Source organism: Symphalangus syndactylus, chromosome 19, assembly GCF_028878055.3.
Source record: "Symphalangus syndactylus isolate Jambi chromosome 19, NHGRI_mSymSyn1-v2.1_pri, whole genome shotgun sequence".
In the NCBI taxonomy this organism is placed as follows: Eukaryota; Metazoa; Chordata; class Mammalia; order Primates; family Hylobatidae; genus Symphalangus; species Symphalangus syndactylus.
This window is the reverse complement of record NC_072434.2, coordinates 15983971-16054199: the sequence shown is the minus strand read 5'-3', so window position 1 is coordinate 16054199 and position 70229 is coordinate 15983971. Positions and strand designations below refer to the sequence as shown.

Below are 70229 nucleotides of genomic sequence, written 5' to 3'. Positions count from 1 at the left end.
AGGAGGGAACTTCCTCCATTTCCCACCTTTTTCCCACAAAAGTTTGTTTTTTGTTTTTTTACATCTCTCTATCCTTTCCTTCCTTTTGTCTTTTTGTTTTAACTTTTTTCTTTTCTTTTTTTTTTGAGGTGGAGTCTCACTCTTTCACCCAGGCTGGAGTGCAGTTGTGCGTCTCAGCTCACTGAAACCTCTACTCCCTGGGTTCAGGCAATTCTCCTGCCTCAGCCTCCCCAGTAGCTGGGATTACAGGTGTGCGCTACCATGCCCAGCTATTTTTTGTGTTTTTAGTATAGATGGGGTTTCTCCATGGTGGCCAGACTGGTCTCAAACTCCTGACCTCAGGTGATCTGCCCGCCTCAGCCTCCCAAATTGCTGGGATTAAAGGCGTGAGTCACCGCGCCTGGCCCATCCTTTCCTTTTTCTCCCCTGACCTGGAGAAGTTGCTGACCCTCTTTCCCCAGCAGAATTTATTCTTGTTCATTAGATCTTGTCTCCTCTACTTTTCCTCTAGAGCCTTCCTCTATATGATCACTTTTCCTATATATTTAATTTTTTCTCTACGGATGCTTTCCTTCTAACATATAGTCATCCTCGAATCTATTCCATCTTAAAGCAAACTATAAAAAAAAAACCCTTCTGTACTCTTGATCACATTTTTTTTTCAATTTCCCTAGCTTTCTTCCCTAGCTAAGCTATAAAAGGAGGGAAGTAGATTTAACTATACTCACTGTCTTCACTTCCCTTGACCCTACAACTGGCTAAAGTTGGTTTTCACACTCAGTTCTTCTCTGAAATTGTTTTTGCTGAAATTATTAGTGATCTCTTAATTTCAAAATCCAATAGAAATGTTTTAGTTCCACATATTTGATGTGTCTGGGGTACTTGGTATTATTGACCATGTTCTTTTCTAGAAACTCTTTTTTCCCCTTCGCTTTCAAAATCTCTCTCTGAATAGTGGTGGGTTCTATGCAGAGAATTCAAGAGTGGTACTTCATAGTACCCCATAGGAAAGATCAAGTGTCATCTTTAGCTTGAGCATTCAGCAAAGACCTCTCAGAAAATCTGATATTTAATCTAAAATGTAAAGGATGAGAAGGAACTAGCTATGCAGAGACAAGGAGAAAAGAACACCAGGAGAAGGAACAGCCAAGGTAGAGTCCCAGAGCTGGGACAAGCTTGATGCATTTAAAGGAGAACATGAAGACAGATCTGAGAAGGGGGCACAGGAGAGAACCCTGAGGCCCAAGAGGATGAGACGGCAAAAGATCCTGAGGAGGAGCACACAGTACCCAGGAGTCAGTGTTTCAAAATGAAGGGAGTCGTCAATTGTGTCAAATGTGCAGAGAAATAAAGTAAATGCGAGCAAAGCAGACTACTGGATCTGCCAACATGGATGTCATTGGTAACTCTGACGACATGGTCTTGGGGGCGTGGTGGGGAAAGATGCTTGTTTGAAGTGGGAGGAGGAGTGAGGTTCAGGTGAGAAAGGAGAGGTTGTGATTATTTCAAGGAACATTTCCAGAGGGGAGCAGAGAGATGGCCAGGGTGCTAGAGCAGGGCTGTCCAACACCATAGCCACTTGTCTAATTAAAAAATGTAAGTTTGTGTTAATTAAAATGAAATAAAATTAAAAATTTAGTTCTTTGTCACACTAGCCAAATATCAAGTGCTTGAGGGCCACATGTGAGGAGCAGCTACTCAATTGGGCAGAGCAGATAGAGCATAGTTTTATCATTGTCGAAATTTCTGATGGACAACTCTGCTGTCGAAGATGCGGGGTTAAGGAAGGTTTTGATTTTTTTGTTGTTGTTGTTAATTTTTTAATTTGAGAGATACTAGACAGAACAGTGATCAAGTAGAAATTGGAGGTGCAGTTTTCTCATTGGATTTCTCTTTCTTTACCTCCCTTTAGATGTCAGTGTGCCCCAGAGATCCATCCATGAGCTCTGTTCTTCTTTTTTTTTTTTAACTGTTCAATATGCATCACCATTTTAAGGCCTAAGCAGACAGAGAGAGTCAATCTTACAATGATATGCTGAAGATTACATTTTTTTATTATACTTTAGGTTTTAGGGTACATGTGCACAATGTGCAGGTTTCTGTTCTTCTTATTCTACCCATCCTCCCTGGACAGCCTTATCCATGCTCATGATCAGCTGTCACCTACATTTAGTGGCTCTGTTATCGCTTCTCACCCATGAACTGCAGACCCACAGTCTACCTGCCAGGGGCCATGTCAACTTAGAAGTCCTACAGCAACCTCAAACTCAGTATGTCCCAAACCAAACCTCCCTTCTTCCTGGTCCTACCCCTATAGCACATTCATGAATTCTGTCTACTTGTTCAGACCAGCAATGTGGGCATCATTTTGAGCTCCTCTTTCTCGTTTAGTCTTTATATCCAGTCAGTCACTAAGCTGCTGGTTTGTGGGCACGTTTAGAATTATGCACCACCTCCATCTTCACTGATTTATTTAAATTCTCACTTGGACTGTTGGGAGCATTGCGGATTAGCTAGCAGAAGACTTACATCCACCTACTTCTTCCAGGCTGGCCTCTATTAGAGAAGATAAGACAGGCTTTCTTACAGCTAGAGATGGCTTGTGACGTAATTCTGGTCAATGCGATAGAAAAGAAAGTCTGTTCAGAAGTTTCTGGGAAAGACTTTGCTGTCTTATTTAAAAAGACAGACACAGATGCTCCCAGTTTTTTTTCCCTTCTTCATTCTTTGAACACCAGCAATATGACTGGAGCCACCATCTTGCAATTGTGGAAGGAAGGCAAAGATAATTCCTGTGCCTCTGCCCTGAACAATGCCCATAGCCACCTACCCTCATATTTCCCACTATGGGAGAAAAAGATAAACCCCCTTTTATTTAAGCCACAGGGGGTTCTCTTACTTGTAGCCAAAAGCATCTTTGACTGATAAAGTCTTCTAGCTGGTTTCTTTGTTGTAGTATCATTGCAGTATGTTCCATTCTCCACAGCCTTGGCCAGAGCCTTTACAAAATGCAATTTTGACCTTGCTACTTCCCTGCTTTAAATCTTCCATTGACTCTCCACTGCTCACAGAATAGAGATCAGACTGTTTTGCATGGCACATAAGCCCTCCACTGTCTACTGCTGCCTGCTCCTCTGGTCTCATCCCTGGGCACTGTACATCACAGACAGTTCTCCAGATATACCACACTTCTTTGTGCTTTCTTGGCACATGCTGTTTCCTCTCTCTGGAACACCTTCTTCTTTCCAAGTCTTTCCCCTCCTCTCTTAGAGCTCTACCCTCTATGGTTCTATATCTTTTTATCTTGAATATAATCATACCTTATTGTCTCTTCCTCTTGCTAGACTATGAGCTCCTTCATTTTCTGGATATGTCTTAAATAAGATATAAATATCCAGATAAATATCTTTGTTTTCCTAATATTGGATAGAGGGTTTGAACTCAGGAAACTGAGAAATGAATGAGTGTGCTGAACCAGGGGCCTTGATTCTGTCTCTAGTTTTACTTCTTATAACCCCATGAGCTCTCTGAAACTCATGTTCCTCATATGTAAAACACAGGTAATTCTATCTTTGTTGTTTGAAATGTCAACGAAATTATTTTTATATGGCAGATTTGTAATAGCAAAACAGCACTGGCTTTGGTGAGGGGTCAACCCAAGTTCAAATCCATGACTCCAATAATTACTAACTTATGAACTTGGACAAGTTGAGTAAACTATCTGAGCCTTAGTTCCCTAATTGACAGGAAGTTAGATAGAAATGTGTAGGGCTGTTATGAAGCTTACTTAAGATACTGAATATGAGAATTCTTGATTCATAAGAGGGACTCAATAAATGTTTAGTTGAAGTGGACATGAGAAGAGGGGGTCTTCAGTCTTGATAGGATCCCACTTGGGATGCCCAGTTCCTGGACAAGAGGTATGGTCCCCATGCTGCTGGGCAGCCAAAGCCCAAACCTGTGCCTGCCTCCTTTCACTGTGCAGACAGTAGGCACCATGCCAGCAGCTCCATGCAGAGCTGCTCTGGGTCTCCGTCCCTAGGTTGGAGGAATAAGAAGAGTTACGACCATCTGCACAGCACTGAAAAGATTTCCCGATGTGTCCATAAATATATATCTCAAGTACGTCTAGAGCATTCAGCAAAGGCTTCTCAGAGAATCTGAAATTTAGTCTGAGACTTAAAGGATGAGAAGGAACTAGCTACGTAAAGATGAGAAGAGAACTCCAGCAGAAGGAACAGCCAAGGTAGAGTCTCAGAGCTGGGTCAAGCTTGATGCTTTTAATGGAGAATACGAAGACAGATCCTTCAGGAGCCCCTGCCTAAAGGATGGGGGCAGGAGAGTCACTCAAAGAGGAGATGACAAACATTCCCCCAGATCCAAGCAACTGAACAGAGCTGGGAACTAATCCAAAGGAGGCCTTCACAGAGTCCTGCCTACCCACTAAAGCAGAGTGTGGCAGGGTTGGTGTGAGTTGGAGGAGGTGTTGATGTTGCAAGTCAACTTGTGCTGTAGCCTCAGTCCCACTTTCAGGCATGAAGGCCCAGGAGGTAGACAGCGCTGTACTCTCAACATGTCCAAACACAGACCCATGCAGGGAACCCCCAGATCTGAGCCTCTCGCTGTGGTCTATGTCTCAGTGAGTGGTATTAGTATCCATTCAATCACTAAGGAATGAAACCAAAACATGACTCATGACCTCACACTCTTCCTCACCCTCAGTAATACACCCACCAAATCATGTCAGTGATGAACATCTTCAAACCTTCTTTCTTTTCTTCTTTCTGCCACCACCGCAGCTGCACAGTGCCCCACTGCCTTCCTCCCAGACTACAGCAGTAGCTTTCTAACTGTTCCCTTCACACCCATCCCAGCCTGTCTCGGTCCCCTCCCAACCCAGCCACCAGAATGATCTTTCCATCTATAGAGATGTACAGAGTGTGGTGCAGCAACTCTCTTCATGTAAGAGGAATTTTTTGAAAAGTCTCTGGGGGTTGATGCTCAGATCCTAAGAGCCCTCAAGTGTCAGGTGGAGGTGAGAAGGATTTGCCGGTTGTGCTATAAGTTGGAAAAGAAAAAGAAAGGGTGGAAGGGGAGGTGATGTGAGGCCATGTGGTTGTGATAGGTCCCTTGGCATCCCCCACAATGACCTTCAGTAAAAAACTCAGAAAGCAACAAAATGCTTAACGTAACCTGATTTCCCATGGGAATCAGTGAAAGGCCTGGGCTTTGGGTCTAGACCAATAGTGAGCGGAGACAGAGAGGGTGGCTTGGGGAGGGCAGAGTGTGGATTGGGAAGGAGGCAGGTGTGGGGAGGCTCTGAAGCAGCACACACAGATGCAGATAGGACAGAAGTGTAGGAGGCTCTTAAAACTGGAGGAGGGCTTTGACTGTTTCAGTTCTGAGGAAACTAGGTGCAGGCTAAGATTAACCAGTCCTGATGGGGGTCCCAGTTGGCATCTGAATTACATGTCTACATGATAATAATATGAATAGACACCATTTATTCAGCAGTGTGCTGTGGTTTTTTGTTATATGTAGTATCTCATTTGATTCTATTTTCACAACAACTGCAATGGGTAAGTATTATTATTGCCTTACTTTACGAGGTCCCATCCTGTTATAATCTAAGTTCGTTTTTCCTCCATTTTTAAGATAAACAATAACTGTAGGGCAGCATAAAGTTCCCTGAACCACACAACAAAGAAAGTTAAAAGATGAAAAACGTAATCACTGAAAAGGAAACTGAAGTTCAGAGACCCTGGCAGCCTGGCTCCTGAGCCTATGCTCTTGGCCACTGTATGTTCTCAATCTCTCTTCCCTCCCCTCCTCTTCCCTCCTTTCCTATCTTCTTCCGTCTATCCACTCAGCCATCCATCCACCCATCCATTCATCCATTAAGCCTCCATCCATCTATCCATCCATATTTCTGACTATATCTCTCTCTATATATAGATAGTTGAAGATAGATATAGATATAGATACAGATATCTAAGTTGACATGCCAGGGGCCATATGTGTGTATATATATATGTATATATATATGTGTATATATATATGTATATATATATGTGTATATATATATGTATATATATGTGTATATATGTATATATGTGTATATATGTGTATATATGTATATATATGTGTGTATATATGTATATATGTGTATATATGTATATATATGTATATATGTGTATATATGTGTATATATGTATATATGTATATATGTGTATGTATGTATATATGTGTATATATGTGTATATGTGTGTATATATGTGTATATATGTATATATGTGTGTATATATGTGTATATATGTATATATGTGTATATATATATGTATGTATATATGTGTGTGTGTGTTTATTTCAGACCATAGATATAGATAGGTAGAAAGAAAGAAAGAAAGAAAGAAAGAAAGAAAGAAAGAAAGAAAGAAACATATGTATCTCCAACTATAGAGATAATTCCTTTTTAGGTGGGAGGTTGAATTACAGAACCTAAAAGTTTCCTTCCCGTTCTCAAGTTCTCTGAGGTTTAGTTTATTTTAAACTATATTTTGATTATTTTTGGCAGGTGTTGATCTTCCTAACTTGTTTGGATTTACCAAAACATACATTTCAGGGCTAGCGTGGATCTAGGAGAAAGACCAAGTCCCTCATGTTGAGAGTGAGATGAAGTGACCCACTAAAGCTCACCTGGTCCAGGCCTCTGCTTGTTTCACATTATTTTGAACTCTGGATACGTGGCAAGTGGTGATAAGGACAACAATCCAACTAGGTAATGAGTAAGAGAGAATGACAGCCTGGAATTAGAGTGTAATCTGTTTTTACCACATGCGTATGCTAACAGTCAGTGATGATTATGACAGTGGTCATGACTCCAGCAATTCACAGGTCCCCATACCTGAAGAGATTTAGAGACCTCATCCAATGCACTTCTTGCCTCCTGATAACTAATGCCTGATTCATCCCAGAGATGAACAAATTTAAAAGAACGTGCTATTTAAAAGAAAAAAAATGAATTTTAAAACCTTTTCTAGCTTTTACTTCTTTCTGAGGAGTTCCCTCCTGTTATATGCTTATTTTTTTTACCTTCATTTTAAAAATAAATAACTGTAGAACAGCATATAGTTCTCTGAACCACACAACAAAAGAAAGTAAGAGGCAGCAAAAAGAAGCTTGCTCTATGGTCATGGGCAGTAAGAGACTGATGATAAAGGAGAAGTTGGATTTGAAGATATGAAAGCTGGAAACAGCTGGTTCAGGCTGCATCAGAACACACACATTACACCCATGGCAATTGCTGTCTTTTCAAACTCCAGGAAGCCTGGGGTGGTTGAAGCTGAGTCACCTGGAGGCTGTGCCAAAGCCTGGTTGTGCCGTAAGTTTTGTGTGCAGCAGGCTCTATCCTTCTCTCAGAAGTGAGTTGGGTGAGCCGTTGGTATCCAACCCTCCCTACATGCACCTCCTTTGAGAGGAAAAAAGTAAGACCCAGAAGGTAGTAGTATCACTTATTGAGTAGCTACACTGTGTCCAGAACTGAGCTTTACATGTTTTATATCACTTATTTATCTCAACAATCTTGAAAGGATGGTATTATTTTCCCCATCTTATAGGTGAAGACTCTGAGGTTCAGGAAGTTAAGGTGATATCGCCAGGGTTCCTGACTGGTAAGTGATGGAGGCTGAATTTGAGCCAGATCTATATGCTCCATCATCACTCTCCTGGGGAAAAGAGCCTAGATGTGTTCTATCTGCACTCCTGCTTAGATTCTGCACGACTTCTCCTGTCCATCCCCTTGGCCCTTCTCCTCTAGTCCATGAGATTACAGCTTTGCACACTGACAGGAGGGTCCTTCTTAGCCTACACATACAACCAGGCATCAAAGGATGGAAGGGTTCATCTCACACACTCACAGACCACGTAGACTCTTCAATCTACACCTCCAGCTCGAACTCAGAACATTGACAGGGACCTGCTCTTCAATCTTTCACCTCCCCTTTCTCCATGAAACAAATGTCAACATTCACACACCAGCCCATCCCCAGCTTACAGGGTGGCCCCTGCCAGATCATGCTTCCCACTGTGGAGGAAGGCACGTACGAGTGAGTGGGCTCATCTGTTGACCTCTGTGTGAGATGGCACGTGGTCCTACCCCACAGAGTCAGAGTGCAGAATTCCGAGGGTAGCACAGATGTGGCAATTCAGAAGAGCAGCTGTCAACACATCTGAGGGCACAGACGCCCCTACCATGCCAGGCTGGGAGAGGCCACTCCTGTATTTGGCAGGTGGCTTGTGCCCAGTGGCATCAAGGCTATGGCAGGGTATAGCAGAGATCTAAGGCCAAGGGGAAGTAGAGCTGTTGCTTTGATTTTGAAAATCAAATGAATGGCCTTTACAAACCTCCACCCACAATTCTTTGAAAAGGGATAAGAGTAACTCTGACCCTACTCTTACCTCCCTCCCCATCAATTCAAGCTGAATGAAGAGCAATCCTATGTGGATACATAGATAAAATCACCTTACCTAGGTCTAGCACCACTTTTAGGGAGGCGGATGTCCTCACTGATGCAGAATCCACTGGGCCCTCTTGCATTTCTTCAAAATGGGAATGACCAAGTTTGGATTTATTATTCTATTCTTAAATCCCAAAGACCATCCTTAGAGCAAAATATGCTCTTTGAAGGATGAGGATGTGGGGAAGCATGGTATCTTTAAATAACAAGGGAAGGGAGTCTCAGATTAAGCAAACTGGAGAAATGGGCGTGTCAGTAGAATGAGGATGCCGAGTGGCAGATGCAGGCTGTCTGTGACTTTGATGTGTGTGGGAGAGAAATGACCTTTCTCAGGGTGTGGGAATGTAATAGGCCGTACTCCTGATGACCTTGACCATCCTAATCACCCTTGTGTGATGCTGGGGCCCCAGGTTCCACCCAAGTTTTACTTTATAGCTATTCTCAAGTTTCCCTATTAATCAAGGAAATTAATGAATAAGGAATAAGGTGATCATTCTTCAGGTTATGGGTTGAAATAGACACAGAAATCAACTCAGCTGAATACAGCATGCGGAATCAGTCCTCCAGAAGGCAGCTTTCTCTCTGTCTGGGGGTGTATAATAAGACATAACTTGGCCAGTTGTGGGAGTCCTCATCAGCCATGACAGACCAAGTCCTCACCCGTGGCCAGGAATGAGGTACAGACTTTGGATGTGGGTGTATGAGCAAATGTACATAGAAACCGCCACACCCACACCTCACATACCATGACAGGGTGGAGTATTTGTTGTCCTTACCTTAACCTTGCCACCATTTTCAGAAATTCTGGGCTTTGATGGTGCTGTGTCCATCAGGACACAGCCCAGAAATTCTCAGCAGCCTTAAAAGTTACCTTTCCAACAGCATTCCCTTTGTCTGCCCCTCACATCTGGGCATCCTGGACTCCAAGCAGTTCACAGCCATAAGTAAGATTTGCTTCCTAAGGGGAAGCAGGAGTCATGTCTGGCCATGTCTCACCTCCAAGCTTGTATTTGCAAGCCCACACCACCCACCCATAATACCCTCTTTCGGCATTTGCTCAAGCTGCACAACTTGGTCAGGGAATTTGAGGGGAGAGGTGTTCTGGTTAATGATGAGTTACCATATAGCTATCTTCCAAAGACAAAATTAAAAGCCACAGCAATAACTATTAGTTTGAACAATATTTAATCTCTGATGCTTCAGAAGACACTTTGAGATCTTGAAGGGCCTTAGGGTTGAGTCTTTGATGGTGACTATGGCTCCTTAGGGTGCTGTGTGGATGGACAAGAGCACTGGCTAAGGAGAGGCGGCAGCATGTAACGAGGGTAAGAACCTCAGCTCTTTCCCTAAATGGCAGGCTGACCCGGGGTTAGTCACTTCCCTTCCCTAGCAGCACTGGGTCAGAGCTTCTCTTAGGCCCCTCTTACCTCTGATATTCTATTAAGACTGGCAGAGGATGTATTGTGTGGGTTTTCTGTCACTGGAACTGAGAAAAATTTAAAACTACCTGCATCAGCACAGAGAAGATCTGAAATGGTTCTTGGGTGTTTATAAAGCCTGTGGGCTGGGCTCCCATCTTGATGTCAGCCCAGCCCTGGGGTCAGTGCAGACTGAGATAGGGAGCAAGAAAGCAGGAAGAACGGGAGTAGCAGAGTCAGGGACCACAGCACAGTTGGTGATTGAATTTATCAAGCCTGCGGAGAAGGACTCTCCCTGGTGGAGGTAGTGGCATAAATATGTGGTCACTTATCCTGCCTTCTCAGACCAACAAGAGCTGTTCTGCTATCAATCAACCGAGAGGTTGGGTTACAGGGATGTATCCTGTCTTTGGGACTGGTGATACTGAGAGGGCAGTGGGTGAAGAGATAACGAAGTCAGCTCCTCTTAGCCCAGGCCTTGTCCAGAAGGCTGGAACTGAGAGAGGGATCTGGCAAGGTATGAGCCAGTCTCTATCCACTGCAGGGATTCCAGGAGGCCCATATTTCATGTGACCCTGCACTTGCTGATTGTAACTTTTTTTCAAGTCATTGACAAGTCCACTGTCTCATTTGACTTTTCTTCTCAGGCATGGCCAGCCCCTTCACTCAGCTCTGGCTAGGTTGGACTCTACCCAACGTAAGAAAACCTCTAACAAGAGCAAAATTCTGAACAGTGACTCATTGTGTTATATAAATAGCTTCAGTGATGTATCCAGACCCCCCCCTACACACACACACACCAAACACACACACACACACACTCTCTTGTGGAGATCACCTTCAGAATGATCCATGTGGGCACTCAATGGCACAACATTGTGAATATAAATGTATACTTGGACTCAAATCTCTCCCTCCCATTCATCTTGAGCCCTGAGTTGCGTGGTGGCAAAGGCTCCCAAGTGGAGCATGTGTCTCTTCTTGTTCAGCCAGGACAGGATCCATACTGGTGGCAGAGTCTACTCCTTCAACAGTCCCAGCTTCTTCAGGGCCTCCCTTCTGTGTTCATTGGGGAAACCCTTTGGGGAGATCTTGACACTGACACAGGGGGGCCGAGGAAGCATGTCACGGCTCTGTCCGTGGTAGGACAGGCGCTTGGAGCTCTGCTCCTGCTCCAGGTCAGCCAGCTTGCCTACCTGGATACCTGCAAAATCTTTCCCCGTGCCCAAGGAGGCAGGGCGGGGCCGAGAATTACGCAAGACGCTGGGCGAGATCTTGTCCAAGAAGGAGCCCTTTCCCAGAGAAGTGCTGGTTTTGGGGCTGGCGTCTTTCTCAGTTGAAAGGTAGCTGCTCAGTCCCACGCCTGAGCGCTCCAGAGTGTTGGACTTGAAGTTCATCTGTCTCAGGCCAGGGGTGTTGCTCTCCTGGAGAGTCAGCCCTGACTCTGGCTTTGGCGGAGTCCGGGGACTGTTTGCCCTTGGGGTCTTAGGGATAGGAATTGGCATAGATTTGCTAGCTGCAACACTGCCTGGAGCTGGAGACTTCATTGGCAAAGGTCCCTGAGCTGGACCTGGAGCTGGAGCCGGAGCTTGAGCCAGAGCCTTCCCAGCAGCAGGAATAGCTGTTGAGGCCTGGGCTGGAGCTGCAGGCTGAGCCAGACCTGGAGCTGGGGACGGACGCTGGGCACGTGTCTCCTTGGGTCTGATGGAGGTGGTGGGCTTACTTAAGTGGAGTCCAGGCTCATCTTGATCCTGGGGCAGCCCCAGCTTCTCTAGAGCTTCTTTACGGGCTTTTCTCTGCTCTTGCAGTGAACAGGAGATCAGGCCAGAATCTCCAGGGGCAGCCTCAGTGTGGCGGGACAGCCAGTGCTGGGGATCACCGTGGAAACTGCTTCGGCTGCTCTTCAGAACAATATTAGGTGGCAGCTTCCGGGGCTTAGGGGTTGTGAGGGGAGCTAGTCGGCTGTTTGGGTCCTCCCCTGATGGGAGGGGAGCATCTTCAGCTCTTGCATTCTGAGGCAACCCTGCAGGAGGAGGCCGGGGTTGTTGTGTGTACCCGGTTGAGCCTGTTTCCTTGGCTTTTTGGGACATGGCTTCTGAAGCAGTCTGCTCTCTTTCCTGGGAGCTGGATGGTGTGTGGAGCTGGAGTGTGTGGCCCTGCTGTCCTGGCCCCTTGGGCAGGCTGGCTTCCCTACACTTCTCTGGCTGGGTGTCCCGGAAAGCTTCTGGTGGAGGGATGAGCACCACGTCCAAGTCAAGGACAGCCTCCTGGGGGCTGGCAGGTGCCTGCCTGGGTTGGCTGCTCTGGCTGACCTGTTCTTTCTCAGGCTCTGGCGCAAGCGTCCCCGGTTCTCCAGGGGTGTGACTGTTAGCCTGGGTGGTGCTTCTCCTGAAGTTCTGGCTTCTGGCAATGTGGATATTCCTAGGGAGGCTGTAGGAGCCAGACCTGAGGCCTAGGCCCTGGGGCTCAGGAGGATGGGATGAGCTGGACTCAGTTACTGCCCTTGGCGCTCGTCCTTGCTGAGTGATGGTCTCCTCTGGACCTCCTGTGAGGGTCAGAAAGAACATAAGAGAGTGGACAGAGGTGAGGGCCCTGCTGCAGAGGGGAAAGCAATGACTTCCTGAACTCTGATCCCAAACTAGCAATGAATGGGTCTTATTTTGTCTTGTTTTCTTTGCTTTTACAAGAGCAGCACTTTTGTCTGGATATCATTTAGACTAATAGATCAGTAATAGCAGATCCAGGGCCAGGCGCAGTGTCTCATGCCTGTAATCCCAGCACTTTGGGAGGCCAAAGCAAGTGGATCATTTGAGCCCAAGAGTTCGAGACCAACCAGGGCAACATAAGAGACCCCCTTTCTACAAATAATAATAGCAGATCTTTTTTTGACTGAGAATTAATTTTTCATGATGGGCGGCAAGAGAGTGACCCCTGATTGCTCTAAGTTATTGACTCGACCTCTCCCCAGTTTTCTACAGAGGCACCAGTGTTGGGGATAAATTTGGGACAGTTCCTTCTAGCTATCTTGGGCCTCCCAGATAACTGAGCCCAATGCAAGCCTATGAATAAGTGATTTGCTCTTGATTCAACCAGGCTTCTGCCTTCTACTTGCACTTTCTATGAGTGTGTGGATGATTCTGTAATAGCCATAGTGTCCCCACACCAGAAAGTGACTTCTTTCCTTCCAGTGAGCTAGGCAGGTGCATCAGGCCCCCTGGGCCAGTGAATCAGCCTCATGGAGCAGTAAAGCCCTATGTCCCCATTTATAGCTCTAGCTCCAGGGAAGGTCTAACTAATCGTTAATAAATATTTGCTAAATGAAACAATACCAGCGGGACTGTCCTCAGGAGTAAAAGGCTCCTCACACCCTGGGACATGTGGCCCCACACTCATGGCCACACTTGTGTGTTGTTTTGTTCCCCTTCTGCTGAGCCTGAACACCACTGGCTCTCCACGCTCTCTAACGAGGGCCTCGATGTGCTTCCCACTGCAGCTGGGGAACCCTTCCCTCCCCTTATCTCTTCTACCCTTGTCCTCTGTGTCACCCAGATTAGCTCCCTAGACTGACTCAGTCTCTCCAGAGCCAACCACCCAGCCCTCCCTGACTCCCTCCCCCGCCTCTGCGGTCATATCCCTTTAGAATTTTTCCATAGGAGAATGGGAGCTGGTCAAACCCCTTTCCCTTCCAGGGCTCTGATACTTCATAGACAGACATAGGAAGCTGGCTTGCCAGTGGTCCCTCCTTCCCTCCAGGGACAAGGCTCTGTTCTAGCCAGGAGAGTGGTGAGGAGTGTGGCTACTCCTTCTTCTGCCTGTGACCCTTGGGGCAGAGGGCAGGCGAGGTAGAAAGTGGCCAGAGGGGCATATTGATTTTCTGGGTTTTGCTGGGGTTCTACCCCAGAGGGTCTGCCTTACCCCGGGGAGTGGGCTGGGTTATGGGCAGTGCTCGGAAACCTCTGGGAGTTGTGGCTGGCTCAGACTCGTCAGTGGACAGTCCGCTGTCAGCCTCCGTGTCCAGTGAGCCAATGGTCTCCTCCAGGAAGAGCAGACACTCCTTCTCTTCAGCGGACAGGAAGTCGTAGCTGCTATCACTCTGTTGGGGTTGGGGTTGGGGGCGGGGGCGGGGGCGGGGGGAGGGCGAGAAGAAGAACAGGAGAGGGAGAGAGAGCTGTGAGAAAGCGCTCCCTCCGCAGAAACTGGCGGGGCCTGAGAACCACCCTGCGGAGGGGAAGGAATGCTGAAGAGCTGGAAACCTTTCCCTCCTGCTACTCTGCAAAGCTGCTGGAGTTGCCTCCCGAAACTGTAGGCACCAGGGAGTGCAGAGTCTGTCAGGAGGCTGGCCCACCAGCGCCCAGCTCTGGAGCTGGGCAGGCACATGGCAGGGGCCTTTCTTTTGCTCAGCCCTGGCTGGAATGCTTAGGGGCACAGATTAGAAGCAGTCCCAAGTTCCAATGTTTGACAGCCTTTGTCAAACATCTCACTTTGAGCACCTCTGATTTAGCTCCAAATAAGAAGGGCAACATAACAATTTGACCTGAAACTTCAGTGGTATTGCTTTTAACTTTTAAAAGTACTTCTGCATACTTGATCGGGTATGTCAAGGACAGTATGAGGAAAAGCAGAAAATGCAGCCAGCTATGTGCTGCCAGACCAGCAGGAACTGTGGCATGACTGGCCACAGATAAATGTACTAAATGATTTGTACTTGACTTTGAAATGCATTCCATACGGGATTTTTTCCCCTTGTACATTTACTTTCTTGATGACATTTGGCTCTGGCTAATGTTCAAGTAAGTGTGCATTTCTAAAGCAAATATTAACTTAAAGGAGGAGGTTGGTGGAGAAACTGGATGGTATGGGAGGAGGGAAAAGCAGCTTAGTATTAAATATTAAGTAGATCTTAAAGTAGATCATATTCATTATGAGAGACTACATAGAGGTTTTTGGAAGAAAATGATAATGGTCATCTCAGACAGTTACTGTCTGTGTTGTATGGGGCTAGAAGTTTGCTGAAATAGTTGCTTTTCCACAGAGGAGGTTGAAGGGAAAACAAAAGGCAAATTGGAATATGAGAAATTTGGGCCGAGTCTCTTCTTGGCATCTCCACCCCTTTTCCTAATATTTGGGACACTTCAGAGTTGTATATTCTTCAGGCCCACTCAGATGGCCAGGAAAGATTTTGAGACAGCTCTAAAAATATCCTGGAGGGAGGGGAGAGGGTTGCGGAATAACCCTTCCAGTTGCCTCTGGAACTTCCTTTCGCATGCAGGCCTACATGTGAAAGGAAGCCCCAAATATAGCCCCTGGAAGCTCTGAAGCTGACTCCAAGAGTTTCTTGAAGAAAAATATCTTTATTGTCCTCTTCCTTCTAAAATAGCCTTGCCAAGGATAAGCTGACTCTGAGTTTCTCCTTCATGAATGATTCACTTTGAAAACCTTTAATCCCTGTCACATTCTGTGTCCAATGGTATGTGACTATTCACATTGGCCTCAGCCTAAAAGACATAGAAAGACATCTCCACAGCCCCATTATCTAGGGTCAAAATAAAATTTGTATGCTTGTCTGCACTTTGGATTTGTGTGTGTGTGTGTGTGTTTCTTTCTCTACTCCATTTTTACATATCAAAATCCATTGGTTGTCTTAAACATCTTGACATTCACTAGACACCCTTAAAATCCTTAAATTTTCAAATACCTCTATAGGATACAATGCAAAAAAGCATAAATTCTCCAGGACTCTTATGTATGTGACAAGCATGAACAACAAATGTTTGCATCTGGATGCAGCACAGATTTACTCTTTCACACCAGCCTTACAACAACTGAGATTTAAATTCATGCCCAGAAAAATTACAGTTTATTAAATGCCACTCACAAGTAGCTAAACACAGTGACTCTCTGCTCCTAGAAAGGCTGATTCTTTTCTATATAGAGGCATATGCTAGGTGCTTTACCTGTATCTCATTTACTCCCCACAAATTGAATTGGGTATGAACACTAACTATCCCATTTGAAAACTGAGGAGGCTAAAGCTTAGAGAAATTAAGTAATTTGCCCAAGGTCATACAGCTTATAAGTAGAGAACTCAGATCTGTTTGGTTCCAGAACCTAGGCTCCTAATTACCTATTTTCTTTGATCTTTGTAAGAGACTAAAGTAATGCTGCTCATTGCAGAGAACTTCAATAATCCACATGCTACAAGAATCTATGTTCTGGTTTCCAACATGACCTCAGATTACAGGCCTACTCTCTCTGCTCAACCCAACCCCCAACCTAATGAAAATCGGCGGAAAAAGTCTCATTTGCCCAATTGCTCTCTAAGGTCGTCCCATCCTATTCTCTATAGAGCCAGGGCTGACTCAGGCAGAAAGCACCCACTGGTGTTGTGATTCACTCCCCAGCAATGAAAGAGAAGGTGCAGTGAGCCAGGATGGGTGGCAGGAAAGGACAGGGCAGGGCAGGGCAGGGCAGGTGTGCAGAGAGCCGACCAGGTTGCGGGAGGGAGAGTATTACGTACAGATCCAGAGCGGGTGGAGGTGCTGCTCATCATGCTGTCACAGCTGCCGACACGGGTCACGGGTTCTGAGCCAGGCCCCGCTGACCACAGCTCCCTCTCGGGCATCGCCCGAAACAAGGTGCAGGGATGGCAAAGGGGGCTTCCAGAGGGGAAGCGAGGGGAAGTGAACAATGTCCCAAGCTGGGCCTGAAAAGAGAAGAATCAAAGCCATACGTGAGCCGAGGCTTCGGCAAGGCTCTGCCCAGGCCCTGGGCGGCATGGCGGGAAGGACACCAAGCAAGCAGAGAGCTGGAAGGGGGGTGTGAACAGCCACTGCCCAAAACCCCCGGCCTGTATGGAAGGACCCTGGAGCTGGCTCAAATACATGCAGAAGGACAGACTTAGGTGGTGGAGAGGCAGTCTAGTCAGAAAGAAGCTTCTACTACTTCTCTTACATTTTTCTCTGAACCAAGGAGCTTAACCTACATTTTCATTAAGCAATAAATATTACCAATAGCTTGGATTCTGGAGTTAGTTGGGTCTGGGCTCAAATCCCAGTTTAGCCATTTACAGTTATGTGACTTGGGGCAAATTACTCTGTTTTTCCTCATTAAATAATGTTAGTATAAGGATTAAATGAGAGAACAGTTAGCACAGTTCAGTTGGTAGTAAATACCCTAAGATCTCATGAGTCAATAATTAACTATTATTGTTCTTGTAACAAGAAAAAGACAAGATCTATCTAGGATCAAACTAAATTGAAACAAGAGAAACAGGAACTCAGAAAAGAAGGGTTCTGGTTTAATGGGAGACTGTAGACTTGAGAGAAGAAACAGGTCCCTTAATAATACCTACCTCATGGGGTTATTGTGAGAACACGTAAAACACTTTGCACAGCGCAAATTGTCACCTGCTATCATAGTCAATATCATCAACATCATCACAACCACCACTACGATATCCATCTTTAACTCCCTAGCCTGGAGGCATAAACAGGGTACCTGCAGTGGTTGACACAAACCTATTTTCTTTCTAGTGAATTTCTTTCTTTCTAGTGCCTCTGTTTTTGCACATATTCCCAATGAGATTCCCTAGCCTATGTCAAATGAACAAGAGAAATGTCCCATGTAGCTTCCTCCCAACTCCAATTCCTTAGGGAAAAAAAGTTTCAATGTCATTGTAACAATAGTAGTAGCAAAGGAAGGCAGTGCCATCTTCTCTCTGAAAGTCCCAAAGATTTTGATGTAGCTGTTTGTGGGAAATAATCCACTGGAGACGGCAGGCCAGAAGTGAGTCTGCTATGTTAAAATGAAATTCTAAAAGAATTAAGATGAAAAGACAGTTCCAAGATCAAACAGAGAGTTGGAGGAGAGCCAGAATTAGAATAAAGTTTGTCTGATTCTAAATCTGTATTTTCCCATCTTTCCAACCCTCCCAACACAAGGTAAAATGTCCTAGAAGAAAATGTGATCTATTTGAGATCTAGAGGATTGGGCTTTGGATGCCAGGGCAGATGTCCTCTTGGTCTCTGGTAATAATTGCTTCCAGTGCCAAAGTCAAGTTTGGGCTGGGTTGGGTGAATCAGCCTTCCACCCCTATAGAGCTGGCAAGTATGGAGCCCCAAGGAGCTCCTCTTCTGCTTGGGAGGAATCTCTTAAAAGGGGCAGGTAGGGAGGGGCAGAACACTGGGGGGAAAACAGGAGAGATCCCTAGCGAGCCAGACATCTGGTTCATAGGGGTCCAGATCCTCCTAGGAGATAAGGAGGGGACTGGAGGGGCAGAGACACCAAAGAAGCCCAATGATAAATAAACGTGGGGTGACGAAGCTCTTAGGGTTTCTTCATGAGGTTAGCTCCCCGATACCCAGAAGCTCAAAGAAACAGGAACGTGAGAAATTATGTGGATGAAGTTCAGTCATCTCAGCTACTGACTCCATGAACAATGCCCAAGTTCAGGGAGGACCAACCCATTCCTAACATTGTGTAGGGTTGAGGCCACTATAGCAAAGGAGATCTATCTCTGTAAGTCTAGGCAAACAGAAAACACTCAAAAAATGCCGAATGAATGAACTTGCCATCTGTTCTAGGGTCTATTGGGTTGAGCTTTTGGAAGGCTTCTTCTTGGTTTCTAACCTATCACTGTGAGCTTTTTCTTACATATTTAATTTCCTGGATAATATATGGCTCAGTGAAATTTGGGCAATGTTTTCAGTTAAACTAACATTTATGAGCACCTAATAACAGGTGCTGGTGGTACAAAACTGTATAAGACAAAGGCATTGTTGTCAAAAAGTCAGTGTAGATCTAAGGGTCTAGTTTTGGGCTCCAATTTTCTTCTCTGTAAAATCAGGGCAGTAAATATTTAAAGTGACTCACTGTAATTAACATCATATTCTCTATGAATGGGTGAGCAGATGCTGCCTCTTACTTTCAGAGGAAATTACTACCCTTGTGCTTCTTAGTATGCTTTAGACTTTACAGAGGTTTTCTAGTCTCTCTTCCTACCAGGGAAGCTTATCACACTTTTGTTTCAGAACCTAGGATATCTTCAAGTAGCTGGAAGAGATAAAAGTGGTAGGAAAAGCACTGCTTCACAAGAACACAGCATGCCATAGCTTGCAAAGTGCTCTCAGATATGCTAATTGGATCTTCAGCATAAACTGGAAACATAGGCAGGATGTGACGTTTTCTTCATTTTACAGGTGAGAAAGTTATGGCTCTTACCACTAGCCCTTCCTAAGGGAAACAGGGAATGACCTATACATGCATATACAGGGCAGCCCTCCAGAGGGCACTTCAGGGACTATCTGGATGCAAGAGGGGCATGCCCCCGAGAATGGTTACTAGCCACCCCTGACTAAAGTACTAAAAGCCTTAAAACCCGCTTCTCCTACTACTTCATCCCTTAAACCCTGCAAATTATCTGCTTCAGCTTTATACTTCCAGACCTATGTATCGCCCCAACAGCAGATATTTCCACAGTAAAGAAATGACGCCAACTGCCAAGGAAGATCATGTCTGTAGGGATTACATAATCCCTGCAGAGAGGAATCCGAACCTGAAACCAAAGCTGAGTGAGGTGCTGTCACCTCATCTCCATACCTAGCTTTCTGACCTAAAGAATCTGAATGGTGAAAGCTGCATTTCCTTTCACCGACCTCACAACCTTGAACCCTGGGGGCTGTTTCAGGGCAGCCATCAAAACCCTGATAAGAAGACTAAGAAACAAACAAAACACTCAAGGTGAGAGTTTGGTATCTTTTAACCCTTGACCTCTTTGGGAACTTAACGAGAGGAGGGAATGGGTTAAGAAATACGCAGCACCTATAGTCAGGGCCACCCATCCAAAGACACATTAAATATTAACTACTCCACTGACTAAAATACTAAATACTGCCAAGCCTTGGAGGAGAGGAAATAAAGAACAGTTGGAGTTCTGGCATCTGGAGAGGGTGGGGCGGGGAGAGGGCTCCAGCTCCATTCCAGGTTGGCTTGTCTCTACCTTCTAATCAGACCTAGGTCCCTCTCATCCTGCTCCCACGAACCACCCACATGTCCTCCAAGAGCTCTGCCTCTCTGCCTACTAGTCAAAGAGGTTACCTATCTTTCAATCCAGGTGTCTCTGCTTCTTGTTGACTACCCAGAAATGTGCCTTGGGCTGGAAAATATCCTAAGAAAAATTGCAGAAAGACTAAAATTGCACAATGTGCATATCTGTCTCCATGAGCACACGGGCAAGTTTCTGTGTGTGTTTAGGCAACATTGTCTTCTTCCCTTTCACCAGTGGGCTTGAGGGAAGGAGCAGGTAGAAATATCCTCTGCATAGGAGAGCTTTGTTAGACACTGCCAGTGGTCTTTATTCCTAAGTTCACCATCTAGGGCAGCCCTCAGTCTGTGAGTGTGGGGTGTTGGCTCTGTGGTGTGAGGTGAGCTCAAGCCTGAATCTCCAGTTGCCAGGACAGGAAAACACATATATTCACTCAGGGCTGTGTGTGCCAGGTCCTTGAGCCTGGCACTGAGGTCTTCCCACTTCCCTCTTCTCTGCAGCAGGAGGGAAAGAGTCAAGGTGAGGGACCAAAGGGTTAAACCCCCCAAGATGGATAATGGAGAGGTGACTTGCTACTCTGACTCGACTCCTACATCTGCCTTCCTTCTGCAGGTAAATCTGCCACACAAACTGCCAACTGGGACACCTGCAGGAAAACAAAACAAAGCCACCGCCCTGGTCTGCTTCTCTGTCTGTGGACTCTGCCACACTACCTTGGCCTGAGCCCCACTTGGAACTCTAACTAGACTTGACATGCAGCCGCGAAATATTCATGTGGGTGAGGCTCGGCACAGCCAGGTAGCTTTCTGTTTGCCAGTCTCTGCATCTATTAACAGGCAGAGTCAGAAAGTTAATTGAGTAGAACCCAAATAAACTTGACTTTGCAGCTAGATTATCCATGGGTTTTCCAAAGATGAGATGGTAGCTGGAGTTGAAGTTTTCCCCACGTGCCCAAACCTCATATCCCTTTACAAACAACCTAGTACAGCTCATGCCTAACACACCTGTCCACAGAGAGCTCCATTATCACAAGAGCATGATCGAACACACACACACACTGCACCCATTATTTAAATAAAGATCGACACCGAGTTGGTAAAGCCAAGGGAGAATTTCCTGTTACAGTTGCAATGGAAAACCAAGATACTCTCCCCCATTTTGATTCCCTCTATTTCAACTGTTCTTTTCTAAAATCACAACTCAATTTCAATTGTTCAGAGATGGAAATTTTCAAAACAAATCTATTTTCCTTTTCTTGTTGTTTGCACAATATGCCTATCCAACCTAAAGAGGTAAATGAAAAAGAAGGTGCCTCCCAGCCCCTGTCTCCACAAAAATACTACAATCTCAAATCGCTACCAACCTGATCTGATCCCAGAATGGACTCAGAGAATTGAGGAAGAGAGAAGAAACCTCCCTAGCTGGGGTATAGAGGGACACCTCCCCTCCCCTGTAGCTCTGATTTCCCATGAAACCCCTTCCTCTTGCTGCAGGATAAGCAATAGTTGGTTAGTGATTAACTCACCTCCACTGGGTTGGGGGCTGAAGAGAGAAAAGAAACACCCTTTTATTTCAAAGGGCAGAGACGGAGACAGAGGCTGCTTCCCCTGCCTCCTACTGTTTTCTTCTCCTTTTGAGCTCCTCCTGACTTACCTAGACAGGTAAATGCTTCATCTGTGCTGCCTGGCCCCCACCCTGCCACTGACTCAGCCAATCCTAGCCTCCCCTCCCTACCTGTCATTCCAGCTGTTTCCTCAGGGAGGGAATGGGAGGGGAATGAGCAGGGTGGTGCTGCTCCCTCTTAGCCAATCATCGCCTGCCCTCCCCTTCCCTGTTTAGAGCTAATAAAGAGCTCTTTAAAAAGGAGGGCTGGAAGGAGGAGGAGCTGGTTTGGGCTGAGACTGGAAGGACAGGTGGCAGGGAGGGAGTAGGCAGAGATAGTATATATATTTAATGTTGATATAAAGGAAGGCAGACAGTCCTCTGGGCAGTGTGCTTTTCCTTAGGTCTATGTGAAACAGGTTTTTCATCTAGAACTACCTTCTTCCGCTTGGAGCTTAGTTTTCCCCTGAATTCTCTAAGCTAAACTCATTTGTGGTCAGTTTTGCTGCTAGCTTTTCTAGCTGTTGAAAGTCACTTTCTTCCCCAAGCCTACTCCTAGCTCATAAGCCTAGCCATTCCATTCAAGTCCATTGAGGAGGGTGTCCCCAGGCTAGGGATGCTGTAGTTGGGCCAGTCTCTCCCCAGTGCTTGCCAACAATCTCCTTGGCCTAATTTATTTCTGGGGGAAATAAAACCATTCATCCCCTGAGAGGTCCGTGTCCTGATGAAAGAGTGACCGGACAGCTTGAAAGGAGAGAGCATGCACTCTGTCAGTTGGTCCTCTGCTCTCTTTTAGCTGTTCATGGAAGGTGGCAATACATATTATGAAATAAAAACAAAACAAACTACCAACCAGTTTAGCAACTCTTGTCTCCTTTCATGGACTGATATTTGGCACTTGTAGGGAGAAGAGAGTAGGTAGAAGAATATACTATTTTTGGGAAGAAATTTCCCTTTAAGTACAGAGATCTCTCTTAACAGATATGATTTTTGCCTGGAAGCTGGTTTTTCCTAGAGATAGGTCATCCTTGATACCTATCAGGATTTGAGGTATTCCACTTACTAGCATTAAAAGGTCAGGGAGAAAATTTAAAATCAATGTACACGTAATTGCCAAAATGTATTCAGCTCTTGCTATTTGCTAGGTATTGTGCTGAGCATTTTCATGTATCTTTTAATTTAGTCTTTAACTTAAAAAAGTAGGCATTTGTTAATATCTAAATTTTACAGGGAGGTTAAAAAACTTTTTCAAGACCATGTAGCTAGGAAGAGGCAGGGCAGGGATTTTAATTCAGGCAGTATAACATCAAGGTTGCTATGAATCAGCATAATACCAGTCTGCCTCTATTTTGGAAGGAATCTCAAGTGGGAATCATGAAATACACAGAAAATTTGCAAGTGTAATTCTAGCAATTAGATTCGTCCTTTTCTGTTTCATTTCCTACTTAAAGCTATTAATATGTTTTATAACAAGACGACACATGGCTTTCATCTTAGCTCTTTCTGTGATCATGGTTGGATAGGAAATAAAAAGCACAGTGATCCTGGGGCCAAGGTAAAGATGAGGTGGAGCAGGACTAATGGATAGGAAGGAGGTTGGAGGAAGCCTGGGATGACCCAGTACCCTATCAGCAGCCGATGGATATCACAGCTGAGTGAGCACTTCGGGCTATGATCTCTCTCCCTGGTGTGTCATTCAAACATGTATGATGTCATAATACTAACAAAACAGGAAGGGCATCTCTAAATCAGCAGTTCAGTGCAACCAGAGTCACACCCATGTATGAAGTCAATGAAGTTGATCCAGCTCCATAGGTGTGTGATTTGAACATTTGCTAAAAAAATGAATTGACTTATGAGAATTAACTTCCAAGAGGATAGTAGGCAACAGTCTTATTTGTGAACAGACACAGTTTTTCAGTTATAATAAAATTAGGATAACTAGGAGGAACCCCTATGTTTTACCAGGTAGAAGCAGGGACATAGACAAAAATCATCTTTCTCTTCCTCCCTTTCCTCTCAAAAATGTTTTCTTTTTGTAAATTATGAAATATTTCAGATACACTGACATAACAAATGCAACCGTACCTAACATCCAGTTCAGGAAATAAAACATAAACATCACAGTCGAAGTTACTTACAAGCCTTGAGCCTCCCCTCCCCGCAAACACACATATGTCCTAACTGAAATAAATCACTATTTCAAATTTTCTGTTTCCCATTCTCCATGTACTTAAATGTTTTCCCTGGAATTCATATTGTTTTTGCTTTGTTTTATTTTTGCTTAGAAACATACCAAGTCTCTAACATTCCAAGATAATTGGAAAGGAGGCCTGGACTACAGAAAAGGGAGGATTTCCAAAGTCAGTCAAAAGCCTGAAAGAATAAGGCTTCCTGGTTGATACAGGTCATCATTTGAGGAGGTATGTGTGTCATTGCTCTTAGTATGTAAATGCCTGTTTGATGTCCAGGCTCTGTGGAAACTAATTACAGCCCAGCTCACCTGACTCATCTGTTCCCTCCTTCTCCATTCTTGCAGGCTCTTGTGGTCAAGTCATCTCTTTGACTGTCAGAGCCTAGTTTATGATTTCCTTTCTCAGTACAACCTCCCCACTTAGGCACCTCCCTTCCCCCTAAGTGCACATGCAAGGTGTGTTAGTCCATTTGCATTGCTATAAAGGAATACCTGAGACCTAGTGATTTATAAAGAAAAGAGGTTTGGCTGGCATGGTGGCTCATGCCTGTAATTCCAGCAGTTTGGATGGCCAAGGCAGGGGGATTGCTTGAGCTCAGGAGCTGGAGACCAGCCTGGGCAACATGGCAAAACCCTGTCCCTACTAAAAGTACAAAAATTAGCCACGTATGGCAGTGTACACCTGTAGTCCCAGCTACTCGTGGGGCTGAGGGAAAAGGATGGCTTGAGACTCGGAGATCAAGGCTGCAGTGAGCCATGATTATGCCACTGCACTCCAGCCTTGGTGACAGAGCAAGACCCTGTCTTAAAAAAACCAAAAAAAGAAAAGAGATTTGTTTTGCTCATGATTCTACAGGCTGTACAGGCATGGTGCCAGCATCTGCTAAGCTTCTGGTAAGAGTGTCAGGAAGCTTACAATCATAACAAAAGGCAAAGGGAGAGCAGGCAGTGTCACAGGGTGAGAGGGGGAGCAAGAGAGAGGAAGGAGGTGCTAACATGCGTACTCAGTATACATTTATTAATATTTATTTTATTTGCTATAATGAGTCATTATTAACAATAGACACGGCCATGGAACATACACTTACCACATAGTGTGTTAGTCGATTTGCATTGCTGTAAAGGAACACCTGAGACCTAGCAATTGATACAGAAAAGGGGTTTGGCTGGGCATGATCTCATGTGAGAACTTAGAACTTACTCATTACAAAAGGACAGCACCAAGACATTCATGAGGGATCTGTCCCCATGACCCAAATGCCTCCCACTAGGTCCACCTCCAACTCTGGAGGTCACATTTCAACATGAGATTTGTAGGGGACAGAGCATTGACACTATATCACATGGCAACAGCTCTAAGCATGGCAGACTGAATAGACTGTAACCACTTGTCTTCTACCTCCTGGTGTCTTGGTTCCCAGAAATGTCACCTTTAATGGTTGACTCCACATGTCAGCATTTCTTGCTCTTGCTTTTGATTTGGTGTTACTGGATTCCTTTTAGTCACTAACATCTTTATGTTGATCGCATAACAGGCAGATTGGTACCACTATAAATTCATGAGTAACAACCTCAAATGGGTACTATATACTGCAGGCAATTACTACTTTTCTCTAGGAAGCTGGATTTCCCATTTTCTGAGACCACTCTTTTTCTCTCTCCATAAACTGTCTACCTCTCTTTCACTCCATTTTCATATAACAACTTTGTCACCAATTTTGAAAGCTTCAGTATGACAACAGTAGTCAAGAGGCAAGAATGCCACATTCCCATCCCCAAATTTACAAACCTAACTTCCTTTGCACCCATTTTCTTCTTTTTCCCTGTTGGTACAACAACAACAAAAAACATGTTTTTCCTATAAAATCCTGTCATTCATTATGTGTGCTCTGAATCTCATTTCACCAACTCTATCCCTATAACCTTTTCTCCTGCATCATCATTTTGACCTTTCTCCTAAAATAATTCCCATCAGCTTTTTAAAATCTGCTGTCAGTTACCACACATCCAACTGCTTGTTAACTAATTCGTTAAAAATTACTTGAAAGTTAGCAGCTCACTAACTTTTGAAATTTTGTTGCTATTATTTACCCCACTATCTCTTTGTCCTTGAGTGTAATTCCATTACTATCATTTTACTGAAGTTTTGGGAGAGTGGAGGTGAGTGATTATGTTCAACTTGTTATCTTTGACCAGACATCTCTATTTACTCTTCAACTCATTTCTATCTGGCTACTTTCTCCATGACTCCCCTAAAATAGCTCATGTTAAGGTCATCAGTGAACTCCAGTTTGCCAAATCCTATAGACTGTTTGAATTCTTCTCTAACTTGCCTTTCTATAACATCCAACATAGCTGGCCACTTTCAGTTGTTTTAAAAAACTATTTTCTCTTGAATTCCATGACATAAAATTCTCTTTCTTCTCTAATCTCTCCTGAACCCTCAATTATCGTTGGTGGCTCTTTCTTCAACTAACTTTTAAATGCTGGTTCTTTTTCCCTTACCTGACTCCTAAAATGTTGGGAGTTACTTGCAGCTTGGTGCTGAGTCTTCCTCCCTATATACACTCTCTCTACTTTCTCTCTTCCATCCACATAGCTTTTATCTATAGGTCAACAAGTCCAAAATTTAGGTCTTTGTCTTTAGGTATATCTTTTGAACTTCAGACCTGTAGATGCCTACATGATCTCTGCTTTCATATGATTCACAAACATCTCAAACTTAACATGTCTTAACTCTTTTCTTCTCTATTCTCTCCAAATACTTCCCCTCTTCATCTTCCATGAATCAGTAAATGTCACTTTTTCGTACCAGTTGATTGAGTAAATATTATTCCACATCACCAAGTCTTGGAGATTCTATCTCCAAATTATATCTTACATCTATCCTCTTCTCTTGACTTCTTCCTGGCCCAAGGCATCATCCATTTATTAGTTGTTTGTCCTTGAGGCAGTTTAAACTTTATAATTCTCAGTAATCATATCTATAAAATAGAGATGATAATAATAGCACATAACTTACAGAGCTATTGTGAAGATTACATGAGATAATACATGAAGAGTGCTGAGTATACCGTGAGCACTCAATAAATGCTAACTATGATAATGCTCACCGTCATCACTTCCATAGTTACTGTAGTAGCCTCCTCCTCACTGGTACTCCACTTCCACTCCACCCTCTTCAATCTCTTCTCCACAGGGCAGTTAAAGTAAACTTTGAGGAACATCAATCTGATGCCTTCCTTAAAATGCTTGAAAATCTTCCCAATGATCTTAGGATAAGTTGACTTTATTCATTCACATGTTCATTCATTCAACTATATATCGAATGTCTACTATATATCCAGCCCCTTATTAGGTGTTAGGAATACAACAATAACAAAAGTCACAACTAGTTCCTACCCTTGTGGAGTTTACAAACTAATTATGGGCACAAATATAAAATAAGCAAATAAAACCTGGTAAATACGAATTCGAGTAAATGCTTAATATAGCTTATAGATGCTGCAAATCTGGATCCTTGCCTGCTTCTAATACCTTATCTCATGTCCCCTTCCCCTGTTTATCATACTAGGACCAGACTGGTCTGAAAAATATTTCATTTCCTTCTGCAACGTCGTGTTTGCAAATGCTATACCCTCTATTTGAAATGATTTTATTTTTCAACTGATTAGTTCTTATTCATGCTTCAGATTTCAGCTTAAATGTCACCTTCTCAAGGTCTTTCCCAGATTCACCAATTTTAATTCGATTCTCCCACACAATTATACTTTTCATAGCATCTGTATTTATTTTTCACATCAGACAGGTGATGTGCTGATGTCATAACAAAGTTTGAGAGAGTCATCACATCCCACACATAAGTGCAAAACCCCAATCATCACACTTATGAACTACAAAAGGATCTCATAGCACTTGCATTTTTATTTCTTTGTAGTGTTGTTTTTTCTTTCCCTCCAAATTATACCCACCACCTAGGGAAGTTCCTGGCATGACATTAGCATTCAGAAATGTTTATTAAATGAATTAATATTATTGCAATCTTGAGGTATTTGACACCATATTTTGCAATAAGTAAAAGCTCAATAAGGGTTTGTTAAACCATTTAACAATTTTCAGAGATAAATTATTACCTTAGCTTTTCCTAGCCAAATTCAAGATCATTTTCTTGGTCTTCATTGTAAGAGTAAGAAAAACAAGGCTAGATCTTTGGATGTTAAAGGATGAACCTAATGAGAGGGTAACTTTGGCAGTATGTCAACATAATGCAAAATCTGCTCCTTAGTTTTGTAGGTTTAAAAACTCAAATTGATCAATGTACTCCATAATATTAACGCTCTGGGAGAAGTAATTCAATCCAATAAAATTCATTAAAGAAAGAGTTATCAACCCCAATACAAAATAGTTAAGTTATAGTGGAAGTTTGGAATTCCAGTAACTGTAAAATTTTGTCCATAATTAGGAAGAGTAATTTTATGAAATGTCCTACATAACAGACTCTAAAAATAGATTCTTATTCCATAAAAAAGGACGTTTCTATTTAATTCAATATAAATATCCAACAGAATGGAAATGAACTGTGTTAGAAAAATATTTATGGTTACTTGATAAAGTGCCTTTTCCTATTGGACAGTTCTAAATAAACTCTGACAAATTCTTACAAAACCCTTCTTTCCTCCATTTTTGACAGAAAAATTATTACATCATTTGTTTCATACCTGATATTTCCAAGATTACATCTTTTTTTAAAAAAAAAACCCACACTTTTATGGTAGTTATTTCTTGATTATATTAGGAAAGGTGCTGCTGAGGACTTCCACTTCCAGGAATGCTGGACTGGGTAATTCAGACAAACTCTCCTGCTGTTTGCAGTGTTGCGCCAAAAAGATAGTGAAGAATTTGGCAGGCACTAAGGACACAGGCCTGGATCAAGGTGAGGACAGAGGTCTTGTGTGTTGTGTCCAACATTTGAGGCCAGCCACTTTTCCTCTGGAGACATTTGTCTGTTCCAAAATGGGTGGCTGAGATGCTGAGAGGCTGAGTGGTACTTCTGACAGCTTAAGAGAACACGGAGAACAGGTATCGGAGTTCAGGGTCCACCAATTAATGTGCTCTAGTGAGCCACACTCACTGCAGGTTGGGACCTCAGAGAGCTGCACCACAGGAGTGAGCATGAACTCTTCCAGCACTGGTGTGGGACTAGCTGTGCTGGACTTACATAAGTTTTGGTGATGTCTATACACTCAATGAGATAGGTAAGGGTTATTGGGAATAATTTTGTCTACATTTTGCACTTAACTTCAGTATTGATTTCAAACCTGACTCCTGAGTCAGCAGCAACTCCAAACAACTCCAGATTAATAGCTTTTCAGCTTATTGCAATGATTCAACAGGGCCATCTTTAGGGTTTTAGAACATGACCAAGTCATTATGACATCTGCTCCAATACCTCAAGATTCACTAATGAAGTCCTCCAAGTGAATACAGAGAAATGCCATAGGAATAAGATCAGAAAACTTCATGTCGTGTACGGAAGGAATTCTAGGAGGTCAGAAGGGCAGAGAAGTTAAAAGAGTGGCAGCTACTAAAGCAAAGAGAGAGAAGGCTACTCATTCTTTGAGAGCTATTAATAGTTTCTTAGGAATTATTGAATTCATTTTATGAGGAAATCATAAAAGTTTCAGTGGGGTTAGGGGAATATGTTTGTGCCTTGTTTTTGTCTGGTAAACATCCTCAAAATTTATAAACAAAATAGAGACAAAGATAATCCAAGTCAAAACAAAATAGAAAATATATTTGAAATGCCTGCTTTTCTGTTCTTGAATGTCTCATTCAGGCTTAGAGATATAAGATAAGTATAGATACTTACCCATCCAGTAAGTATACACTTCGCCAAATACGTGTCCTGCTTTGTAGCCTTCGCCACATAACTAAGAGCACAAGCCACTCTTTTTCTAAGCTCTAATGGGATGGTAAAGAGGACAGAAAAAACTACGTTTTTCTTTTTGTAGTTATAACTAGCATTTAAAACAGATTTTTTTTTTTTTTTTTTTTTTTTTTTGGACAGAGTCTCGCTCTGTCGCCCAGGCTGGAGTGCAGTGGCGTGATCTCGGCTCACTGCAAGCTCTGCCTCCCGGGTTCACGCCATTCTCCTGCCTCAGCCTCCCGAGTAGCTGGGACTACAGGCGCCCACCACCATGCCCGGCTAATTTTTTGTATTTTTAGTAGAGACAGGGTTTCACCGTGTTAGCCAGGATGGTCTCGCTCTCCTGACCTCGTGATCCGCCCCGCCTTGGCCTCCCAAAGAGCTGGGATTATAGGTGTGAGCCACCGTGCCCGGCCAGATTTTTTTTTTTTTAATTATACTTTAAGTTCTGGGATACATGTGCAGAACATGCAGTTTTGTTACATAGGTATACATGTGCCATGGTGGTTTGCTGCACCCATCAACCCGTCATCTACATTAGGTATTTCTTCTAATGCTATACCTCCCCTTACACCCCACCCCCCTGACAGGCCCCAGTGTGTGATGTTCCCCTCCCTGTGCCCATATGTTCTCATTGTTCAACTCCCACTTATGAGTGAGAACATGCAGTGTTTGGTTTTCTGTTCCTGTGTTAGTTTGCTGAGAATGATGGTTTCCAGCTTCATCCATGTCCCTGCAAAGGACATGAACTCATTCTTTTTTATGGGTACATAGTATTCCATGGTGTATATGTGCCACATTTCTTTATTCAATCTATCATTGATGAGCATTTGGGTTGGTTCCAAGTCTTTGCTATTGTGAACAGTGCTGCAATAAACATATGTGTGCATGTGTCTTTATAGCAGAATGATTTAAATCCTTTTGGTATATACCCAGTAATGGGATTGTTGGGTCAAATGGTATTTCTAGTTCTAGATCCTTGAGGAATTGCCACATTGTCTTCCACAATGGTTGAACTAATTTACACTCTCACCAACAGTGTAACAGGTCCTTATTTCTCCACATTCTCTCTAGCATCTGTAAAACAGATTTTTTTTTTTAAGATGATAGGGACCTAATGACTTCTAGCACTATTTCTCATTATGCAAAAGACTACCTCCATTACTAATGTATTTTGATATTATAGCTTTCCTTTTCATTCTTGTTAGGTTTTTAACATAGGTTTACTTTGCAACAATATCCATCCTTTTTTAGTCTGAGTTCTTTCCTCTAGAGCCTCAGAGAATAAATCTAATTCATCTTTTATACATTTCCCAAAATTTGAAGTTAGCTATCATGTCAATCTCTTTTTTTCCTCCCTCATTTCTTCAGCCTCCACGATGGCCACCAAACCTGTTTTTCACCACATTTTACAGGTAAAACCCACATCCGAACCTCCAATGCAACATGACCAACATTAAGACTATTGCGGCCGGGCGCAGTGGCTCATGTCTGTAATTCCAGCACTTGGGGAGGCCGAGGCGGGCGGTTCACAAGGTCAGGAGATCAAGACCATGCTGGCTAACATGGTGAAACCCCATTTCTACTAAAAATACAAAAAATTAGCTGGGCGTGGTGGTGGGCGCCTCTAGTCCCAGCTACTTGGGAGGCTGAGGCCAGAGAACGGTGTGAACCCGGCAGGCAGAGCTTGCAGTGAGCCAAGATCACCCCACTACACTCCAGCCTGGGCGACACAGCAACATTCTGTCTCAAAAAAAAAAAAAAAAAAAGAATATTGCTTCCTTTTTCATGCTCTTTCAAGTATTAAAATGCTATTTTTGCAACCTAAGCCATAGTACTCTATTGGGATCAGAATTAGAATTAAGTACCATTGCTACATCTTTTGTCAAACCAACTATAAAGCCAGGTTTTCCCTCATGCTGAACTCACATAATGGATTGTTTAGAATTCAAGGGCGGGACTTCACATTTAGGAATATTCAATGTTAGGATTTTTCGGCTTGTTGAGATTTTTGAATTGTCATTCGTTGTTCTACAAGTCTTCTCTGGATTTACATTATCTGTAAACTTAATAAGTGGTGAGTGAAAATGAATTGCATGAGGCTAAGGACATAAAACTGGTATAAGCCATTAAGAGATCTCTTGCAAGTTGATTAATGGTTCATTTAAACAACCATGGTGATAGCCATGATTCCCAAACTTTTTTTTTTTTTTTTAATCATGCATCAGAATCGCCCGGTGGGCTGATTGTTGGGTCTCACCAATTTCTGATGTCCTTCTGAACATTTGCATTTCTAACAAATTCCCAGGTAATGTGATGACCAACTCTGGGAAGCATTGCTTTATGGGCACAATTAATTATTCAATAAGCTTCCATCACGCAACCCAAGCAATTCTTTATGAACCTTGTAATGTGAAGTTTGGCTTGACTTATTCTTACGTTGGATGTATGCTGACCCCCCAGAGATATATTTTATGCTGCTGTACAAATTGATTAGATATTATTATACTTCCACTTCCATAATTTTTAAGCTTTCAATGAGAAAGAATGGGTTAAGTAGTTTAGGTTAGGGAACCTGAACTCTGGCCAATTGTAATAGCCACAGGGTTGCTTCAAATATATGTTTAAATGTTGACATTGCCAAAGATGAAATAAACCCTCCCATAGTGATGTAGCTGTTTTCAAACAGATCTAAGTTCATAAAGATTGCAGTCTATTAGAAAATAAATATTAAGCCTTTCCACACTGACAATTTGTCAGCAACAAATATTGAATTACAACTTGTAGGATTTGATTTACAAAAAAATTTAGTCAATGAATGGGAATTTCAACCTTTCGTTGTTAAGGAGAAATACCTTAGTTTCTCCTGTCTCATTCATTGAGTCCGCCTAAAGGGTGACATTTGGCAGATTTTGGTACCTTAGTTAAAGATGCGGTAAGCTTTTGATAATATGTATATTGAGTAAAATAGCTGTTCACTGGCCATCTGCCCTGATCCCAAAATATACTCAAACAACGTTTTCACTTCATTTATTCCTTTGAAACAAGTCACTTAATACAGCATTTAGATATTTAAAGTCATACACCTCATAAATAAAATCAATGCATCTTAATGACAATGGCAAAATCACATAAGAGTTGTAGAAAATGAAGTTAGACATCTTCCAGGTAGCAGCAGTGCATTACTTCAAAAAATGCTGGCAAATGGGCAAACATTTTTAAAACAAGAAAACACAGTCCATCTTCATTAAGAAAAAATATTTTCTTATGCTGTTTTGCCTATCCCTACTTTTTCCAAGTCATATTCTAAAGCTCTAATTTGACAGTCTTTACTTGTGGTTCTCCTTTTGCGTCAGGAACCTCTGTCTCTACTGCATTAATAGAGAAACTATAGGAATATTGTTGTTCTCTAACCCGTTTCACAAACTATTCATATTCATTCTGTATTTAGGCCGAATTCAGATTTTTTTCAAGGAAAAATACTACTCTGCTAAGTATATATTTCCTGTAAACAGCTGGAGTCCTGAATGGCACCAATGTGACTGGAAAACTGACAAAAATTAGGTCCCCTGGTCCCTTAAGTAACTTAGAGGCTAATTACATAGCCTATACCAGTTTATAAAGTAGACTCATGTAATCATATTAGAAATTCTGAGCCTAAGATGATCTTTTCTGTTTACCTACAATTTAATCAAATTATATCTTCACTATTCCTGAACTCCTATATGTTGGTTAGTACTTTTAAAAACATATGTATAAAAGGGCATCATGGCAAAATGCTTATAATTCATGGTTTCATACTTTAATGATAAGCTTTTTCACCTATGGCCATGCTACATTCTATGACAAGAAATGGGGAAGAAGGGTTGAGTTGACACAAAGGCATTGCTTTAAAAATGTTTGGAAAAGCATAATTCATGACTAGGAATGCATCTATTTGACAATCTCTTATCAGTGGTACTTTGTCCTCTTGGCCCCTTTCTCCCTTCACTCTACCATGAGGGGGTTACCAACCTCCTTTAAATGTATATGAATCAAGACCTAGATCAGCACCCTACAATTCAACATCAATAATAATTTTAAGTCAAATATTCAAAGCACTGTAAGCAAAATGCTAGATAACTTTGAGAAAAATAAACACTCTCCCACAACCAGGGACATTTAATATTCTTTTTATGTTGAATGAAATGTGCTGAAATACTGTAACATAAGAAAACAGCTTTAGTTAATAAACTAGCTTATTCAAATCAAGTGTTTCACTTTGGACTTAAAATGATGCCACTTGTGTATGACACGTTTAAGGCCTCTCACTCAAAAATCAGCTTCCTTATAAGTCTGCTTGGAAACAAGTTTTAAGGATCGAATCTTTTAGAAATTATCAATCATCTTTGCACTACAAGGACAAATTTGAATACTGCATTGTACAATAATACAAGATATTCACATTATAATAATAAGTAACATTTTTAATGCTAGGGCACATACCATGCTCCTAATGGTTACTGAAATTGAGTTCTACTGTTATTAAAATACCAGAATGTTGTGCCATTAGATATACTCTACACTGATGGCAATCTTTGATTAAGAAGAGCTGATGGTTAGTAGCTCAAGAATTGAACTTTAATGTCCTTAATTAGATCCCTAGAGGGCCAACATGTAAACTTTTATTCCATATTTTTTTTAAAGTGCTGCAAACAAATTAAATGTGTCTCAACACATGAAAGAACATAATTCTTAGTATGTTTAGGAAGGCCACCTGATTTGTCCAAAAAAAAAAAAAAATCACTCTTGCTTAATCTTGCATACTTGCCATTCCATTTTTTTTTTCCAAAAAGATGTAAGAAAACTATGTTTAGCTTAGGGCAACTTGCAACACCCACGTTTTAACCCCTCCACAGAAGGAATAAACTAGAGAAGCAAGTTAGGCATGGGCATTTAGAGATACAGACAAATTAGATAGATAACATAATGTCAGTTAATTCCTGATTATTATTTTGCTGGGACTTCATGGACTAATCAAGCGGCATGACTACATTAGTTGTTAAAAACAGGGTCAAACTGACCAGCAGTCAAGCGTCAAGGGTACCACTTGACTATGTTAATTTCATGGGAAACAATGAAGAAATCAACCATGAACCATTAGTAAAAGATGTAACACACTAATGTCTTCACTTGGCTAACACATCACAAAATTTTCAGGTATGTTAAATTTTAGCTTCTGAAATCACTTTATTCAGGAGTGAATCTTCATAGCACTACACCTGACCTTTAATCCAAAGAAGAGTAAGACAAAGGAAGAAGGGTGGTGTGGGAAAGTGAGGTCTTTATTCACTTTGCCACTAATGTAAACTGTCTTCATTTTAATTTTTTAAAAAATTCCTCTATGGCAGGCAAAAACTCAATGAATAGGAAGGATTTCATTCTGCTCTAGTACAAAACTTAAGACATTTAATCCTCCTGAAAGTTATAAGTCCGTAGATTTCAAAATTCCCAAGATGAGAATTTACTCCCTTTAATAACTAATTCCAAGAGTTTAAGAAGCACAGTAAAAAATGAAAAAACAAACAAAAAACAAACCCCTGTAAATTCTGTGAGGCTTAAAAGCTTGAGTTTAGAATGAGCAAAGGTTTAGGTTTTTAATCCTCAATAATTAAATCAGATGGTCCGCAAATAAAGCTTCACCTTGAATTTCCCAGGATCAGAACACTAAAGTACTAGTGCTAAATTTCAGCAGATGAAAGAGTCATTTTTAAAAGGAATTTGACAGAGTATCAGTGTCCAACCGGTAAATGGACAACCTAGGTAACAGATAAAATAGAATGAAATAAGATCCCCTGAATAAATACTTGACACTTAATATGTAAACAAAGCCCTTACAATGAAGGGGTTTAATTCTGTAAAATATCAGTGTTCTATTCCTTTCCATTTGTTAAATTTACCCACTGTAGAAAATATATACTGAATTTTAAAGTGACAGAAACTTATGTTGGAACATATCAAAACATATGACAGAAACATATCAAAACATGCCTGGCATAGTATAAATTACTCAATAAATATTTGTTGCATGAATAAACTTCTAGATCTAAAGCTGCAGTAAGCACATGTCAACTCTGTCTCCTGAAGTAGCAAAGCAAGGAAGGCAAGCTTTCTGAGTAATGATGCATAAAGCTCAATTTGATAATTGTTACCTAGTGGTATATTCTTAATTTAGTTTTAAATTTAGTATTTTCTGGGAGAAATAAAAAAGATACAAAACCAAAACCATCCAGACCAGATGAAAGTCAGGTATGGAGAGATTTTCAATCCTATTAATTTGAACACATTATGATTGCCAAACATTAAGTATCATAAGCTCATCAGTGCTATTTTTAAGGCTCAGTAAAATAGAAAACTAAACACTTTTAAGTTATGCTGACCGTAACAGCTTATATTGTCTAAAATAACTATGCACACAAAAGGTACTCAAGAAATGTCATCTGATGATTTCAAACAAACTTTGTGAATTGTTCCTTAAAAGTTATTTTCTCTTATATTGTTCAAATGTTCCTTAATTTTGTATGGCCACCTTCACCAAGTGAAAGGGCTAAAAGTAAATGTCAATTTTAAAACATTTGCTAGGAAGATAGGCTGAAAAAGATCCAAGTGCTTTAAAGTATACCACTGAATTTCTAAGTGAGATACTTAATAAAAAATGAGACCAAAATAACAAAACTTCACAACATTAAGCCTCTTCACATTATATGAGATAATACATAACAGATTATAATTTAGCATCCCTGATCAGAATAATTAAGAAAAGAGGTAGAAAACTTTATCTGGAAGATCTTGTAGTGAAGCTAACTTTTAGAGGGTGTGCCTTGCGGATTAGTCCACTAAGCAAATGGCTACACATCTAGTACTAGGAAGAAGCAGAATTCTGAGAAAGCTGCATAAGGCAAGGATTTACAATTTTTCCTATTTTGGAAGTGAAACAAATTCATTCAACAGTATTACTCCAATTACTTTAAAACTTCAAAAATCAAAGTAAAAGATTGCAGATAAGCAAAGTGCTAATTTGCAGAAATGTGAAATTATTTAAAATAACTTTAGTGGAGGGATAAGGCTAGCACAAAAGCAAACACTCTTTAGGTGTGCAAAAAATCTTACAAAAACCAACCCAAAGCAGAGCATTATTACTTGAAAAAAATTTTTTGGAGGAAGTGCTCTTAACAAAAAGCTGAGAAAATCCCCCCTGATAAATCTTTATGCAAATGAAGAAAAAACTGAGGACTCAAATTTCTTCAAGGAATTTCAATTAAAAAAGTACCCTGCTTAATTTTAAAATGTTATCCAATGTGACAAAGACCAATACATGAATTGCATTAAAACACGAGGCCAATGGTCTTTTAAAGCTTCAGGAAGCTGCTCAGGCACCTTTTCCCTCATACATTCTATTTTTTATACGCTAGAGATCTTAAACAGGGCACAATCAGTTCCTGTTTTGTGATAACATTCTCAAGGATGAGACTCATCCCTGTAAAAATTGCTTGTGATGTACTTATCAGTGGTTAAGCACACATTTATAAAGTCTACCAAATTGCAATATAAAATCAGTTTGGACAATTCTGAGTATCTTCATTTGATGAATCAATTCATAATTTAGAAACTTAACTCATTCAGAGTTTTTAAAAAGACTCAGTTACTGGAGACACTGTGGTAAATGTCCAGTGGACTCACAGGAGGCCTTCCACATTACCCAAAATGTGATGCTTTCTTCTACAAGTTAAAGCTGCTGGGTGCTAGTTTATAATAATCAATCTCAATCTTCAGGTCAGTGTCAGGAGGTGGCAAGGATCACCTATTCTGTCACTCCAGCAGAAAGAGGCATGTATGTACAGTTTACCACTGTAGACACACATCTGTAAACTTGCACACTAATTTTAATCTTAACAAGGAATTTCAGTGTCTTAGTGGTTTTAAGTTAAAAGGATGGTTCAAGCATTGTGTCCTTTGTTCTTTACGGTTACGATAGCTTATTGGAAAACCCAGAGCCTTCTGGATGTGTGAGGTAGTAGGCTTCAACCCTCATTCATGCATAGGTCACACTTCTCCAAAGTTGGTATGGCCTGTCTCCTTGGCATGTTCCCTTGCTTCTGCTTGTCCAGTTAATCCTTTCTGACATACCATGCATCTCAGGGTGAAGCGGTTGACATCAGTAAACTGTCTCCTTCTTCTAGCTTCATCTGCTAATTCCAGTGCTTGTACAAGAACAATATCATCATTAGAGGAGAAAATGGTCAGAGGAGGTGTATCTGGATCAGGGAAGTTACGCTGAAGTGGATCATAGTGGATGCCATCATAAATAAGCAGAACCCTTTTGGTATATCCTGCATCTTCCCCAAAACGATCAATTCTTACTGTCTGTGTATCCACTACACATATTTCACACTGGTAAAACTTGGACAAAATCGATATCTCTATTGCTCCTCCCCAAGTGTCATCCCTTTTGATCCAGTCACAGTACTCTTGATTTGTTTTTCCCAGTATTGCCTCACTATAGAAGTCCGGATCGCTTGCTACAATTTGTGCTATGAGGCGTCTCATCTCAGGGGCACAAGCTGGATTCAAGACTCCTCCTTCGACGACATAGTACACACTGGTAAAGAGGCAAGAGTTGTCTGCTGGGACCACGGTTCTGGTAAGCACAGGCAAAGTTTCCCTGACGTAACTAGAAGCACCACGTTTAGTAAATGCAGGTGAACTTCTGGGCCTGGTTTGGTCTTCTTCAACGATCAGCATGTCACCTGTTAAAAATCAAACAAATCCCGATTTGCAGAGAAATTACAGAAGAAACCGAGTGTTCTCTAGCCAAGTCTGTAAATTACAAACTGAAGGAGTTAAAGCATAAACTGGGGTTACTAAGGAGAATACAGCTTTGCAAATAAGTTACCAGTAACAATCTTTGTTCACTGAATTTTCATAAAGATGAAAAAAGAACAAAAAACACTTGAGGTTGCATCCCAATTTAGTGAAGGGGTCTGGAGTAAACAACTTCAAGCTTACCTAAAAAGATACATTTCAAAAACAAAATTTCCTTTCCTTATACAGTATTTTGCAGAAGGTGCTCACTACAGAGTAGGCCGCTAGGGGGTTCTCCTTCTCCAGAAACTTTACTCTATTGAGTGTTTACAACGTCCTTGATACAGCAACTGAAAGCTTTTAATTATAAACACTGATGTTCAAGTTTTGATATGGCACAGAAATAACTGCTGCTGGTTAGAAACTGAAAGAGCTTTCAGCGGGTGTTTAACAGCTAACTCGAAAATAAGTATGCCTGTCAAACGAAGTATCTATGAAGGGGGCTGCAGAAATGAACCAAGAAAAAAAAAATCCTGCCCCCATGAGATCTCATCGATGATACAGGGAAAAACAGACATAAGGACAGAGAAAACAGGCCCTACTTCTTTATATTTTTGTGGACGCCGAAGGAAAACAAAATGGGATAGTTTCAAAGCCGACCAGAAAGCGGAATGGGGAAGCAGATCTTCAAGGCATTGGGTTCCCTTTCAACCCTGTGTCAAGACAAGGAGTTGCTAGACACTTGCCCCGGCTCCCGTCAGAGTTCTCTGTTCTTTGATCTATCCTCGCCCCTGGCCTCAAAGCCCCTCGCCGACCCACAGCCACTTTGCCTTGACTGGTGTTCTGTTCTCTCTCACGCCCCTATCCGTCCTCCCGGGACTTTCCCTGGCCCCAGCCCTGATTCCTTACCAGATTGGATGGGCAAGTCTTCCAGAATGGTATCCCCATTGCTGAGATCCAGGCACTCGGGAGGGTATCCGACGAGGATTCGCTGACCGCCGGGGGCGATCCCGGTGATGGCGGCAATTTGGCCCTGGAGTTCCCGCACCCGGGTCCGGCTGGACAGCCCCTGCAAAACATGGGTGCCGTCCTTGGCCTTGCAGCGGAGCCGCCACATCGTGTCGGTCCGGCTGCCCACAGGCCAGGCACCCGCGGGGCCAGCTTTGGTCCCGGCAGCCTGTTGAGAGACGCTGCCGGGGCACCCAGGCGCCGGGTGAACTCCAAAATGGCGACCTTTAGCGGGGCCAAACATCGCGAGAAGTTGCGGGTGGTTGCAGTTCTCGCGACGCTTCGGTGCGGCTTCCTACCTTAGTACCTTAGCAAGCGCGAACTCTTTTAAAGTGACAACTGGTTTTTCCCCCACCCTCAGAACGAAGATGTAAACCTCCGTATTCCTAAAGGACAACGGGTCTTGCTACCTATAAAGCGAGTGAGGTGCCCTCCGCGTGAGTAGCATATATGCTCAAGAAAAGAGGGCGGGGGAAGGAGTTCCTGAATGAAGGTCTGGAGATTGGAATGTGACCTTGCACTTAGTGAGGTCGGAAATTATTAAATTGAGGCTTCCACACTGCACCCAGACTACACCAGGAGAAACAATCATAGTTCACAACGCAAACAAATGCCAGGAATGGTCAGTGAGTCAAAGGACCAGTCAAAAACAATCATACTTGTGACTAGACTCGTGGCTGCATTAAACATTGACTCATTGGGGTTCCAGGGACCAAAAGACTGGCCTTTCTGCCTCCCTGGGACTGTGCTTGAAAACGTCTATTTGCCACATCAGAAAGCACAGTATGAGGTCAGCATCTGGGCCGAGGGCAGCTGCCTCATTCAGGTGGTGGCAGTGTAAGGAGGAGTCATGTAACGCGTGTCATCAGATTCCAGTTCAGTTTCTGGGCATACAAATATGAAGACTTCATTCCTGCCTTCCTTGTAACAAGTATTCATTGCAGTTGGGAGACAGGGTGGGGTGTGAGACACACAGCCACTGAATTTCAAAGCAACGTGATAATGCTAGATTATCTGTACCTTTTCAAACGTGTATGCCTAGAACCCAGGACTGTGCCTCGCAAATAAAAAGTGTTCAACAAATACTTGCTGAATGAATAAAGACAGTTGTATAGACATAGAGAGGGCAACTAGAGCACTCTTGGAGTTGTAAAAAGCCTCAAAGAGGAGATAAGTGTTTGAACTTTTGGAAGAATGAGTTTAATTCCCAGGCGAAGGAGGAATAAAGACATCCCTGAATTTATATCTCTCTTTTCCAAGAAATCCATACTCATTGTTCTTTATCCAGCCAGGATCCAGACAGCAAGTCCCACTTGCCGAGAGTGGGTTTGTCAAGCATCAAACAGGCCCGCTGGGGCAACTATGAAAAGTGTAGTTCACTTGGTGCAAACTCACCTCCACTGTAAAAGACTTTGCTTCTGAATAAATTGTATGTAATGTTCCCATCTTTTCACATCTTTCATGACTCAATTTTTTTTTGCTGGTGCAGTTTTCCTCCTTGGTTCTTCAAGACGACTACAACGGATGATACAGCCTGGGTTGGGGGGTAGGAGGGAAGGTAGGAGTGGTTAGAAGTCCTCTGGAGTGGCCAGGCGCAGTGGCTCACACCTGTAATCCCAGCACTTTGGGAGGCCGAGGCAGGTGAATCACCCGAGGTCAGAAGTTCGAGACCAGCCTCATTAATATGGAGAAACCTCGTCTCTAGTAAAAATACAAAATTAGCTGGGCGTGGTGGCGCATGCCTGTAATTCTAGATACTGGGAGGCAGGAGAATCGCTTGAACACTGGAGTGCCATTGCACTCCAGTCTGGGCAACAAGAGCAAAACTCCATCTCAAAACAAACAAACAAACAAACAAAACTCCACTGGGGTGTATGGGTGGGTCCAGGGAAGCTTCTGGTTGAACGATGAGAGTGGTTGATTTTCTTAGGTTAGAGTCTGACCTGTGGAGCAGGGTATGTATACACCCTAAGGCATAATTAGCTCAAGTGTTGTGGTAGTTTATTCTAGCAAAAACATCTTTAAAGCTTACGTTCCCATTTATGGACCTAATGAGGTTCTGCTGGGATTCAGGAATGAGAGCGTTAATCTTTGCAGCATTTTCTCGTCACCCGGCACACCCCCTCTCAAGGCGCCTACCGAATAGTCTACTCTCGCGAGAGTCAAAAAAAAGTCAGGCTTTTTATTAACACCGCCCCCAGCCCTATTAGTTACCAAGCAACAATGCCACCAGGCTCCTCGGCGCTGGGAGACTCGGGAGCTTGTGATCTCTCTGGTTCCGACTTCCAGCCGCCTTCCCGAGCCAGTTAGGCGATTGCGACCCTGCCCCGCCCCCTGGGTCCTGCAGGCGCCCGATTGGTGGATGATTCTCTCCAGGTGAGGACCTACGCGCGAGAGGGCGGGGCCAGACGGGCTCACATGATTTGCCGGCTACTGTAGCGCCGGCCCCGGCCACAAGCTGTCTGCTCTGTTCGGTCGCGTTACAGGGGAGGCGCCGGGGCCAAGGCAGGGAGGGATCTTAGGAGAGATCGTAGGGTGAGCCACAGCTGCGCAGCCCGGGGTTGGGTCTAGCGGGGCGGGATGTGGGGGCTGCGTGCCCCCGGATGAAGTGCGGGGCGAGGTGCTGGTCCCCAGGCATGGCAGGCAGCGCGGACGTTCTGGGACCGGGAGCCACAGCCTGTGTTTGGGTTGGAGGATTTGTGTGGTCAGTAAAGGAATTGTGTAAGGCTCTTGAAGGCGCAGGACCTTCCGTCCTCACTAGCCCCCTGTTGTCTGAATTGGGGGCATGAGCTCAGGACTTTCCCACTCCAGTTTGAATCAGGGCTTACCCCTCTTCCTGAGGTGACCTTGGGGAAGTCATTTACCACCTCAGCGCTCCGGTGTTCTTTAGACTGAGTCCCGGGGGTAACTGGGGAGAGGGTGCGGAGCAGGGCTTGAGAATGCACTAGAGGAGAAATGACGACGTGCTAGGGCCGTCATGGGGTCCAGTTACTGTTTTTCCTTCAGGGAATATGTTCGAGATTTTCCCACGTCCCTCACTTTTTTCTTTTCTTTTCTTTCTTTTTAATTTTTCCTTTTTTTTTTTTTTTTTTTGACAGAGTCTCGCTCTGTCGCTAGGCTGGAGTGCAGTGGCGCGATCTTGGCTCACTGCAACCTCCGCCTCCCGGGTTCAAGCGATTCTCCTGCCTCAGCCTCCCGAGTAGCTGGGACTACAGGCACGCACCACCACACCCAGCTAATTTTTGTATTTTTAGTAGAGACGGAGTTTCACCATGTTGGCCAGGATGGTCTCTATCTCTTGACCTCATGATCCGCCCGCCGCAGCCTCCCAAAGTGTTGGAATTCCAGGAGTGAGCCACCGTGCCCGGCTTCACTGTTTGCAAAACTGAGTCCTACCGTTAGATGGGAGTTACTTTCTTGATAATGAACTTCGTCTATTCATAACCCACCCCACCCCAACTGCTGCCACTACTCTGCCCAGATTCTTAAAACTAGAATCTGAGGTCATGAAACCTTGAGCAGGCGGCTTAATTCGATGAATCTCAAATTTTCAATATGTAAAATGAGAAGAAATAATGGTGGCAAAATCTGCCTAATTACAAGATTATTGGAAGGCCTGAAGAAGATAGTGTCTGTAAATGTAGACTCGTAAGTCAGCAGATAAATGTAAGGTTCTAGTGCAAGTCTTTTTATAGGTGAGGAAACAGGGCTAGAGAAGTAGCTGCTAACTGGGAGAGACAGGACTGAACTTGTCTCTTGGCCCAGGGTGTTTTTACTTATACCACACGGATCCAATGCACTGAGTTTTTTTTAAGTTATGTCTTCTTTCTTCCCCTTCCCTTTTTTACATTCTGCTTCTCTGTTTCAGACATCTGAAGAGCTGCCATGTCTGGGGCGTCTTCCTCAGAACAGAACAACAACAGCTATGAAACCAAAACCCCAAATCTTCGAATGTCAGAGAAGAAATGTTGTGAGTTCTGGCAGAGAGGAGGGACTGCTCTCTCTCAGCATTTATCTTGGGAATATAGTTATAATCCTAGACTCTGCTGCTTGGTGGGAGTGATAAATAATTCTTTGACATGGAAATTTAATATAAAGTCTCCAGGGTGGAATGTCCTGTCTAAAACAAGTAGACTTAGTGAAATGTCTGTTCTTGGGGCTAGACTACTGGTGTAGTCCAGCAGTTTCTTACTGCTTTCTTAAACTGAATCTCTGTCTCCTGGGATGTTTGCACACTGGCTTGCTGATGGAAGTTAGAACAAACATTATTGTACACACAATAAGTAAGGCACAGTTGCAGGTGCAGGAATTACTTGGAGCTGGTAATGTTACCAGCTTTATCTGTTGGGCTAAGTTTTGGGAGATTGCTGCTCATTGTAGAATTGCAGATGGGAGCCAGTGCTGCTTGGCTTCATTCCTACAGGCCTCAGGGGAATGAGCCCTGACACTTGGCTTCTCACAGTGTCTTGGGCATCTTACCTTCTCACAGGTTTAGCCCTTGTACTTTGTAAACTATTTTCCCTATAGGTTCATTTTTTTGAGGACAGCTTTCACCTGAGCATTTCCGTTTCCATGCCTGTCTTTTAGATAGAAACAGCAGGAGGGTTAGCGAGGAGGTGAAGCATCATTTCCTGTCCCCATGCATCTGTATTTCTAAGCATCATAGGCTGCATAGCTTCCCAAAAGGTCTGGGACTCTGTTCCCCATATATTTTGGGGAACTTCAAGGAATGCTAACTCTTGCCTCTGCTTCTGGATGGCACCTTTCCTGTGGAATCCTGTCAGTTCTTCTCACTTCAGTGGTTTTTTATATATGTATATATATATAACCAGTTAGTCAAAGAATACATATATGTGTATGTGTGTATATATATATATATGTGTGTGTGTGTGTATGTATATATATATGTGTATGTGTATATATATATGTATGTATGTGTATATATATATGTGTATGTATATATATATATATATATGTGTATGTATATATATATATATCAGCAGGTGGAAACAGCCGACCAGCATGAGACCAGGAATCATCTCATGTTCAAAGCTTTTCCCAGAGCCTCGACCTTGATGTCATGCCCTTGTCAGTTTCATGATTGACAATGATAATCTCTCTTCACCTAGCACCCATGGAGCCTGCTGGACAGAAGCAGCTGGCTGGATGTGATACTGGGGTTGGCAGAGTTAGGGTCTACAATTAGGGTCTCTTTTCTCTGCCAGGGCAAGAAGCCAGGTGCTAAGGGCAGAATACCCCATGAGAGATAACTAGTATAGCATGATGTTTGAGTGTAGCCTCTGGAGTCAGACTGCCTGAGTTTGAATCCTGGGTTTATGACTTCTTAGCCCTTGAACAAGTTGCTTGTCCTCTCCATGCCTCAGTTTACTCCTTTTAAAAGTGGGGATACTAACAGTGTCTCCCCCAAGAGTGATGTGAGGATTAAATGACTAAATGTAGGAAGGCACTTAGAAGAGTGTTGGGCATATAGCTAATGTGTGTTATTTTTCACAGGTGACTCAATCGGCCTGTTGTATTTATTCCTGAAATGTTTATATTGAATCATACTCAAATGCTGTATTGGAAGCTCACTATTTAAAAGAGGCCTGTGAATAATTATTTTTTCAGTAAAAAATGTTTTCTTCTCTTATTTGACAATATTGTAACCTAGATTTGGGGATCTAGGATGCACCTCTTACAGGGAGGTACACTCATGTTACTAGGGTGCTTGATCCAAAAGAGAGCTGGGGCTGGGGGGCAGGATCGATAATTGTGGGAGTCTCTGACTACACAATGCCCTGTGTCAGTCCTTCTAGCTTTGCTTTTTTCTCCATGGTAGGAATCTCTTCTACCTGCTTTCCTAACTCTTCTGTAGTTCCTTTGCCTTGAGGGCTTTCAATGAGTCAAGGAAGCAGTAATCCCTGGTTTCTTTCCTGTCATCTAGACTCTTAATTCCTGCTCTGGGCTCTAATCTCTTTTTTTCCAAACTCTAGTTTCTCTAAATGCCTTTTTCTTCTCTAAGAAGAAGAAGGTGTCCTAAAGCCACTGTGATTTATTTACCCCATTCTCTCCTCACGTCACAGTTGGCTGTGAGACTGTTGCAGACATAGTCAAAGGAGAAAATAAAGTTATGAGTATATGTTAACTTACTTCCTTTTCCTCTGCTATAGAGCTGTACTTTGGAGCTGGTTCCCCTGGCAGCTTAGTGTTCACATCAGCAGTTGCTTTATTAATAGCTTAACCGTTGTTCCCTTGCTTCTCATTACACCTGTGTTGGCTAACTTTGACTCCGGGAAGTGACTGGGCTTGAGGATTTCAGGGCTGAAGAATGACTTTAGGGAGCCAAAACCTCCGAAGGAGCATTACTGGGACTTCAACTGCTCCAGGGATGGGGCGAAGAGGGGCTACTGGCCGAGATGCCTTTATGGTGCTCAGAGGACAGATTTCAGGGCTTCTGAAAGCAGAAATGGAGGGCCGGGCGTGGTGGCTCACGCCTGTAATCCCAGCACTTTGGGAGGCTGAGGAGGGCGGATCACGAGGTCAGGAGATCAAGACCATCCTGGCTAACACGGTGAAACCCCGTCTCTACTAAAAATACAAAAAAAAAAAAAAAAAATTAGCCGGGCGTGGTGGCGGGCGCCTGTAGTCCCAGCTACTCGGGAGGCTGAGGCAGGAGAATGGCGTGAACCCGGGAGGCGGAGCTTGCAGTGAGCCGAGATCACGCCACTGCACTCCAGCCTGGGCGACAAAGTGAGACTCCATCTCAGAGAAAAAAAAAAAAAAAAGATTGGAAATGGAGAAATCTGCATGCTTTTTTTTTTAATTTTTTTTTTTTTTTTTTTGAGTAGTTCTGGAACAGACAAGTTCTTCCACGTACCTTTCTCTAAATACAAAAGCAATGTATGTTCATAAAAAATTCAAACTACAGAAAGGATTTAGAAAGCGAAAAGTAAAAAACTCCTGTTTCTTCCAAGTTTGATTCTTTTAGACATCTTATTCTGGTATATCCTATTAATAAAGATAGGTTTATATTGTTCATATTCTGTTCAGTTGCCATTTCCTTTTTTTTTTTAAAACAAGTTACTGTCTTGTGGACATCCTTTTAACGTTGATAAATGCAGATTTACCTCATTCTGCATTGTATGGATATGCCAGCTTTCCACGGATAGACATTTAAATTGTTTCCAGTTTTTCATCATCACAAAGAGTGCTGCAGTGACCATTCTTACACATACACATTTGCACATTCGTGCCAGCAACTTTTCCTACAGAAATAATAGAAAAGATAGACACATTGGAAATGTTCATCAGTATTACTAATTTGCTCTCCTGAGAAGTTCTATATTGTAAGCTGTTTTCAATATTTCAAGGTATTTTATGGAAATTGGGCAGCATCAACTATAGCCATAGTGGTTAACTGAAACATCAGCTTTCTTAGTGTTTGACTGTAGTTATATGAATTTGGTTATTTCATGCCTGTCAACTGGCAGGAGATAATCAGCAGTTCTGACTTCTGATGAATAAAGATAAAATGTCACTAATGAAACATGCTTAATGGGCAGCATATTTCTAAATATTAGGCCTCTTTAGAGCCAATAAAAGAAGATGACCTGGGTCCTGAAAAGGCTGGGAACCATTGCTCTCCTAGACCATCCTTCAGGATTAGAATGGAGAGCAAGTTGTGTTTACCGTGAGGGTACCTTTGTCAAGTGCTGACATGAGGCACAGGAGCTGGCAGCTGGGACTGAATGGGCAGTCATGAGATCAGGAGACTGGTCAGAGCCCTGACCTTGACTGTCTATTGTGGGACCACGGGCAAAGCTCTTAATTTCTCCAGGCTTGAGTTTTTCCATTTACACGAGGGAAGTTATCAAGTCCTCATTTTTTTTGTAAATCTTTTTTTAAAATATATTTATTTATTTATTTTGAGACTGGGTTATGAGACTGGCTAATTTTTGTATTTTTAGTAGAGATAGTGTTTCACCATGTTGCCAAGGCTGGTCTCAAACTCCTGGGTTCAGGCGATCCACCCACCTTGGCCTCCCAAAGTGAGGATTACAGGCATGAGCCACCGCTCCTGGCCTCAAGTCTTCATTTTTATCTAAGCAAGTTTATGAAAGGAAAATGAGTTTAAGTTTGAGAAAGGAGTTGAACCTGGCTTAAAGAAGGTGGAAGAGAATTTCAGGATTGAAACAGTTTTCCATTGTATATCAAGAGATGGGTTACATTGTCTCTGAAATTAATCAGGTGGCAGTGGCAGGTGGTTTTGTTTTTTAACAGGCAGGACAGAATGTTCGTACTTTTGCCAGTGTGGTAATTTGAGATAGGAAGTGTGGTTTAGTTTTGTACTCCAGAAAATGAGAAGCCCTGGTTGTAGCAGGTGCGCATAAGTGTATTCTGGACAGAGGTGAGAGGTGCATTGCTGGAGGGCTCTTGGGAGGTCCCAGGTGGATGCATTTTTTTTTTTTTTTTGTTCTTAGCGTTGTCTGTCCATATGGGTAAACAGAGAGCAGCTGGTTCCCTGGTTGCCTTCAGAGTGGCTCCCAAGTATCAGTTCATTTTAAGCTTTAGGGAGGGTAATAGGACCTTTGGGGGAAGTGCCTAATGGGCTGGAAGGTGCGGACAAAGCAGGCGTAGAAGTGCAGGTAATGAGCCAAATCATGGGGGATTGAGAGCAGGCATTGAGCTGAGCTGGAGAAAGTGAAGACTCAGGGGATTTTACTACTTAAATCTGAGACAGCTGATCCCATGCAGAGGCTATCTGCCTGTTAGGGGCCAGTGATTAGGGATTAATGCCAGCTGAGGCTTCAGGGTACCGTTTGCTTGCCTTTGAGCTCCCTATTTGAATAGAAATGAAAATCACTTATGTTGCTCCTTTACCTACCTTGGAGGGGGTCCTGCTGAGACTCAGGAATTTTCCATGTGTACAATGGGTAAAGGACTAAAAGCCAAGCCCTCTGACCCCAGGTCTGGGCCTCCACTTCTCCCTCCTCACCACTAGGGTCACTCTGAGTACTTCTTGCCAAACACCCTTAGGAAACTCTTTTCCTTCCGAGGTTGGTTCTCTGCCTGGGCCCCTCCTCCTACTTCTCCATTGAGATCTTTCTACATTTATTTCTCAGAAAATGAAAGTTGTATTTCCCATCCAAGTACCTCCATTTTACAGAACTGTTTCTTAATCTTACAAGGTCCCTTAGTATCAGGCAGAGGGGCAGCCGCAATTTGCGGGGCACCTTCTGGGAAGCAGTGGTGGGAAGTGGGAGGTGAAGGTGTTTCTTCCTTTTCCCCCATCCTGTGCAGGGCCTTCCCTCATTGGAGCTGGCAGAGCCTGAGCTGTCCCAGATGACCTCAGTGTGGTTTTTGGCCACGGGACAGTGGCCAGCAGCAGTGCAGGTCTTTCTCCCACCTCTCCTCTGCAGCCAGATGGGCCGGGAGGAGCCAGCCCCTGTGAGCAAAGTGATGAGGAACCTCTTTTTATGGAGAAAAGCTGCAAGGAAGCACAAGATCTGTGTTCTAGTGCCAGCTGTACCCTTGACTCATTAGGTGTCCCTAGACAAGTCACCTGTCCCCTGAACATCTAGTTTGCCCTGCCTGTCCAGGGAGACTTATCTCTGCAAATGAGCATTCCTGAAGTAAGTTAATTTACTAAGGAAGGGTAGACTGAGGACTGTTAATGCTTCTCAATTGTCTTGCTTTTACATGGGCCATGGTGGCAGATTGGCCCTAATGCCCTATGTGGGCTGGCTCTACCCTGAAGCTTCCTGAGGTCTATTCAGAACGTGTATCAATTAAGCTTTGCCAACTCAATCTCACTATGGTTTAGAAATTCTGGCTTAAAGAGGAGCTCATGGCCTGAGTGAAAAGGCCAAAACAGCTTGAGGCAAGGCTTTTTGCAGTGGGCAAGCTAATTCTTGCCCATGGTTCTGAAGGGATCAGTGGGATCCTGGAGACAGAAACTCTGTTGGACCTATTATAGGAGTCAGCTCAGTTCTGCACTGGTAGAATCTCCAAGCATTAGACCTTCCTTCACAGCTCTATCATTTTTATATTTCTAGGCATTCTTATGTTAAGGATGATGTCATTGTTACTTTTCTTTCTTTCTTTCTTTTTTTGAGATGAAGTCTTGCTCTGTCGCCCAGGCTGGAGTGCAGTGACGTGATCATGGCTCACTGCAACCTTGAACTCCTGGGCTCAAGCAATCCTCCTGAGTAGCTGGGACTATAGGTGCACACTCCCACATCTGGCTAAGTTAAATATATATATATATCTTAAGTATTAAGATATATATATATTAAATATCTTAAATATATATATTTTATATATATCTTTATACATATATATATCTATATATATTTTAAGAGACAAGGGTCTCTCTATGTTGCCCAGGCTTATCTTGAACTCCTGGCCTCAAGTGCTCCTCCCACCTCAGCCTCCCAAATTGATGGGATTACAGGCATTAGCTGTCATGTCTGGCCACAGCATGGTTATTTTCTTTCTTATCCTTGCCACTTTTTTTCCTCTTTCCACCTTGGGTACTTCACTGAAGACCTCAGACATGTGGGAAAGACGTGTCTCGGTTTGGGCATTTTCTGGAAGCCTACATAACCTTTTAACTCTGTTTCAGGAGGCCTGCCTGATATCTCCTTATTTGTCTTCCCAGACTTGCTGAACCTTTGCTCCACAGGTTTATGAAGATAAAATGAGATTATGACTGTGAAGTTCGTAGCTCAGTGTATAAACCTTACTAGGCCCCAGCGGGGCTGGGTGGCTCACGCCTACAATCCCAGCACTTTGGGAGGCTGAGGTGGGTGGATCACGAGGTCAAGAAATTGAGTCCATCCTGGCCAACATGGTGAAACCCCGTCTCTACTGAAAATACAAAAATTAGCTGGGCGTGGTGGCTGGCACCTGTAGTCCCAGGTATTCGGGAGGCTGAGGCGGGAGAATCACTTGAACCTGGGAGGTGGAGGTTGCAATGAGCTGACATCACACCACTGTTCTCCAGCCTGGTGACAGAGCGAGACCCCTTCGCAAAAAAACAAACACCAAAAAACCTTACTGGTACCCTAGTCATTTCATTTTATTTTGTTTCATTTCCTTCTAGCGTGGGCCTCCTACATGACCAACTCCCCGACTCTGATCGTTATGATTGGTTTGCCAGCCCGGGGTAAAACCTACGTGTCCAAGAAACTAACACGCTACCTCAACTGGATTGGAGTCCCCACCAAAGGTAAGTGTGGCTCATTCCCTAGGAAAGAAAATTATTAGTTCCTGGGCCTCACAGGTCTCTGGGAGACTTACTCTTCCTGGCATCAATGCTATAGGGTGCTTCTGGCAGAAATAGCAGTTGCTTTCTGGTTTGCTGGAGTTATTCTCTATTCCCAGACTTGTCTCCTCCTGGCGTGGGTGGATTGGCCTAGTTTTGAGGGAATGCCTTTGATAGGACTGTTAAGATTTAGATGAGCATAGGGCTGTACCTTTTCAGAATGGACATCATCTTATATAACCCTAGCAGTGTCTCTGTAAAATAGACAGAGTGTCTGAGGAAATGGAAACCTCAGACAGCTTAAGACTTGTCCAAGGTCTAGAAAGTCAGGACTTGAACCCAACTCTTTTGACTCTTAATCTGATATTGTTCCCAACCTACCATGCTGCTGCTTTTTTCATCCCCTTGGTCACTCCGACATTAGGCCAAGAAACAAGTCCCATTTGGTGGGGCCATCATATTATTTTGCTGCTGAAGGATTTGGGTGTCTTCTACAGTGTTTAATCTTGGGGTGTATCGGCGTGAAGCAGTCAAGTCGTATAAGTCCTACGACTTCTTTCGGCATGACAATGAGGAGGCCATGAAGATCCGCAAGTGAGTCTCGTTTAAGGCCTGATCTCCAGGTCAACTCTTTCTTGGCCATCGTGAGACTTGGTGTGACAGGGCTCGGTTTCATCTCAGTAAATATCTTATGGGGAAGTTAAATGGAAGTTATCTGATGGGCAAGTGACCTTGGGCTTGGGTGGTCAGAAGAACAGGGCTCAGGGTGATACCTGCGTGCTTGTAGGAGAAGTCTAAAGAGGGCTAAGATCTGTGCATTGGGGCAGGGGCAGGAAGGGGTTATAGGATGGTGTGAAAACCCTCAGTGAGAAAGTTGAAAGATCTAGTTAGAGAAAGGTTTTGAACAGTGGGAAACTAAGTGGGCAGGGATGTGACTCCTGTAGCCACCCGAATGTTTGTGTCTCTGACTGTGAGCTTAGCTCTCCTTGCTGGTTTCATTTACTCTCATGGCAGACAGTGTGCTCTGGTGGCGCTGGAAGATGTTAAGGCGTATCTCACTGAGGAGAATGGTCAGATTGCGGTAAGCTTTATCTGCTGCTGCTTCTTTCTGGTCCCCACCCTTGCAACAGCTTGGCTACCCAGCCCCACCTTGAGTCTGCCCTAGTGGGGTTCCATTTCTCTGTTACTGCTAATTTACCTTGTGTGCTTTCTTCACAGGTGTTTGATGCCACCAATACAACCCGGGAGAGGAGGGACATGATTTTGAACTTTGCTGAACAGAATTCCTTCAAGGTAGGATCTGACTCCATGCTGGGGGAAAAGGGATGAGTAGAGGTGGGGAGTCAGGCTACGGGCATGGGTCTCTGACTCTAGTGGGTGAGGACAGGATGGGATATCTGAATCTCTTCTCTCAGAGCATTCCCCCAGTCCTTGAGTGTTTTCATTCAGGTCCTTTCTCAGACCTTTAGCCTGTATGTTTGAGGCCCAGGGGCTGTGGTAAGAGCTATAAGGAGGACTTGAGGGCCACTTTCGTGAAGAAAACCCTGGGAGATGTGGTGGCTGGGTGGGGTAGATGAGCATGTGCTCTTAATTAACAGCCTGGCATTTTTGACTTGTTTATCACTGCCTTCTCTCCATGGCCAGGTATTCTTTGTGGAATCCGTCTGTGATGATCCTGATGTCATTGCTGCCAATATTCTGGTTGGTGACACCCCTACATATCATCTCCTCTTCACCTTTTGTGCTGTGTGTATTGTGGGGTGTGTGTGTGTGTGTGCGTGTGTGTGTTGTTGGGGAGGGGTGTTTTGCATAATAAAAGAGAGAAATAGACATGTTTAACATCACAAAGAGATCTTTTCTATCTGCCAGAGCACCATCTGGTACTTCTACACTCTTCTCTTGGGAGAGGAAACTGAGGCCTTAAGGAATCAAGTAAGAATTAGCTGTTGAATTGAAACCAGGGTTTAGGTTGTAGGATTCTTGACCCTGTGCTCTGGGTATTATCTGGATGCTGAGACCCAGATATTGGAATAGATCAGCTGGGCGCGGTGGCTCATGCCTGTAGTCTCAGCACTTTGGGAGGGCGAGGCAAGTGGATTGTTTGAGCCCAGGAGGATCACCTTAGCCTGGGAGGTTGAGACCACAGTGAGCCGTGATTGTGCCACTGCAGTCCAGTCTTGGTAACAGAGTGAGAACCTGTCTCAAAAAAAAAAAAGAATAGATCAGACCCTTCATTTCAGGACTTACCTACAGGAAGGTTATCTCCCCAGCAATTGTCCAATGTTCTAGTCAGTGTTCTATACACTGAGCTCCTTATTCCCTGTGGGGTCACAGTGTAAGCCAGTCCCCATTGGATGAGTTGTGCTCTGCTGGACCGAGTAGATATCTGTACATGGTCTTATGCAGGTGCTCTCCCAGCCATAGGAACTTGGGATCATCTGAGGAGGAGGCATCTGGTCCCAAGTCAGGCACTGGGGTCATGCACCCTATTCTGAGTGGTAATAGGGAAACATTGGAGCCTGTTCTGTTTTCTCAGGAAAGTACATAAAGGGATTGGGGCCCAGGAGCAGCTTTGGCTGCGTGACTGCCTCTGTCCTTCAGCCAAGTGCAGGCACATGACTCCCCAGTTGTCTTAACTTTTTTGGTTGCCAGGGTCACAGGATGGGGCGGGGCAGGGCGGGGGGGTACTCAATGAGTGGAGTGCCAATGTTCCAGTGAAAGGCGACTTTTATGGACTTCTTTTTCTTTTTTTTAGCAGTGGCTATTTGTAGGAGGACTGTTAAGGGCAGACCTCTGATGAGGCCTTTACTGTTCCTATAATTTCAGGAGGTTAAGGTGTCGAGCCCTGACTACCCTGAAAGGAACAGAGAGAACGTGATGGAGGACTTCCTGAAGAGAATTGAGTGCTACAAAGTTACCTACCGACCTCTTGACCCAGACAACTATGACAAGTAAGGTTTAAGGCCATGGTTTGAAGGGCCCAAGGCAAAGGTCTCATCTGGGAAAATAACCTTTCTCCCTGAGTTCTCTAACTTCCTTCTGATAATCTAGATCTATATTGTTAACATCATCCCAGAGAAATAAGGTATGGATTTGTGGCTTTTATGTGGATTGCATCTTGTACATGAAAAATTGAAGTGGTTTGTTTTTTGTTTTGCTTTGAGACAGGGTCTTGCTCTGTCACCCAGGCTGGAGTGCAGTGGCAAAATCAGAGCCCACTGCAACTGCTGCCCCCTGGGCTCAGGTGATCCTCCCACCTCAGCCTTCTGAGTAGCTGAGACCACAGGTGTGCACCACCATGCCCGGCTATTTTTTTTTTTTTTTTATTTGTAGTAAAGATAGAGTTTCCCCATGTTGGCCAGGCTGGTCTTGAACTGCTGAGCTCAAGTGATCCACCGCCTCGGCCTCCCAAAGTGCTGGGATTACAGGTATGAGTCACTGTGCCTGGCCGGAAGTGTTTTTTATCATCAATTTTTTTTCTCTCTCTAGTCTCTAGTGCATGATTTCCTCAATCTCAGTATTATTGGCACTTTGAACTGGGTAATTCTTTGTTGTAGGAGCTGTCCTGTGCATTGTAGGATGTTTAGCGGCTTCCCTGGCCTTTGCCCACTAGATGCCAGTAACACCTCCAAGCTGTGACAACCAAAATGTCTCCAGACATGGCAGATGTTCCCCGGGGGGGGCACAGTCATCCCTGGTTGAGAATCACTGCTCCATATCTGAATGGGGGTGTTCTAGGATACCCTTTGGAGTTGTGTCATCAGTTTTTAAAGTTTATATAGATTATATGATATTTTACATATATTAATGCTTGTGTGTATATCATGCATATTATAGCATAACACATTATATATATTATGTATTGCATATTTTTTCTATCTATCTCTCTATCTCTCTCTATATATATATAAAACATGCAAAGCCCTCAAGAACATGCCTGACTCAGAGAAATGTCTGATCAATGCCAGCTGTCGTTACTATGGAAGCATTTGTTGGCAGTATGGTATAGACTATAGATTAACTTGTCATGTGTGAGGTATATGAGCCATAACAGAACCAAGTCCATGTTGAAGAAAGATGGTGGACACATGGAAATCTGCAAGAATGTGGCCTCATGAAAGAGCATGCATTCAGGGCAGTTAGCAGCTCTATTTATATAATACAGACCTGCAGCCAAGCAAATGGCACATTTAATGTGCATGGCACACTTAATACAGTGGTCTGTTTAATGTTTTGAGCCTTTCAGTTCCTTCAAGTGGGTTTCCCAGAATCGCCTTAATTCAGAGGCTGAAAACCACCTCTAGATATGCATAAAAGTATTCTTCAGTTGGAACAAAGTCCCACCTAGAAAAACATACAGAAGATCTGCATATATATACATGTGTATGTTTGTATATGTTATCTCTGGTAGTAGGGTGATGTATGATTTGCATCCTTCCATCATTTTTTCCTGATTTTTTGATTTAAAATAAGCACTTATGACTTTTTTTTTGAGATGGAGTCTCTCGCTCTTGTTGCCCAGGCTGGAGTGCAGTGGCGTGATCTCAGCTCACTGCAACCTCCCCCTTCCTGGGTTCAAGCAATTCTCCTGCCTCAGCCTCCTGAGTAGCTGGGATTACAGGCACCCGCCACCATGCCTGGCTAATTTTTGTATTTTTAGTAGAGATGGGCTTTCACCATGTTGGCCAGGCTGCTCTCAAACTCCTGATCTCCTGATCCACCTGCCTTGGCCTCCCAAAGTGCTAGGATTACAGGCATGAGCCACCACGTCCAGCCACACTTATGACTTTTATAAAGAGAACAATCTCATGTTGGCTTCAAAGCAAGCAATGTCTGAAAGTGTCTTTGAGAGAAGTGTGATTAGGTAGATGCAGGGAGTGTATAGACATTTCTGTCTGTGCTTCTGCTGCCTCTTCCCTTCCCCTCATTGCTCGTCATGCCATATTCTGGCCAGGTCTTAACTGCCTCAAAAGGGGCGTATTCTTCTCACCAAATTTTGGGCTTAGCAAAATCTTCAGGTCACCTAGTCTAGCCCCCGATGGGAAGCCTGAATTCTGTTTATCATATTTATCTACATTACATGTCACACTACAGGCACTGAGGAAATGGTACGAACTTACTAGAAGTTCAGGAAATTGTACTTCATCTTGGTTTTAAGGAGTAATTAATCTCCTACCATTTGGTTCCATAAACGTGGGTGTGACAGAGGAGGGGAGGAAGACCAGCTGTGAACCTGCAAGTCCCTATAGAAATCCTTTTTCCTCTGATTCTTATTCTCAGATTTTCTTACCCAGGGAATTTTTTTTTTCCGTTCCTGTCCCAGGGATCTTTCTTTCATCAAGGTGATAAACGTGGGCCAGCGATTTTTAGTCAACAGAGTCCAGGACTACATCCAGAGCAAGATAGTCTACTACCTCATGAATATCCACGTCCAGCCTCGCACCATTTACCTTTGCCGGCATGGAGAAAGCGAGTTCAATCTCTTGGGGAAGATTGGGGGTGACTCTGGCCTCTCGGTGCGGGGAAAGCAGGTGAGTAATTAGTCAGCACACTGGATTTTCTAGGCTTAGAGTTAGAAGGGCATGGCTGAGGTCATCTCTTTTATCTCCTTACTTAAATCCCATTTGGACGCAGGCTGTGGTTTCATAGTCAGGCAAGTGCTCAAGGTGTGTTCTTGCTCACCGCGTCTAGCTCTGTATTGAAGTGTAGATAACTTGGACCCATTTCTGCTGTGATCATTCAACCATCAGATATTCACTGGGCACAACTTGTGTACTCAGCAATGTACAGGGTGCTCCAGTTAAAGTTCATTTCCTTTCGGGTTTATATTAACTCTGTAGCACCTTATGGATTTTGACCATGGCTATGCACATCATCCATTACAGGCCAAGTTAGCAGGCTTTGTGTGTGTGTGTGTTGAGTGTGTGTGTGTGTGTCTGTGTGTTTTCTTTTTACCCTTAATTTTCATTTTTAAACCCCAGTTTGCCCAAGCTCTAAGGAAATTTCTGGAGGAACAGGAAATAACAGACCTCAAAGTGTGGACAAGCCAGTTGAAGAGGACCATACAGACTGCTGAATCTCTCGGGGTACCCTATGAGCAGTGGAAGATTCTGAATGAGATTGATGCTGTGAGTAGGAAGCTCTGAAGGCCCAGAAAAGCCAACAAGAGTCTCGTATTCAGGCAGGAACTCTCAGAAGTCACTATTTAGACAGTTTTATCTAGGAAACTAGAACCAACAAGTAAAAACTCTGAGGAAGCTGACTCTATGGCCAGCTCGGGGGCTCAGGGAGGACAATTGCACCCCTAATCAGGGGTTTCCTGCCTGATTCAGTACCTGTGCCAATCATGGGACCCAAACCAATTTTTGAGCCAGCCTTTCTGGCACCTGGGGAAAGTAGGGCTAACAAGGACTCATTTTGTTCCTTTGTATATTTGCCTCCTGGGAAAAATAAATAGCTAACAACCCACTTCTTTGCTTTCTGCTTAGATCATTTGGTCAGCTATTCAGGAAAAGATTTTCCCAAAATTTCTCTTGGCTTTCTCTCTTCTTGAGCACAAAAATAGACATTTCTTTTTTTTTGTTTGTTTGTTTTTGTTTTTTTTTTTTGTGAGACAGAGTCTCGCTCTGTGGCCCAGGCTGGAGTACAGTGGCGCGATCTTGGCTCACTGCAACCTCTGCCTCCCGGGTTCAAGCAATTCTCTGCCTCAGCCTCCCGAGTAGCTGGGATTATAGGCACCCGCCACCACACCTGGCTAATTTTTGTAGTTTTAGGGGAGATGGGGTTTCACCATCTTGGCCAGGCTGGTCTTGAACTCCTGACCTTGTGATCCACCCACCTCGGCCACCCAAAGTGTTGGGATTACAGGCATGAGCCACCGCGCCCGGCCGACATTTCTTTTTCTTTCCTTCCTTCTACCCTTTTATTTTTCATGCAAGGTCTCCAGTCCCTTTGGTTTCCCTCCTTCTCTGCTTCCTGTTCCTTTTAGCCTCTTGACTTTCTTGACCTGTAAGTTCCCCCCAGTAGTAGGAGAATGTGGTAGCTTGAGCTAGAGAAGTTGCCTCCTTTCTGCAGTGGTCCTCACCTGGTGAGTCACAGACACTCTGTGACACTCTGGTCACAGGCAGCTGCAATACATGAAAGGACCCAGCACAGTGCCTGGCATGTACTAAGAAACTAGCATTCTTCGATGTCATCTTCCTTATTTGTAATGGGGCAGGTGTGGTACAGTCTATCTCTTCAAGCCAGCTTCAAGTGGCTTTTTGCAGGGTGTGTGTGAAGAGATGACCTATGCAGAGATTGAGAAACGGTACCCAGAAGAGTTTGCACTTCGAGATCAAGAGAAGTATCTGTATCGATATCCTGGTGGGGAGGTAAGACGCCCCTGTCATATAAAGTGACTGCCTAGACCCTTGCTGAGGGTTTAGCTTTAATTTGGGGGAAGGATTGAATGTGATTTGGAGGGTCTAGGCATCATTTATCTTCCTTCCATTGGGTCATTTTGGTTTCATTCAGCTTAGACAATCGAATGCCTCATTAATTGTTAAGATTCCCAGGGATAAGGGTGACAAGGCATCGTCTGTTCACTATGTTTTAGAATCAACACAATCATTTTTACTTCTTTTTTTCCTTGTACTCTCTCAATCCCACCCCCACATAAGTAAGTGGAGTCACCAAGTAAATATATGGGATAGGAATTATTTCCCTATCATCTTGAGTGTTTTAGGCTATTTCCTTGTCTAAGTGGCTTCCATACTCTAGGGATGTGTGAGGCAAAAGGAAATAAAACTGAATGGCAGAGGTACAGGAAACCCCTAGTTGTCTCTTGTTGTCTCACTGCCTGTATTAATCTGTGGGAAGAAAAAACACACATACACAGGTTGAAGTCACACTTCCTCTTCTTAACCTGTAGTTTTCTTGGTCTAAATATTGCTTTTGAAAGATCTGAGTTTTCTCAAGAGATACCAGGGCTGGGGGCAGTTAGCAGGTGATATAAACTCACTGAGCCTCCAGGAGGAAAGACAGCTGAGAAAGAAGAAGTGGCCCTTAGTCTCCAAGGTCCAGCCACTGACTTGGCTGCCAGCTTGCACCTGGGCTCCTGCCAGCCTGCCCCATTTCCCTCCACAGTCATACCAGGACCTGGTGCAGCGGCTGGAGCCTGTCATCATGGAGCTGGAACGTCAGGGCAATGTCCTCGTCATCTCCCACCAGGCTGTCATGCGCTGTCTCCTGGCCTACTTCTTGGATAAGGGCGCAGGTGCCTTTGAGGGAGGGGCTGGGAGACACATCCAGCGGGAGAGGGCTGGACTTGCAGTGGCACCAGGATTCCTGGGAAACAGACCTCCCTGTCTCCGCTCAAATTAGAGTACTTTCTCCAGACAGCAGTGTGGGGCTCCCAGCAGCCACTGAGTCAATGACTTGCTGAGTTCACTCTGTGGCTACGAAAGCTTCCAATGGAGAGTGGCTGCTGCTGGTGCTCCTTGATCCTGCCTGGCTCAAGGGCCAGTGTCACGCTGACACTGCTGGCAGCATCGCGACAGTGGTTGAATATTCCCAGCCTGCCACGCTGCCTACTAGGAGGGTGGTATTTTAGGAGCAGCAGTTGTTTCTGGGTAAGGGCAGTAAGAAGGTGCCGTTGCCTTCTTCCATACTTCCCTTCCCGATCTTCAGGAGCTCCTGGGAAACCTGCATTGTGGACGCTGAGCGTAGCATCCTGAGCTGCTGGGAAGCTGTTGTGGTCAGACCTTATTGGCCTTTGCTATACCCACGTGACCCCCTTCCATTGGGCTCTCTGGCTACAGTACTTCTTCCTGTTTTTGCCTGCATGGAAGGATCTAAGATGGCCTTATTTCCTTCCTTAGCCACTCAGAAGGTTGGGTGGCTTTGTGGTCTGGGGTTTAAGGGAGAAGTTGTACAACTCTAAGAGGTGGTCAGAGTAAGGGAAACTCATTATGAGCTCTGTAGATTCTTTCTTCCACTAACTTGACCTTACTCCATAATACTAAGAGACTTCCCTCACCTGGTCTTTCTGTTTTCAGATGAGCTGCCATACTTGAGATGCCCTCTCCATACCATCTTCAAACTTACTCCTGTGGCCTACGGTAACTATGCACATAGGGGCTGGCGGGAGCTGGGAATTGAGGAAGGTCAGAATTTTCTCTGAAGTTTGTCTAGAGTTCAGTTTCATTATCTCTGTATACCAGGGAAGCTCCATCAGTGCCTTCTGTTTTGAAAGGGATGTATGCATGACTGTGTGTATTGCAGAATGTGTACATTCCTTTGTGGTATACTTTCCCATAACTAAGGAATTTTCCATTGAACCTTTTTCTTTAAGTCCTCTCTTTCCTCTGTTTTCTCAGGGTGCAAAGTGGAAACAATTAAACTTAACGTGGAGGCTGTGAACACGCACCGTGACAAGCCAACTGTAAGTATTTTCCCATGATGAACACGCCAGTTTCCTTGCCACCTTGAGTCTTTGAAGCTCTGACATCAAGAGTCTGGGGTTTCTTTTATGTACAAAAGGGAAACAGATTCAGAACTTATGTCCAACGTAGTTTGGTACATCTGAAACTGATGTTGGAATTATTATTTTTTTTAAATTAGTGCCACTTTCATGAGTCTTAACCTTGAATGTTGGCTCCTGGAAATTCAATTAAATATGGGAAGTGTTTGGCTGAAGTGAAATGCAAATTACTACCCCCCTCCAACCCCAAGTGTCCCTTTAGAAAGCAGAATCCACAGGAGCCTATAAGGTGGGGGTCAAGAGGTGTAGGTTCATTCCTAGGTCTGTCCCTGGTAATCTGTGTGGTCTTCAATAAGCCCCTTCCTTTCTTTGGGTCTTTTTCCTGCTTTGGAATGTTATGCTCAAGGAGCTTCTCCCTTGTAGCTCCCTGATGCTAGGAGGCCAGGCCATGGGCCGTGCCCTGTGAGGGACCCTGTGTGCAGAGGAGCAGGAGTGAGGGAAGCTGTTGTGGTTACAAGCGCATTATTAACCTGTATGAGTGAGCTTTTGGCTTGGCTTTCATTTGTGTGGTGTCACTCCATTTCCAATCAGAACAACTTCCCCAAGAACCAAACCCCTGTAAGGATGAGAAGGAACAGCTTTACGCCTCTGTCCAGTTCGAATACAATAAGGCGTCCAAGAAATTACAGTGTTGGGAGCCGGCCCCTCAAGCCCCTCAGCCCTCTCCGTGCCCAGGACATGCAAGAAGGGGCCGACTAGCCGAAGACCCAAGTCAGCATTCCGGTGGTGTAACTGTGTGTTTCCCTCCAGCCCTGGCCTCCTGCCCTTGTCACTAATCACCAAGGAGTCATTAACTTCCTCCCTCTACCCCCACCCCTGACACTTCACCGTTAATCTTAACACAGAACATGAGGTTATGTGTTTATAGGACAACTTAAGCTGTTCTTCAGTTTGAAACATCTTTTCACCCAGGGGCAAGTTAGCAAATTGAGTCTTTTAGGACAGATTCTCAGATGGGGTGATCTGGAGGAGGAAGAAAAAGATGCACTCCCTTAGGGCTGAGCATGCCCCACACTCTTGGATCTTCTCTCTGTTGCCTGGTGTCTTCACTAATGTCCTTGTGTTGGTGAAGTGTTGGGGGATGGAGGGCGTGTGAGCAGTCGGGGGACAAAAAGTCTATTTTTCCTTCACTTTCGTCTCTTCAATGTGTGTTTTCCTCTCACTCCTTACTTGACTGCTTTCTTCCCCCACTCTCATGTCCCCTCTGGATTGTCTGGTGTAATGCATGGCATTGTGGTGTCTGTCTAGGAAGGAAGGGGTGATTGGCAAGAGACAAGTCTGGCCCAGTTGATGCTTTCTGCAGTGGGTCTAAATGGATCTGGACTGGAGGAGTCTTTCCTTTCCTTTCTCCCTTCCTCTCCAGCCAGGTCCTGCAAGGGCCAGCCCAGGCTACAGAACATCCACAGAATATCCTGGAGCTTGCAAGTAGACATAGGGTGAGAGTTCTTGCCTCCTTTCATGAGAAACAGTCCTAAGTCTTCGATGCCCTGGGGGAATCTGGCTCTGAGCATGTGGGAAATGTCTTGGTTTTTATTTTTAATTTAGAGTCAGGCCCGGGTCTTCTGAGGTCTGCAGAGTGGGGTTTAGGAGAGCAGGGTGGGCTCTAGCTCTTGCAGGGCTCTTAGAGAGCAGTCCTATCTTTTCTCCCATGGCTCTCAGGTTCTTTGCCAATTACAGCAACTTTTCCTGCCAAAGCCAGTATCCTCTGGGGCTGTTTAGAAGGGCAGTTAGATTCAAGAGTCACCACTGATGTTTGAGTTGCTCAAGGCAAGAAGCAGAGAAGAGTTCACTAAAACTGCTTATTTTTGAATAGTTTCAGCACACTCTCCTTAAGAAGAAAGAAAAATCAAAACAAAATAGTTTTTACATGAGCATTTTTTTCCCCAAATGTGGGAAAGCTTGATGATGAATTTAGTCTCTCTCATTGGAGTATTCCTTTGTTCATAAGGAGAAACTATCTCATCTTGATGTCCAGAGAAGTCCTTGGAACCCTGTGGGATCTAGCTCATAACTGTTTGTATTTCTCTATTCACTTCTGTCATTTCATTTTCTTTGTAGGGTTAAACAGAAAATCTTTAGGGAAGAAATTCTTAGCCCCTTGATGACCATGGTGGCTTATTCTCTTTCCCAATTTTGCAGGCAAAATGTACGAATATATGTATGTTTTTCTGAGAGGCAAATTGAGGGTTCTCATGGGATTTTAAAAAGAGATAGGTGACTCCCCACCTTAAAGTTATCCACTTGTCTTTTAGAGGTACCCAGTGAGAAGGAGTTAGCTATTTTCCAAGGGCGTTTTCATTTGGTAATGGAAGACTTTTTGCCGTGGTTCTCATCCAGGAGTATTCCTTAGAATCCCATTTAGAATTGTTGAATCATAAACATGCCTGTGTCCACCTTACGCTTAATACTGACTGAGAATCTCTGGGATCTGGGTCTGGACATGCATGTATTTACGTAGCTTCCCAGATGATTCTGATTCATAGCCCTGGTTAAGAACTCCACCTTAGGAAGTTAGGTGGAAAAATACTGGATAGTAGTTCCTCAGACAAAAGTGCCAGCCTAGGAATTCTGAATTCCTCATAGTCCTGAAAGGACAGTTCTTTGGGTTTGATGTTTGAGCAGATCATAATGTTAAATGATATAACCCCCTGGAAGGCAGGCTGCTGTGTTTTAGAGGGTTAATCTAGGTTCTAGTCCCATCTTTAACCCTTTACATTGCTGAGTGATGTGGAACAAATCACTGAATTAAATAATTGTCTCTAGATAGCAACTGGGGATTTTAAGCACCCTGGAGAGAGGTGCAGACCCTGCAGGATGATAAAGATTGTCACTGGCAACTGACTCCTGACCCCGAGTCCTTTACTCATATGTCCCAAGGAGGATACCATAGCCAGCTTCTAAAGGTTGCTTACCTAGATTCTTCTCAAAATTGTGTCCAAGATGTTAAGTAACCTGCTATTCCTGTTTAGTGGTTACATAACATGTACTTAGTGTCTTTGTGGCGCTTTGGGCTGGTGGGGGCAGGGATAGGGAAAAGATACACAGAAGTGGAAGAAAAGGTCCTTGCCCAGAGGAAGGTTATTTTAAGAGACAGGACATGTAATTTATAACAAATGGACATTTGCAATATAGCAACAGTCTGAGTCTAGAAGTGTTCACCATCACATCGCTTCTCCTGACTTTTCTGTTGTCCTATGGCTATAAGACTACAAGGATTGGGGGATGGGGATGCCCCCACCACCACCAATGTGAGAAAGAGATATGGTTGGGGAGGCGTGTTTGGCACTTTTACAAGGTTGCATTGTCTACATTTGCTTGGATGGTGGCATCTGTAGCCCAAATGGGCATTCAGTCTTTTCTTCTGCTGTGAGGTGAGAGTAATTCAGAACTAATGAATGAGAAGAGGGAACACTTTGATCCACAGACTTTGGATTAACACTGTACCTACTCTTAGCAAAAGGGGACTTCTCTAACAAGCTAGCATTGTGTTAACCTGCCATTAACCCCAGCGTTACAGACAGGTCACTGGGTGTTCATTCTGGCTCTCAGCCTGCTGTTATTTCCCCACTCTCCCCCGTGCTAGTTTGCTTTCTCCAGAAGAGGAGCTGAGGTGGTCTTATCCTCAGATAGGACATGAGAAATAGGAATTTGGCAAGCAAGGTCTTCAGCATCCTTTAGTTTCTAAAGCAAGATCCCTTCAGAGAAGTCCAGCAGGAAGAAGCCAGGAGAATGTGGGATGGAAAAGAGCTCTTACTCCAAATTTTAGAGAAGTTTCATTTCTACTTCTCATCTTTTCTCTCCTGGTCTTCCTACTTGAATGCATGTTGGTAGTCTGTATACATTGCTATGATTGTGTCTATCACAAGTCCTACAAAATAAAAATGGACTTAAAAGTACTGTCTGCTGAGGCTATAAGTTTTGTTTTGTGAGAAATAGGTAAAGACATTAGCATTTAATCTACTGGAATAAGCTGGTTGCTGTGGCTTATACCTGTAGTCCCAGATACTTGCGAGGCTGAGGCAGGAGAATCACTTGAGACCAGCCTGGGCAATATAGTGAGACCTCACCTCTAAAAGAATTTTTTTTTAATTTACTTGTCTAAAGTGGGGAAAGGGAAATTATTCTGTTTTCTTATTCTTGCTTCAAGTCTATGACAGATTTGAAAGAGAATTCTAAAGCAGATTTAGAGAACCTGCTTCTCTTCTTATCTCCTAATCCCTAAATTGGAATTTAGCTCTTATCTGTATTATTGTTTTGTTTTGGTAAAGGGATGATTTTTACATTGAGTTGTAAAGTAGAATAAGAAAAGCTTCTAAAAACTTGCATTGTGCTAGGGATCTGCCCTATATCTTTGCCTCTGGTGTTTTGTTGTTGTTATTGTTTGTTTGTTTCCGAAGAAGTTGGAGTTAAGGACACAATATATTTGTACCCCTAGACTGAATGGGTGAGTATTCCATATGAGGATCTGGGTAATCCTCTTTGCAACCCACATTTGGTCTTCAGAGACACTGGCATTTTGAAGAAACATATGATATATCTGTTTGGAAATAAATTCATCTATGTTACTTTTTTTTTTTTTTTTTTGCGTGAGTCGGAGATCTTAATTGACAGAAACTCATTGGTGGTTGGAGTGGCCAATGGGCAAGGGAAAAAGTATCCAGTAATCAGAAGAATTGTATCTGGGTTATGTAATCTTATGCACATTCCATTGTCTTTGCCAAGCCCAGAAGCCATGTTGTGTTCACTGTTAAGAAATTTGATAGATTTACCCAGCTTTTCTATGTGTTTTGACTTATCGAAAATATGTAACAACTGAGTCAGGTTGCAACACTGGTGGGGTAGAATTGACTTTCCCTGAAGGTGACACAGATATCAGAAGCGTGTCCAGGGATTTAATTTAGACCCATACTGTCCAGGAGACTGTCTCTAGTTGGATCTCTGTGCTGACTGACTGACAGACAGACTTTAGTGTCTGTGTGCTGACTGACAGACTCTAGTAGAGTCTATATGTTGACCAACTGATAGACTAGTAGGATCTGTGTGTTGACTGACTCTAGTAGGGTCTGTTTGTCACTGACAGACTCTAGTAGTGTCTGTGTATTGACTGACTGACAGACTCTAGTAGTGTCTGTGTATTGACTGACTGACAGACTCTAGTAGTGTCTGTGTATTGACTGACTGACAGACTCTAGTAGTATCTGTGTGCTGACTGATAGATAGACTAGTAAAATCTGGGAGTTGCCTAACGGTCTAGGGTCTGTAAGCTGAAGTCTGCCTGCTTTCTGATTGTACCCATTGAAGTGTATGTACATTATGGTAATTCTCTGTCTATTAAATGTGTCTAACAAAGAAAGGAATTAAGCACTCCACATGTTTTCTTTATAGGGGAGTTCTGTACACTATGATTTTAAATAGATATTTCTTATATAGTAGTGGCCAAATTCTCATTATTTTGTACAAGATAAAGGTTATACATCATTTTTATGGTATTTTGTGAACTCAGCTAAGGGAATGCCTATTCAGAGCCTGGAGTTGTTACCTTTACTTGAAGTCACCTCGTCCAGTCCCCTGCTTTAGGGCAGGACTTCAGTTCCGCTGTTCGTTTCTGAAGCTTCTGTGTCCCCAGCTTACCCTGTTCTGGAATGTTGTATTCCACTGGACAGGGCTGCTATTTTTAGTCAGCCATGCATTTGGATTTTACGCTTAATCTAGTAAGTAAAAACGAGAAGAAAATTTGGTATTTAAAAATTGATTTTAAGGGTTGGCAAAAGTATTCTTTCCAGTAAGCCTTTCACTGGATATCTGTGACCAATGTTTACCTACACAATGTTTTTGTATCTGAATTGCTTATGTACGTTTTTTATTATGTTGACCTAACAAGAAAATCAACTTATGCTGGTATGGTGATGGTTTTGCTATGGCAAAAGCAAAGGGCTGATCATACATGGTGCCCTTTGGGAAGGGGGATGGTGTGGGGCTGAGCACCTCTGGGTTGAATGGGAATGGGTCAGATTGGGAAGCCTAGGAATAGAGTTCTACTGCAGATTTCCTAGGCACTGCTCTGTTGAAATAGGAACATAAGTCTTTAGCAATATTCTGACTTAATTGGGTGGCATTGATAACAAAGTATGCCACTCAGATCCATTTAAAGTGTGCATAACTGTATTTGAAATGTGTTTTTGTGTGTGTGTGTGTAGAATGGGTAAATAAAATTGTTGAGTAACTTGAACCTATCAGAAGGCTTCTGGGTTTTTTGTTTAGTATTTTCAGTTGTGTTTCCCGTTCCTTCCCCACCCCTAAAATTTTGCCTCATGCTGCACAAGGATTCAGACTCAGACAAGCCAACAGAAGTTCGCGCTGTAATTGCAGACCATGGTGTAGCCATGGCTCTCTTCTGCCACCTTCTGGGGAAAATAGGAAGAACACTATGGAAAGCACATGAACTTCAACAGTTGTGTGTACCTGTTGGCACTTATATAAGAATTAAGAAGCAATTACATTTCACTGCACTGTGCAGTAATTCCCATTAGCAACATGTAACTCATATTATCTATTATAAAGAAAACTTTTGGAGATTTTTTAGCACTTAGTGGACTGCTGTTCCTAAAATGTGATTTGCCCATTTCTGAAGAGATTATGGTCCAGGGTATAAAACAGCATTTAATTTTTTTTGAGACAGGAAATACAGATGGGATTGTTTTACCATTCTCATGCCTTATTCCTTGTTACCTTAACAAAGACCAGAAGCTCATTAGAAATGCAGAATCCCAGGCCCCATCCCAGACCTCCGGAGTCAGAATCCTCATTTTACCAGGACCACCAGGGGATTCATATGCACATTTAACATTTGAGAAGCACTGTTCTAGGGGAAAAATTTCCCACGAGGTAAAATGTTAGATGCCAGTTAATGGGAAGAAGTTGATCTGCTCTGATGACTGGTTTCAGAATGGACTCGTGTAGCTAAAATAGTAGGGACCCTCCTCAGAAGCCAAGTAGCCCCTGACTACAGTGTCGCTTTATTGGCATGGTCTTTTGGCTGACATAGCCTACACGATCTCCTTCTACCAGAGGGATCCTGACAGCTCCTGCTTCATATCTTGGGTATGTAGCTTATGGTCCAGGTCTGAAAGGAGTGCCTGGTCCAATATGGTCATGAGGTCAGCTCTTCAGGGAAAGAAGACCAATGACTATGCCATTCGAGTAGTCAAGGTGTGTGTGTAGGCACGCCACTGTGTTCATGCATGTGTATGGATGTGGGGATGGGGAGGTTGAGGGAGGAGGGAAGGCAGGGGAAGGATTCTGTTCTACTTTTATGTTCACTGCTTGGCGGTGCTGTAATAGCTTTGTGTCTATTCCTCTCTGGCTTGTAGGCAGCAGAGACCACACTGGCTGTGCGCAGACGCCCCTCTGCAGCGTCCCTCATGTTGCCTTGCTAATGATGTGGATGTTCAGGCCTCACCTCTCCAAACGACTGGGATCTAATGAAAAGCTTGGGATGTCAGCTCCACAGAGGCGAGAACAGGAAGTTAAGTGGGAACTGGACTTTGGGGGCCACCAAAACGAGGCCTGGAGAAACGTCACCATATTTCCTCCCCTCCTGCCTAATGGGAATATCAGTTACACTGAAAAATTTAACTTCCCTGTGCCTCAAAACATTTAGCAACCTGAACCAGTGACTTTTTTTCATCTCTTTGTTGGGTTTGGTCCAAGTTGGTCAATCTCATTCTGTATAGACATTTAGCATCCTACCTGTGACTGTCTGCATCCTTTGCTGGCTCTTTTTTGCCCAAAGTGCAAATGCACTTCTTCAGATTTACTTTTCAAGTGAGAAGGTAAGAGCTGGTCTCTGCCACTGTTCCAGGCGAGCAGACTAGAGTCTAATATACATATGCTAGCAGTTACCATTTGCCACATTGGAAGCAAGAGACAAATCACCAGGTGAATGGAGGGTCTTCTGAGAAATTCAGTCCCTAAAACATCTCTTCTGTTTTGATAGAAGAACAGTGTCAGTAGCAACCTTTTCATTTAGAGAAGTTTTTCTTGTTCCAGGCTCTTCAGGACAGGATCTGACTGCAAGACTCCCCAAAATGGGTACCCATCTTCTAAGTTCCCTTTTGTAGCTACTGTACTTTTGACTTCATGCATGTGCCTCTCATGCATCAAGATGGGGCTGATGTGGTTCTCCCGGGTGGTTGGGAATGTGGGCTAGAGAGAAAAGTAGAGTGCCGTTTGTATCACGTGAGTAAGTCAAGAAAGCTCCTTGAGAATCAGCCTGATCAGGGAGTGTTTTGGCTTCGGAACAGGTGGAAGGAGACATGCCCCTCTGTGGGGTCTGTCACCATGATACAGTCCTTGAGAGAGCTGTGGCTGTGACTTGGAGGGCAGTAGTCTCCTGATACCTGCCTCTTGGCCACTGGTCACTATTGTGGTCACTGGTCTCTCATATAAAAGTGAGGGTGGCGGGGTCATGGACCAGCACCTCAGTGCATTAGTCATTCGCTTTTCCTTGCAGACAAATCAGATAACTTTTCCCCAGTGATTGTCAAATGTATGAATGTATCTCTGTAAATGTGGTTTTGACATGTCACTGTTACTGAAGGAGAGTATGGAATCCCCACAGGATATTGTATCTTGCAAGGAAAGTCTATTTTTTTAAAGAATAGTATGTTTTTAGCTTTACTTTTCTTTCTTTTCCTTTTCACTCAAATGCTCACTTGCTGGGCAAAAGCGTGAGTAGCAAGAAAAGTAACGAAATGTAGCTTTTCTCAAATGGTTCTTTTATACTGTGGATGATACAGGACTCTGTTACCTAAGATGTGATGAGCTGGGCTGCAGGCGGTTCAGCATCCAGCAACTAGGAGCTGCTTTTCTACATACACAGCTGCCTTCAGGAAGGCTCCTTACCCTGTAGCAGATGATTTTCATCTGGCTGCCTACCGCATGCTGTACTATAATGATTTTGTTGTGATATGGATTTCTCTCTGCATCAAAAACTGTCTTTTGATGATCAGACAATGTTTATATTTAGTTATTTATTCTATCCATGTAAGGCATTTTTGAGTTTTCATGTCACTGTTTGCATGTATTTAATCAGAATGTAATATAATTTATGTTGTCAGGTTTTTTGTTTGTTTGTTTTTGTAGAAATTTAGGTAGTTAGAGCTTTTAAGTGTAATGTCATATTAACTTAAGTTAAATTTCCAGAATGTAGATATCTGTCTTCTGTAAAAGGAAAATAACGATGTTAAGGGACAGTGAATTTTTTTTGAATACTTTGTTTCTCATTGATTTTTATTGTAAGTGTAAACCAAGAGATGCATTTCTCTGGAGAAATGTTTATCTCCTGGATTAATAAAATCATGCTAAAATATGCGAGTAATATGTATGGCTTTTGTAATAAGAAAATACAATAAAATTATTTTTAATTAAAAATGCAATTAATTTTTAAGGTAACACATGAAAAGATAACATTTGGTACATTATACGTATGCAAAATATTAATAACATTGTCTAAAATGTGTTTGAAACTAGCTTCTTTAAGATGATTTTCAAATTATCAGATTATATGTATATTTCCAACTAGTGATTTTAACCAGTTCAAGTTCCACCAGCATTTCAAAATGATATCAGTAAGAATGTGACTACCATGCATTATTGACATCCTAGAGTTTCATTTATTTATTTAACAAATATTTAGCGACTACCTGTTAGTTGCCAGGCAATGACTAAAACAAAGTCCCTGACCTTTGTGTAGAGTTTATTATTGGAAAGGAAAGGTTAACAGCAGGCTTGTAACCTAACCTATCTCTTTCTACTGGGGATTCTTTCCCCCTCATGAATGACCTTGACCAAATAATGTTGGATAACGGTTACATAAATGTATATGATAAAGT

The 70229-nt window shown here is 43.3% G+C and overlaps 3 protein-coding genes and 1 non-coding gene across 22 annotated transcripts; 1 reads left to right on the top strand and 3 right to left on the bottom strand.

Moving 5' to 3' along the window:
- Nucleotides 1-7498: 7498 nt before the first annotated feature.
- C19H1orf116 (chromosome 19 C1orf116 homolog) lies at nt 7499-21679 on the bottom strand. Its single transcript, XM_055234475.1, has 4 exons — nt 21502-21679; nt 16452-16637; nt 13850-14027; nt 7499-12479 (listed from the first exon to the last, which is right to left on the bottom strand). The coding sequence occupies exons 2-4, from the start codon at nt 16554-16556 to the stop codon at nt 10954-10956; spliced, it is 1809 nt and encodes a 602-aa protein (XP_055090450.1). The 5' UTR covers nt 16557-16637; nt 21502-21679; the 3' UTR covers nt 7499-10953.
- A 5891-nt stretch (nt 21680-27570) lies between these two features.
- LOC129459094 (small nucleolar RNA U13) lies at nt 27571-27677 on the bottom strand. Its single transcript, XR_008649901.1, has one exon. It is a non-coding gene; the product is annotated as a small nucleolar RNA U13 (small nucleolar RNA).
- Nucleotides 27678-32713: 5036 nt separating this feature from the next.
- Nucleotides 32714-41882, bottom strand: YOD1 (YOD1 deubiquitinase). Of its 5 annotated transcripts, none has more exons than XM_055234387.2 (4): nt 41762-41882; nt 40943-41081; nt 39449-39669; nt 32714-38484 (listed from the first exon to the last, which is right to left on the bottom strand). In XM_055234387.2, exons 2-4 carry the CDS (start codon nt 41008-41010, stop codon nt 37781-37783), a joined length of 993 nt encoding a protein of 330 aa, XP_055090362.1. In that variant the 5' UTR covers nt 41011-41081; nt 41762-41882; the 3' UTR covers nt 32714-37780. The 5 variants fall into 5 exon arrangements, with proteins under 5 accessions (XP_055090362.1, XP_055090364.1, XP_055090363.1 ...); XM_055234389.2 differs by having other exon boundaries at nt 39449-39608; nt 41762-41878; XM_055234388.2 differs by lacking the exon at nt 41762-41882 and adding an exon at nt 41580-41698.
- Nucleotides 39861-69768, top strand: PFKFB2 (6-phosphofructo-2-kinase/fructose-2,6-biphosphatase 2). Of its 15 annotated transcripts, none has more exons than XM_063613628.1 (15): nt 39861-39984; nt 43416-43517; nt 50652-50777; nt 51311-51407; nt 51828-51894; nt 52032-52106; nt 52458-52514; nt 53640-53764; nt 56137-56344; nt 56795-56941; nt 58082-58186; nt 58941-59070; nt 59852-59914; nt 60173-60237; nt 67707-69768. In XM_063613628.1, exons 2-15 carry the CDS (start codon nt 43433-43435, stop codon nt 67770-67772), a joined length of 1416 nt encoding a protein of 471 aa, XP_063469698.1. In that variant the 5' UTR covers nt 39861-39984; nt 43416-43432; the 3' UTR covers nt 67773-69768. The 15 variants fall into 15 exon arrangements, with proteins under 15 accessions (XP_063469698.1, XP_063469693.1, XP_063469701.1 ...); XM_063613623.1 differs by lacking the exon at nt 67707-69768 and adding an exon at nt 60868-66569 and having other exon boundaries at nt 39867-39984; XM_063613631.1 differs by having other exon boundaries at nt 39873-39984; nt 43416-43514.
- Nucleotides 69769-70229: the final 461 nt, after the last annotated feature.

Excerpts from the sequence above, each read along its gene's own strand:
- YOD1 (XM_055234386.2), bottom strand. The coding sequence starts at position 39,791 with ATGTTTGGCCCCGCTAAAGGTCGCCATTTTGGAGTTCACCCGGCGCCT. Across the intron at positions 38,485-39,448 it reads AGACTTGCCCATCCAATCTG|GTGACATGCTGATCGTTGAA; the intron begins GTAAGGAATCAG and ends GATTTTTAACAG.
- C19H1orf116 (XM_055234475.1), bottom strand. The coding sequence starts at position 16,556 with ATGCCCGAGAGGGAGCTGTGGTCAGCGGGGCCTGGCTCAGAACCCGTG. Across the intron at positions 14,028-16,451 it reads CCTCCACCCGCTCTGGATCT|AGTGATAGCAGCTACGACTT; the intron begins GTACGTAATACT and ends CAACCCCAACAG. Across the intron at positions 12,480-13,849 it reads AACCCAGCCCACTCCCCGGG|GAGGTCCAGAGGAGACCATC; the intron begins GTAAGGCAGACC and ends TGACCCTCACAG.
- PFKFB2 (XM_063613623.1), top strand. The coding sequence starts at position 43,433 with ATGTCTGGGGCGTCTTCCTCAGAACAGAACAACAACAGCTATGAAACC. Across the intron at positions 51,408-51,827 it reads GAGGCCATGAAGATCCGCAA|ACAGTGTGCTCTGGTGGCGC; the intron begins GTGAGTCTCGTT and ends CTCTCATGGCAG. Across the intron at positions 56,345-56,794 it reads TCTCGGTGCGGGGAAAGCAG|TTTGCCCAAGCTCTAAGGAA; the intron begins GTGAGTAATTAG and ends TTTAAACCCCAG.